Raw genomic sequence first — 72089 nt, forward strand, 5'->3', positions numbered from 1 at the left:
GTGGTCGCCAAATACAGACACTAAACTTATTACAGTGAACACAGACGTCATTGAACGAACGGACAGATCGTAACTTTGTGAAAATAAAGAAAGTAAAATTTTCACTGGAGGGAGGACTCGAACCAAGGACCTTTCGCAGTTGCTCACTCTAACCACGAGACCACGGCGCTCATCAGCTAACATTGTCCTTTATGTTCCCTATGTGGCCCATGGACTACTCAGTTTGTATATTTTGCTTATTTTTTCATAGTTCCACACAACTTCTTCCTGTTTTCTCGATTGATCTGTGTTCAGTTTTTCAAGGCCTATCCACTGTGCCAAATTGTAACTAAATCTGAGGGGGGTGCGATGGTGAGGTTCGCTTGTGAGTGTTTCAAGATGTCCTACGTTCCGAAGTGAGATTCGTCGATTCCGGAATGGTCCGTTATAAAGCAATGCAAATTTCTGACACCTCTTCTTTGCTTTACAAGACAATGGGCATGTTTGAAATAAAAGTTTTTGTCAAATTCGAATTTTCTAATGTGACTTACCTTCTGTTGTAGGGTTTTCCTCTTCTCAGCTGCCTCTTTTGTATTAACTTTGCAGTGTCTGTCAGTTTACGATGACATAGACGCTGTGACTTGGGGAAAGAAACAAGTTCTTTTACTTTGTCTGGCTGATTTTTATCCTTCAAAATTAAATGTGGCGAGAGCAAAGTTGCATCAGTAGGGACAGAATTAGTGGTGATCTGAAAAATCTGTCCAATGGAGTGGGTTGTTTGGTTCGTCTGTTTCTGCTTCACGACTGTCTTCCTTGGCTTTGATTGTCTGCGAAACGTCGAAATTTAATCCATCTGCATTGTCGGTGGCAAAAGACGTGTCAGTAAACAATGACGTATACCATTGGTTATTTTTTGTGTATGAAAAAAGGTATAATCCGTTAATTTCCTATTCGTGTATTGAAATGCTCTGCTAAAAGTGTAATGCACCTTCATAGTCCGAAATCGCATCACGTTCTATTAACAAATCCATACGCAGCTTAACTTCAGTTGTTAAAAGTGGGACGATCCAAAAATCTGCATAAATTGTGTGGCTGTGAACAAGAAACTTTAAGTGTGTGTGTGTGGTTTTTACATCTACTCTTTTTCGTGAAACTGCTACTCCAACTTTAGTCTTTTGTAATGGGATTGTACAGCAAGAATTATTCGCATTGTGTTTATTGCCCACTGCATCACTAATCGATGTAACTGGAGATCCATAGTCAGTCAGTGCGGTGAAATTATGTAAGTCAGTTGGTATGCTTCTAATCGCATGATTCACATTCTTTTGTGGCTGTCCTTTTCCCTGCAATAACATGTCTCTTGTGTCTTCCGACGTGATGATATGTTGTCTTACTGTACTGATACCGTAAAAACTGTAAACGGATTAAATCCTGAACTTTACTATTAATCTCATTAATAAAAGCAAAGTGGTCCCCGTGTGTTAATGGTCTGCAAGTAATGCTGTTCGTGAAATGTTCCCTGTCCGTTGATAATTTTCGTAGCAAACAGATCCTGAAATGAAAATATCTCACCTCGTAATGTAAATTCGTGAAAACACAGTGCTTGGCTGCTGTCTGCGCTCCAGTTGCAAATTTCTGACTCCAGTTGCTGAGAGCCTAATGGAATGCTCCAGACAGCGAGCAAACTGTTTTATACACACCACTGAGAGAGACACTACTTTGAATAAAAATGGCTTGGACCGAGGATGTGGTGAAATATGCCTTTAGCAAAATGTTTTTACATTATCGGATATATTAATACCTGTATGCACTTCATATTACAACATTAACACTGTCAAAGGAAGACACCGATACCAAAATCTTACTCTCACAAACGTCAGTGAAATAATTGACAGACATGAAAAAACCCTCACAGTGAAAATTAAACAATCTTTAATGAAAAATCTCAATTTCCTTGATGTTACTGTCTAATTCAACAATGAAACTAATGTAACTAGCGCGACTGCAGTGCCACTAAATAAAAAAATGTTACCTTAATTACTCTTTTCTGAAGTCCTTACACCTCATTTCATACTGAACCGTTAATCGTATCTCTCTCCTCTGTTTCACAGCATTCAAACACAAACCACTTTACTTAAACGCAGGTGCTCTTAACTTTACGCCTGAACTGCCCAGAGTCCCCTGCTCGGCGTCTCAACTCACAACTACCCCCCTGACGCTGGAACTCCAGCGCCCCTCTCTCCCCCCGGCAGCGACGACAAACACGTGGACACCCTCCAGCGACGCAGCTGCTCCTCCCTTCTTCCGCTTGGTAGGTAAACAGACCTGGTTTGACACTGTTCATATGGGACCCTGCTGCCTCAAATGCTGTCTCCTGTTCCTTACCAGCAGGTTAATGAGCGCCACGTCGCTGCCGCCATTTATTCTGATATCGACTGCATTTTTTTATTTATTTTTTGCCAAGGAAAGATCCCCTGCCCTGCTCGGAAGGAGGCTTTTAAATGAAGAGAAATAAGTACTTCCTTCCAGCACTGGGTAAGTAATTACATGTGGTTAACATTTTTTAATATTACTCTCTGCAACGTCAAAGGCTATTGTCTACAGCTTCCTATTTTGAAGTAACGGGGGGTATTCTGCTGTTCTTTATCAGCATTTAACGGACGTCTTTTAGTCTACTCTGGCGATGACTGCATTTTATCTGCAAATGGAAGATGCCCTACTCGAACAATCTTTTTGAGAAGTAGGGATCATGAGTACTCGTTACTTTCATTTTATAACAAATTACATCTGATTAACGTTTTAAACATTACATTCTGCTGCCTCAAATGTTTTCTACAGAGCCCCACATGAATTGTAGTAATGGCACTGTCCTTTTCCAGCACGTTATGAATGTCTTTTGGCTGCCACCATTTCCTCTGCCAACAACTGTGTTTTATTTGCTAAGTGAAGACGCCCTGCCCAAAAGCACACTTTGAAACGTACAGACACCAGTACCTTCTCCTTACATTTGGTAAGTGATTACATCTGGTTTAGACTTTCAATATAACGTGCCACATATTGAAAATGTTACAATTGTCGTAATGATAATGGAAAAGAAAAACGTTGTAATTTTGTGTCGCGTCACCAAGACCTTAGTGAGTGTCCCTGCAGTTTCTTTGCCTCAGTCTGTCATCAACTGGAGGCCGCGGCAGGCGCCTCTTGCTCTCACACTGTGGTGACGTCACAACACCACCGCCCACACACGCTGGCCCCGTAATCGAGTGAGCCTGGCCTTGTTGCCTCTCACCGGAACAACAAGTCAACACTTTGAAGTCTGGGACTCAGTATGACACACTAGCACGCCAGACTGGGGTCTTCTGTCGTTTTTAAAAAAAAAATCACAATTTACGAACGGTTACAGATAAATCGTTGCACTTTGTCCGTTTCACCCCTGTACATTAAACTTTAAAATGAAGTAACACGTTATAGTAACAAACTCCGCTTAAATTTACACTGTTATCGGAAGTTTATAGCTGAAACAAAGAAAATAAAGTTTTTACAGTAGGGTTTATTATAGGTAGAATGAATATTGGACTTGTTTATGTTTTATAAAAACAAACTGAAACGCATTTATTAAAAAATATCGCAATACACAACTAATTACAATTTTTTATAAATAATTTGTATACGTAAATGGCTTTCGTGTTGTAATGGTTCTTTATTTAACTGACCATTACGGCACTCCAACTCCAGTTGTCGATACCAGTAATATCTTACTACTTTTCTGCCAAGTAACAGACATATTTTTGTGACAATATTCACACTTTGTTTTATTAATCTATAGCTACTCTAATGTATCGATATATTACAGTGATATGGTTCTTGTGTGTATTCTTTTCTGTGAGACTGTCATAATCTTTGACTTAATTAAATGGTTCAAATGGCTCTGAGCACTATGGGACTTAACATCTATGGTCATTAGTCCCCTAGAACTTAGAACTACTTAAACCTAACTAACCTAAGGACAGCACACAACACCCAGCCATCACGAGGCAGAGAAAATCCCTGACCCCGCCGGGAATCGAACCCGGGAACCCGGGCGTGGGAAGCGAGAACGCTACCGCACGACCACGAGATGCGGGCTTTGACTTAATTGTAACCATTTTGGCGCGAATGCGCACAGAGCAGTCTTTGTTTCGCTTTGGCAGAAGTTGTTATTTCGCTTTATAAAAGAACAGTCAAGTCTTGTATTTCGTTAAAGTGGAAATCAAGTATACGAAGATTGATACAAAACTGTTTTCTTGATTTGACAATTAAGAAGAAGTATATGTGAATTTACAAGAAGTTTAATAAGAATGTGGATCGTGAACACCAAGTCAAAAATTACTTCTACCATACCATTATTCTGATCTGGGATTGTTTGATCATTAAGAATTTCCGCAAAAACGCATTTGTTACGTCTTCAAATATTGCTAAAACACAGATCTGGACCTTCTAGCAGTCAAAGTGGAATCACCCTAGAATCAACAAGATGAGCCATAACGACTTGGACGAAATCTACGTGGGAATCCATTCAACGTAAGTGCCAAATTAATGACTCTTTTTGCAGTGACCTCATTATTTCCATTCTGACGATACCATCCAAAGTGAATAACTTTGATGTTGCCCGATAAAGATAACATATGCTGCGTGAGCAACATTATTAATCTGATTTCTAACTTACTTTGCAAGTGCTGGTGTATTGTTAGAGTGTGAAATGGTTCAAAGCATTCTGCCTTGCACAGCGCAACATCACACACTGAACATCAGTGTGTTGTTTCTTTCCGTTTCGACTCTCCAGTTTCTTTTTTAACTTTGTCACCACACGCTTTACACCATCTCCACGGCCTCGCTTTGCTGACAGTTGGAGGAATTTTTCTTCCAAAATGTCGCCCAGTTAGTCTGTCGCCTGCAGTCGAAGGCTTCGCCCCTACTTGTTCCTTTCCAGCCACCGTGGCCAGTGTTTCTCCAGTTAACACACATGAGTTTATCTGGAGGACATGGCTGCCTGTGTAGCATTTTAAACATAAATGAAAATTCTGTAGATAAGTGAGTCGTGCGAAAGACTTGCCAACACGTCTTGTATTATTTACAGTCTGATATGTCACGTGAACGAATTATTTTTTTGAGTGATGTAGTGAGAATTACTAATTATTCTTACACGTTTCAAATAATTCAAAATGAAATTCACGCTTTACTTCAATCCTGTAGGCGAAATTTGTAACTAATTTCCGAACACCGGATTTTGCAAGATTCAGCCGCCACTCGCGTTACGGAAGAAGCGTTTGTACCGAGCAATGAAATGTATGTTCACCGATGTTATGTGGAGGAGGTTAAAATTTAATTTCCATTATCCTCTGCCAATTATTTTGGGACGAGGTAGACCTTTTGCTTTCACAATTACAGTGTCACGGTCGGAGAAGCTGACAGGGGCTGCGTCGTAATCCTGCACAGTTGCTCACAGCCCGCTGTGGTGTGGAGTCTGTCAGGCCGCGAAGCCGACACTGGCGAGGCGTGCGTGCAGTGAGTGCGTGTGGCGGCGCGCCGCTCAGCTACGGCTTCCGTGTCCAGACCTGCAGTCAGATTTTGCAGGGCGCCACAGAAGGGTGTCGCGCCTTCTGAGTCGATGGCTGAAAAATCTTTCCCTTGGAGCTCTCTTGTTTGATGCGGAGGGAGTGCAGAGGTTTAGAGAGGTGACCACATTCGCAGCTCCTGTCACAATGCGTCCTCCCGGCTCTTTTTCTGCATCCTTTAGTTACTGCGTTCGTGAAGAGTTACTCAGTGAAAAAGGCACAAAATCTGCATTACGAAACTCTGCACTTGGCCGGTGGCCACCCGAGCGAGAAGCAGAAGGCGTACTTCTGCGCATGCGCGGGCGTATCGAATCCCTCTGCTGAATCTGTGATGCTGGCACCCTTTCTGCCTCCAGACGGCTGTCGCGCTGCACCTGTACCGTACGTTTTTGACAGTTCCGTCACTCTCTTAATAGTAACTGGTTCCAGAACAGAGGAGCGTTCCGTTCGGACAGCTAGGCCAACAAATTTAATTACCATCAACGTTCATGTCCACCGCAAGGTACAGCGACTGTCACAATCTATGTGTGAAAATAGATCATTTTAGATGTTTCAAACAGGTAAATGAAGTCTAAACACAAAGCTTAACAATATTCAGGGCCAACATTTTAATCAGAGTAATTTGTTTTGCAGACAAATGACATATACAAATTAGATTGAAATCGGCCTGCTCTCTCGCAGGTGAATTGTTTGACGTACTGACTAGCCTCTAATTCGCATCGTGTAGCGTGTGCTTCCCATATACATATTTACCAAAAGATGTGGGAAATCCCGATTAAACAAAATAATCCGATCGTGCATATGTAACTTCAGTCCCGGATGGCGCGTAAATATTTAAGCGCAATGTCTCAGCGACAGAACATGCAATTGCACGTCTGCTGGGATAAAGTTGGACGTTTTCAGGTGTAAACCCATCCCTTAAAAGAACTGCCGTTGCGCTGTTGATTTCTGGATCGATAGTAATGACAGCTTGAAAGTCAGCTGATGTCCCTACAGCTGCCGTTGAGACTTGCTGCAAAAATAATACATCAAACGTGACATCTTGTATTAAATCATCTAGCGCACTAATTGTAACAGAGGTTGTTATCGAAGTAATGTTTAGTGTTAGTACATCGTGGGGTGCCATTAGAGAGATGTACCGTGCTCTGACATAACTGCGAAATTGCTGCGAGAGAGGGAGAAAATATCTTTGTAATACCGGACATTAAATGGCAGCCGGACGCTGGCGTCTGCGATCATCACCGACTTTGGAACTGTTGAGTACAACTGGAGCAGTAATCGCTAAACAGTATTACACATTTTATGTGGGAAGTGATCGTCCTGACTCGGTTTCGGCCCCGCTATCGTGTGGCCGGTCTTTCCTCCGCCGCCGTGGTCGGACCGCCCCTACCGCCTGCTCCCGCCCCGCCGCTGCTTCTGCGCATGCGCGGCCCTCTGCCGGATTCGCTGCCCGCATTCTGCGTCGCGCCCCCACCTGCGAGTTTCCCCTCGGCGACTGCGCCGGCCGTTTGCGCGGGCTGTCTGACGCCACCTGTTGCTGTTTGCACGTGAATAACAGTGTCGTAAGCGTTTCTGCCTTACAGACAAGACCGAATGTTTACACAGGCTTTCGTTACGTAGAGAGTAATGCAACATGTTACAGATGCGTTGCTTTTTTCAGAAACAACCGTTTCTTTGGCGTCATTTTCATCGATGAAATTCGGATCTCGGATATTTCTTTGTTGTCTCGTGATCTGGCGTGCGCAGACGCGTACTTAAATGAAAACAAGTGCCATGAACTCGTCGCTGTGAAACCGGGCTTGAAACGCATTTGGTCGGTACACACCTGTCTGAAGCGTATTTCACAATGCTCTTCAACTTCTTCCACTGATACCCGCGCTGTTGGTGCTGCAGAGGAAAGGAAAGGTAACCTGAAGCCTGTTTCTCGTCGCTCTTGCTAAGCACAATAATATTCCCAACTTATTTTCTATTTATGGTTACGGTCGTATTCGGTAACACTGTAACGGTCTTGGCATAGCTGATTCCCCGTTCTACCCTAACAGATTCGAAAAGTTCGGGTCTATTTGTCACTTGCAAGTCTAAGATGCTGTCTTCACGACTCATTTCTCAGATTAATGGCCCGAGGTAGTTTTTGAGTAAAGCACTTGTATCAGTTTCTCACGATTCCCTGGCCCTGCCGTCAGTCTCTGCCACCTACGTCGCCCACTGCAGAGGTGGCAGGTTAAAGGTTCCACCTAAAACTGTAACATGGCGAGGAAGAGCACGCCAGATGTTCTCCGGGTTTCTTACTTTCCATTCAGAGCTCTTTATAGACGAGTAGTCCAAAGATATTTCTAGCATCGCGACTGCAACAGGAAAAGCTGGTACTCAAACTATCCTCCGCCACACGCCAGAATGTATCTGAGAAATTATCATTTCAGACTTTCCGAAACCCTAAATTATTTCAGAAAGGCGTTATCTTGTGAATTTTGGAGCAGTTTTGACACAATGCGGGATGCGTTACATTTTATCTTCATTTGCACAATAGACACGACAGCAGATCTGGTGCAGTTATTGTTTACAAGTCTGAAGATAAAGATTTACAATATTCAGGACCAATATTTTAAATTGAGTTACCTGTTTTGCAGATAAATGGTATGTATAAATTACATTGAAAACGATCTCCTCTCTCGCAGGCGAATTCTTTGATGTACCGGCTAGCCTGGATTTCGCATCGTGTAGCGTGTGCTTCGCATACTTCCGTACAAAATTTGATTTTTACACTTTTCTGTCGCACTGGACTGAGATTTACGTATTTCGTTATCAAAATAAATTTTAGCGATTTCTCAGATACCAACCACACACTTAGAAGCACTAGTTTAAATAAATGCGAACACGTTTCAAAATATATGACGTCCGTTTCGACAGCGGATGTCTGCCGTGAGTGCTATTGTGTTTGACGATGCGAAGAACACAGGTGGAGTTCTGGGCTTTTTTCCGTCTGCTGAAGCGTGCCTTACCGTTCCAAAGTGCCGTAATAGCAGAGTGCAACAGGTGAATGGCGTTAGGCGCGATCCGAATTTTGGGGAGTCGCCGTTTTTTTAGGACGCTCTAGCGCGGTCACCACTCGCCGTCAGAAAATCACTGCTGATTGCTGCATGTTGTAGAAGAGTTTGTCCAATTTAATTTTGTGTTGGGTTTTCAACTTTGAGAAACACGTAGTCTGTGAAATAAATGAAAATCTGAGAAAAGTCGGAAAATTTTGAGGCTTTCGTTGTGAAGCCTACATACTACAGGGCAGGAAGCACGAAATTTGGATTTAGGAGCCCAAAACATGTGATTATGGAATCGCTGAGAAAAGATGTACTGCAGTTTGTTACCAATTGGTATTTTTGGTCATTGCACGTAGCGTCGCTCTGGATAGTTACTGCTAGATATTTTACGGTAGGTAACTAACTGTTTCCAGCAATTTGTGATCAGCAGTGTAATTGTACAGTAGTGGATTTCTTTTCCTGTGTATGCACAGTATATTACATTTATTTATGTTGAGGATCAACTGGCAGAGCCTGAAGTATTCATCAATGCCGTGGAGGTCACTCACCAAGCCAGTACTGTCTCCTGGCGCCGCTGCTTCCTCACAGAGAATGTTGAGGAGCTTCCGTGTGTAACGCCGCCACATGAGGGCCACAGAAGCTCTTGTTCAGAATGCAGTCTGCCACTTTGGTCACACATGCACGCACGGGGATGCCAAGTCTAATTGTATCACAGCAGACAGGGGAATGAATGTTCCAAATGTGGTCTGCTTCCAAAGCGTGTACAGAGACGCAAAAGTGTACTTTGGGAAACTGCCGAATAATTCCAGTGATGGCTGCATGTCTCACGCGATTGAGTATAATTCCTTGAGAGATGGTAGTTTGTTGTGTAAGAGCAGCAAGGGAGGTGTTTAGGAGTCTAATGATTTTAGGTGGTTCTTCAATTCTCTTTATTTGAAGGTGAGCTGGCAAGAAGGCTGCAGATGGTGTGAGCATGATGTGGTGTGATCACTGCTACCAATGTGACATTGCAATTAAACATGAAAAGTACTTGTGCAGTGCACGCACAGAAGTGAATTCAGTGTGAAATCTGAAGATACATTCTAAGTGAACAGCTTATATGGCAGTAATATGAGTAGGGTGCAGTTTGCAGTGATGTAATGTAGGAACATAGACACTGCTAGCAAATAGTTTGCAGTAATTATGTAATGTAGGAGACTGGTGCAAAAAACTAACATTAACGCACAACAACCGGTATTCTCGCATTTGTCTCTTGGAAGAGACTGGGTGTTTACGTTTCGAAATACAGGCGGTTGTGGAAGACGTCTGCTGTATTCTTGTAAGCTGTTTGAATATTGTATGTGGGACGAGAAACACAAGAGAGGGAGAGAGAAGTGGAGTTTATGAATGATGGAGTATTTGTCAATTGTTGCTGAGCTTTTGCAGAAATTGCTTGTCAAATGTTTTACAGAGTGAATTCTCAAAAGGAAGGTTTGTCACGTTGGTTTACAGATATCTCCTGTTGTTGCAGTAGTTGTGGTGTTACTGGAGTAATTGTGTAGACTGCAAAAGATAGAAATGAATAGAGAAAGCGATCTTTTTTTTCAATTTTTTATTTTAATATCATGTAGAATGGAGTACAGGATGTCATTTCCTCTAGTGGCGTGTATTAACTCTGTGTTAGCATCCTGACGATCTCCTGATGGTTGCACATCCTGGGTAAGTCCAGGGGGGTCCTCCCGTCATCAGTCCTCACCCCCCTGTCGGCTCCGGCCTGCAGCAACGCAGCCGCCGCTTCTGCGTGGCCCCACCATGCCGCCCAGTGCAGCGGCGTCTCCCCCCACTGATTCCTGGCGTTGGGGTCGGACGCCGCAGAGAGCAGCAGCCGCACCACAGCCGCGTCGCCTCTCTGTGCAGCCCAGTGCAGGGCGGTCCGCCCGTCCCCGCCCCTCGCCCCCACGTCCGCCCCAGCCGCGAGCAACGCCCGCACCTCCTCCACCGCCCCCTCCTCAGCCGCCTCTATCAGCCTCCTGCCTCGCTCCTCCTCAGAAAGGCTCCTGCACAAAACATCGACACACTTACTCTCTACTATCGAGACACACACACACCAAATGAAAGAAACTAACAGCCGCAAAACTGCCAACAATTCGGAATACACTTCTTCCGAGCGACAAGTCACAAATCTAGAAATCTTGCTTCTGCAATACGGGTTAACCAGCGTATTACAGACAGATCCACAGCACTAGCCCATAATCAAAAACTTCACCCATCTCCCATTAAAAATAGGTGCACTCCATCTCCTAACAAATTCATTTGGCACATTCCCTCATAGTTCACTCCACAGATCCGCCTCCTTTCACCTCGGCATGCAGCTGCTACCCAATCCTTCATCTACATTCAAACACACCCCAAAACTACGTTCTCTGGGTACCAATTCCTTCAGTCACTTAGGAAGAAAACAATAGAAACTAAACGCATCTGTAAGCACTGAAATACTACTTCCTCACCAGACAGCTAAGTGATTCAGACCAGTAACATGGAAATTTCCTGACATACCGACAAAAGATATAAGAGTCACTGCTTCGTACACAATAAGTCGGTCGACATATTTCAAATACAACAAGGGCACCGGGTCGGCTCTCCCTGACACACACACACACACACACACACACACACACACACACTACCCACTGCATAATAATCGTCACATGTGCTCGTATAATCATGCATGCAACAAGAGATGCATCCACTGGAACATTCATTTCCATCTGCTTACAAACTTTGCAACCCACCATATGGTCTGTGGCAGGCGGCATCCTGCACAACTACTATACTCAGTCATGGTAACTTTGTGCAACTTTTTGCATTTTCTGAAAATTCTGGGCACAAAATAAGTTACACACCACTACAGAAGGCGTAAAACTTTACATTTATACTTAAAAAGGTCTAAGTAAACTTAAAGTGTACACCAGCTACGCTGCTTCCGAGTAAAATTTCTCTTTCAGTAGTAGTACAAACACTTAAACCGTAACTTTAGACCAGTCTCAAAAAAGTACTGTATTTCCTGTATCTAATGCAATGCATAAATTAGATCATGCCAGAAAGAAATCAGGTGCCTGTAAGAAATACAAACAGTGTTGATTCATTATCGCATGTTCACTTACAAATATCAAATTACTTGTATAGATCTGGCATTGCTGAACTTTAACCAATGTCGCGGGAACCTCTCCCCACAGCTGATGCAAGTTAAAGGCTAATCCCAAGCGAGAGAGCCAGTAAGAAGCTCCAAAGACAAGTGAAATACCAACTAGAAACTACAGACGTAATAAAACTGCTGCATTCAGTATAAAATAATCAATGTAGGTGGAGCAGCAGCCATATGAAACAAAAGTAGTAACTGGTACACATAAAAAGTTATCCTAACTGACTGCAGTCATTTCCTCTTTCCGTTCTGCTCGCAAATACAGCGAGGGAGAAACGACTGCCTGTATGCCTCTGTACGAGCGACAATGCCTCTCACCCTATCTTCACACGCCTAGTGTCAAGTGTACATTGCCAGAACTAGAATTGTTCTGCAGTCAGCCTCGAAAGACGATTCTCTAAATTTTCTCAACAGAGTTCCTCGAAAAGAACTTCGCCTCCCCTCCAGTGATTCCGATTCGAGTTCCTGAAGCTTCTGCACAATACCTCTGCGTCACTCGAAACTACCGGTAGCAAATCTATCAGCTCAGCTCTCAGTCCTATAGCTGTCTTCCTTTAATTATACCTGTTGCGAACACCAAACACTCTAGCAGTACTCGAGAATAGGTCGCACCAGCGGCCTACATGCAGCCTCATCTACAGGCCAACCACACTTTCCTAAAATTCTCCCAACAAACTAAAGTCGACCTCCCGCCTTCCCTACCGCAGTCCTCTCAACCTCGTTCCATTTCGTATCACTTTGCGAACTCTCGCTCAGACATTTAAGCGCAACACCTCTACTGCTGTACCTCAACATTACATGTCTGTTTTTCCTACTCACCTGCATCAACTTACGTTTCTCTACATTTACAGATGGCTGCCATTCGTCACACCAACTAGAAATTTTGTCCAACTCGCCTTGTGTCCTCCTACACTCACTCACGACGACATCTTACTGTACACTAGGGGACAGTCAGCAAACAGCTGCAGGTACCTGTCCACCAGACCATTTATGTATACAGACAGCAACAGCGGTCCCACCACCCTTTTCTGGAGCACTCCTGCCTCTGGCGAACACTCGCCACTGAGGACAACATACTGGGTTCTGTCACTTAAGAGCTGAGGTCCACTCACATACATGGGAACCTATTCAATACATTTCTATCTTCTTCAACGGTCAACAGTAATCCACCGTGTCAAATACTCTGTGGACATGTACGAATATGTTATTCAGAGATGATCGACAAGCGCACCACATCACAGGAAAATCTGCACAATGCAAATAATTGCGATCTTTGGGGTAAAAATGGCTCAGTCACCTCTATTGCAATCACGGATTGTATTAAAGAGTCGGCACAGAAAGAACTGGGGGCTAATGTTGCCCGTCTCAAAAAGAAAGGATTGTAGTTTACACACAAGTCAGCCTTGCCGCTATTGGACGCATCAGAAAGGCGACCGAAAATAAACCACGCGGTTTGCCAGAGCCGCCAAGAAAGTGCACTACGAAATTTGGAGAATAAATCCATCATTGCAAGCAGCTTCTCAAAATAGGTAATTTGATCAACCATAGGGACTTTTGTATGGCTAAAAACTAGTGCTGACATTACACAAATTAGTTGTTGCCGTAAAAACAAAAAAATTATTTTCCTTGGAAGAAAGCTGTTTAGCGTAAGACACTGCATGAAATGCGATTTACTTGCAACAGACCTCTAAGTAAAGGAAAGGTCCCACTAGAGAGAAGTGATTACTGACTGGCGATGCAAATACTTGATACAAGTCAGGAAATTAACAGAACTCTTTTCTATCGACGAAACTTGGGTGGTGAATCAACGACATTCCTCTTAGAAGACGGTGACAGGGTCGTGACATTGGCACCAAAATGGACAATACGATAGTGGAAGCAACAGCGGTGAATGTTGTATCCAACACTGGGTTTATTTATTGGTCTACATCAATGTCGTATTCACCAAAATATTTCCCATTACATATAATACATTAATTCCAGTGCTTCTTCCAATGCTCAAAACTATTCTGGAACAATCCTTAAGGTAGCGTTTAGTTCTCTCAGATGTGCAGTTTGAATCTCATCTCGTATGTAAAAGACAGCTCTTTAAGGTTTGTCTTTATTTTTGAGAACAAAATGTCACACATGGAGCGAACATGGGGCCAAGGACATCACTACAGTATTGTTTCTAGCCAAACATGCACAAGCACGCAACGAACTGTGAGCAGGTGCGTTATCGCAGTGCAGAAACGGTGAACTGTTCCGCCACAAAGCCGGACACCTTTCCGCGTTGCTTCAAGCCATCGGGGTTGAGCTGGTGAGAAGATCTGCCTACTGGCCGTTTCATCTTGGGACAAGGAGTCGCGGTGCTCTGTACTGTCAAAACCGAAGATTACTGTCAGAAACATAACATTCACATTTCAGTGGTCTCGGCCATCTGTCACCGAGACGATTGAGTGTTGGTTTACGCATCGTTTGGTTTAACTCTCAGTTCGTCTTCTATTATGAACTTCTCGTCATCCTCATCTTCTTCTAAAGGTTTATACCAGTCGTAAACACCTATTTCACCAAAAGCAGTATATAATATTTATAAAACCACGATGCATTTTAATCCTTTCTCATAGCAAATTTCAGTACAAATGCGGTAATCCGTTTTTACAGTAATACTCTTAAAATACCAGTAACCTTTCTGACACCTCACAACACACTAAATGACCGATACACACAATGACAAAAAGAAAGTAGGAATCTGAGTAATAAAACGCGTGAAATGGCGAGTTTCCCGTTACTTCTGAGCACTACTCGTATCACAAGAATGGTTGCGCTTCAATCCACCCAATCAAGGGGAACTTTTACCTCTTAGAGCAAACACAATGGAAGAGCAAGTCTTCAGTTGTCCGGTATAATTACACCACATTTCGTTTATAATCGCTTCGGAATATAGCCATACATTTAGGAGGGAATTGTAGACGAAAATGCATACAGGAGAACAGGCATTCTGTTCTGACGTATATTTGTAATAGATGTAGCAACCTTGGCTTTTGATTTCTGTTCCTGTGTTAATGTAATTTACTCCACAATGTCGTGTTTCGGGAGGTGGCTATTGTCTGCTGTCTCGCAGTGGTGCCAACTCATTTACCCAAAAATGAACACTGCCCGGATGGGCCTGCACAGTGCGTCGCCACCGATTTAAGGCGCGCGCCGCGGAATCGCCGGCACGGCATTTCGGAACCGAGGCATATAGGAAAAGCAGGCCGACCATTCCGGCCCCAAGCGAGTAAAAAAACTCGCAGACGCCCTCGCGCGCCTTGACGTCACGGAGAGGAGAGGAGAGGAGGCTGCAGCGGCGAGCATTCAGTTTTGAGACAGCCACGAGCAAGGCTCGCTGTAAGTGTGCCGCGGCACATTGCTTTAACAGTGCTCGGACGACGACGGACGCTACGTATCACGTTTTTCCCAAGGATGAGCACTTGCGACGTGAATGGATGGTTCGATGCAAATGCAAGGACAAAGTGAATGCGGAAACTGCACGTGTGTGGTCAGGTCACTATCGGCCAGAAGATTGTGAACGGGATTTGAGAAATGAGCTTCTGGGGTTACCTTCAAGAAAGAAGTTATTACCAGCAGCAATCCCCTGCATAAACATTCCGAACTGGCGTGGACAAGAAATTGCGGAAAGCGGCGATGCAAACGAAAGGGTAAGACGTCTGCACATACATAACACTTTCAATAATTGAAACTGAAAAATTACCGTAATAAAAACGAATTCACATAAATGCGATGCCTTTTGACGCATTACTATATTGCTTTACGGGAGTGAATGACACGCTATATTGTACAGGCAATAAATAATGTTGCTCAAGTGTATTTGCTTTCCCTCCTGGATATAATAGCTACATTTGTCTTAGAAATAGCCGTTTTTTTTAAGTATTCTCGATATGTTGACTATTTTAAAGCTAGTATATAGTTAAAATGACAAAATCATCATATTTCGCGTAATTTGTTTACATTTACTTCTGTAACAATAGCTGATGCTGACCAGTTGACTTCGCAGCGTAGTGGTATGGTTTCTGACTCCCATCTTGGAGGTTATGGGTTCGTATACCTGTATTTCCTCTTACATTGTATTTTTACATTTTATCAAACTGGGCTATTGCAGCCGCTTATGCCACTCACATTTAATCGCTTTTGTCAATTGATCTGATTTTTAGTGAGAAATTAATGCAGTTGCATAGTAATTTTTAGGAGTAGTAGGCCTACTCGGTAAATAATTTTACGAATAATAAAATTAAAATTAAATTTATGCTTTAGAGATCCGGAAGACGTGCACAATGCTGTGGAGTAAGAAGTCTGCAAAAGCTATCTCTGACAGCTTTAGAAACTGTGCCACCGAAAGAAAGAAAGTCGACCGAACCGCATGTACAGACTGCGTTCATGAACCCACTGAAGTAGTGAATAAGGATTTGGAAATTAAGGAACTGAGGGCCGAGACTGAACTTTTAAAAAACTGAATGCACAGAAAGAAGCGGCAATAAAAAATGTGATGCAGCCTTACGAAGTAAAACGAACTGTCTCCGACGTGTTCTTTCGTCGAAGCGGGCAGAAGAGTCATCTGACGTGAAAGCAAAAGTCGTATTGCACAAAAGTGTAAATAGTGTATTGTCAAAGTGTTTTACACCGGCGCAAATAAGATGTCTATTAAATGAAAATAAAAGGGCAAAGTGGAATTCGGAGGACATTGCCCATCCATTAACTTTAAGAGCTCTGTCACCTAAAGCATACACTTATTTGTGAAAGCGAGAAATTCCTTTGCCTTGCAGGGCAACCCTTCAGAAACGGACGAAGGAATTTAAATGCAGAGCGGGTATTCTTTAAGATATCCTGTGTTCATTGAATGAGGGGTCAGCAGACGAGTGTCTCTCGCACCCCGCATTTACATTAATGCCACCCTTACCATCTGACACTCCACTGGGAACTCCTGAGGACGTGATTTTGAACGTGGCTCAAAATTTTGTCTTTCTGCGCTGCAGTGCATGGCAAATGATTCTGAAAATGTGCGCTCGCTTCATCAGGTAGGATATTAACGGTATTGAATTACCAATGTATGATTTCGCACCATACGAAATTATACTGTCGGACCTTACTTCTTCCACGGGGTGATTAAATGGAAATACGTATGCATATATTCTTACTAACATCGAGCCTATTCTTCTGGAGGTAGTTCCGTGGACAACCGACAGTGTATGTGGATCGAACACGACCACTGCCCAGACTCTTCGCCTGCTCCAAAGCGACCAATGAATGGAAAGTTTCCTGGCCGTTGTATGGGACGGAATGCTGCAGTACAAAGGCCAGCCAGGTGCCCTGATATGACTCAAATGGATTTCTTTCTACGGGGAGCACTGAAAGATAGAGTCTGTCATGAACCCCAGGTATGTCAGATGATACGCGCCAGACCACACGACAACGTATCATCCAATGTAGCTTGTCCAGTACATCTCTCTCGCTCAAACAGCGATTCCAAATGTGTTTAGCAGTCAATGGTGTGCTATTTCATCATATTGTTCATTAAAATGTGAAACCACACTTCACTAAGGAAAGTATTTAGTTTGTGGATGACAAGGCATCAGTTGTTTTGAATAAATGTTTAGCTTATTTAAAATCTATTCCGTCTACGTACAATTTCGAGTAGTTTCTGATTTCTAATTGACAGCAGGTCTTTTGCGCTGTAGAACCACCCGGGTGCTTCCAGGCAGAGACAGGCTGAGCTGACAGAAGGTCATGGGATAGCGATATCTACACATACAGATGGCAGCAGTATCGCGTACGCAAGGTATAAAAGGGCAGCGCGTTGGCGCCGCTGTCACCTCTACTGAGGTGGCTCCTGGGAAAGGCTTTCCGACGTCTTGATGGCCGCACGACAGGTTTTAACAGACGTCGATTGCGGAATGATAGAGCTTGCCTATGACTTGATATTTTTAAAATGTACAGTATCCGATGTATCGATATTTAGTAAAATACCGTTATCTGCTCCCCATGTATCGAGGAAAGTATGGATATATCAGCGCCAAATCATCAACGTGCCTGCCTATAAAAATATGGGCTGCACGTTGTAAGTACACTCCCGGTTTTAGAGCTGTCCGTTGGAGTATTGATTTATTATTGGATACTCTGTACATCAACAAGCTATCCCCCTCAGAGCAAGAACTGAAAGGAAAACGACGGATGTTCACGCCTCCCGACAACCACCGTGCAAGCTGCGGTAACTGCATGTAAGTGGCACACTGAAAGGTGTCTCGTGGGTCCATCGTTCGGTTTCGTCACGTATTGGATTTGTCCGCAACACTTCAAGTCGACTTCCCTGCTTTTTCATTTCTGCAAACGCCAGCGACCCTGCAGCTGTAGCGCCAAAACTGTGAGGTTAATCTGAAAGTTTGCCATTTCTGTTGGTAGCGCTGGGCGCCGATTACGCCAGCAGTTCCCCGAGTCCACTGCAGCGACCAGTTTTGTCGTTTAGATTTTTGTTCATTTTCAACGTCTGTTTTTGAAGAATGTCGATGTGAAGAAAGACCACACTAGTTCCGATAAAAATTGTGTAACGCAACTGGTGTCCTGTTTCTTCACATTTGAAATCGTCTTATTCCATTCAAACCGCCCCTCCCCCCGGTGCAATGGGTGTCACATATACTTGCCTCACATAGTCAAAATTACACACTGGACCTGATGAAAGTTCAAAAAGCGACAACACTCCTTTACACAGTGAAAGTAAAATTGTGCCTCAGTACAAATTCAAAAAAGCAACTTCAATATTTTCCGAAAACTGTGAAAAAAATCTAAATTAGAGAGACTGTCTTTAGTTCCCGTGGCGAGAAGACTTATTTCTAGTGATGCAGAATGTTGTCTGAATAATACACCACTGGCCATTAAAATTGCTAAACCACGAAGATGAAGTGCTACAGACGCGACATTTAACCGACAGGAAGAAGATGCTGTGACATGCAAATGATTAGCTTTTCAGAGCATTGACACAAGGTTGACGCCGGTGGCGACACCTACAACGTGCCGACATGAGGAAAGTTTCCAACCTATTTCTCGTACACAAACAGCAGTAGACTGGCGTTGCCTGGTGAAACGTTGTTGTGATGCCTCGTCTAAGGAGGAGAAATGCGTACCATCACGTTTTCAACTTTGATAAAGGTCGGATTGCAGCCTATCGCGATTGCGGTTTATCGTATCGCGACATTGCTGCTCGCGTTGGTCGAGATCCATTGACTGTTAGCAGAATATGGAGTCGGTGGATTCAGGAGGGTAATACGGAAGGCCGTGCTGGGTCCCAACGGCCTCGTATCACTAGCAGTCGAGATGACAGGCATCTTGTCCGCACGGCTGTAACGAACGGATCGTGCAGCCACGTCTCCATCCTTGAGTCAACAGATGGGGACGTTTGCAACACAACAACCATCTGCACGAACAGTTCGACGACGTTTGCAGCAGCATGGACTACCAGCTCGGGGACCGTGGGTGCGGTTACCGTTGACGCTGAATCACAGAGAGGAGCGCCTGCGATGGTGTACTCTACGACGAAACTGGGTGCACGAATGGCAAAACGTTATGTTTTCGGATGAATCCAGGTTCTGTTTACAGCATCATGATGGTCGCATCCGTGTTTGGCGACATCGTGGTGAACGCACATTGGAAGCGTGTATTCGTCATCGCCATACTAGCCTATCACCTGGCGTGATGGTATGGGGTCCCATCGGTTACACGCCTCGGTCACCTCTTTCTCGCACTGACGGCACTTTGAACAGTGGACGTTACATTTCAGATGTGTTGCGACCCGTGGCTCAACCCTTTATTCGATCCCTGCTGATCCCTACATTTCAGCAGGATAATGCACGACCGCATGTTGCAGGTCTTGTACGGGCCTTTCTGGATACAGAAAATGTTCGACTGCTGCCCTGGCCAGCACATTCTCCAGATCTCTCACCAATTGAAAACGTCTGGTCAATGGTGGCCGAGCAACTGGCTCTTCACAATACACCAGTCACTACTCTTGATGAACTGTGGCATCGTGTTGAAGCTGCACGAGCAGCTGTACCTGTACACGCCATCCAAGCTCTGACTCAATGCCCAAGCGTATCACGGCCGTTATTACGGCCAGAGGTGGTTGTTCTGGGTACTGATTTCTCAGGAACTATGCACCCAAATTGAGTGAAAATGTAATCACATGTCAGTTCTAGTATAATATATTTGTCCAATCAATACCCATTTATTATCTGCTTTTCTTCTTGGTGTAGCAATTTTAATGGTCAGTAGTGTATCTTCCAATGGAAATCGTAGGGTCAGTATTGCCTCATATTCCTAGACATCAACAAAACCCAAACTGATATTCCCCGACATCAGCTTCTACGAGTTTTTCCATTATTCTGCAAGGAGCTGATGTTCATACTTTGCAACCCAATGACTTAACTGGTATCTCATTAGTGCTCACACCTGTCACCAACTGCTTTCTTTGGAACTGAAATCTCATATTATTTTTGAAATGTGAGGGTATTTCGCCTCCCTCATACATCTTGCACACTAGATGGGAGATTTGTGTCATACCATATGGGAGAGTTTTGCCATGCCTTACTCTCCCAAAACTGTCAGTAGCTCTGAGAACACACACACACACACACACACACACACACACACACACACACACACACACACACACACACAATTTCTACACAGTCCTCCTTAGCCATTTTCCACTTCTCGTCAATAATTTGTTAAACATTCATATTTACTTTTGCCTACTTTATTTGCTGAATTTTTATAGTTTCTTCTTTTTACAGTTGAACTCAGTATCTCCTGCATTAACCAAGGATTTCTATTTGGCCCTGTTATTTACCTATTTGATCTTTTTCTACCTTCTCTGAAAGCTACCAATTCATCCCCAACAACTTTATTCTTTGTTTTTCATTGTCCTAGTTTGTTATTGTGTGTGCTGTAAGTCCATTGCTTCCTTCTCTAACATTAAGTTTCTCACTTTTTTCGTTGTAACATAACCTGTTGTGTTTGCATCCTAAACATTTCCCCACTTCTTACCTTTCCAAGTCTTGCATCTCATCCTGGTGTTCAATTTTTTTCTGCTTTGTTTCACATTCTCTACGGAGCATACTGATTTTGATATCAGCATGTGCCGCATAATTATTACTATCATCCTGGACACTAAGTATACAATTCGACACTATCAATGATGTTTTCAGTGTGCATGTAATACATGTAGGTGTGTGTCATCTTATATTTAGCGTTTTTAAATTTTTTTTACTTGTAGCTATGTACTTCCTGTGCCAAATTACGCATTATTACCCACATGATTTGTATGCACGAAAATTGAAAAATTTATGTTTGTTGCCTGGCAATTGAAATTTCGTAAACAGATCTCGTCGCAAAGAAAACCGCCTTTGTTTCAGTGACTGCCACACCAACTCGCGAATCATGTCAGTGACACTCACCCATATTGCGCCATAACACGAAATGAACTGCCCTTCTTTGCACTTTTTCGCTGTCCTCCGCCAATCGTACCTGGTAAGGATCCCACACCGCCCAGCAATATTCCAGCAGAGGACGTACAAGTGTAATGTAGGCTCTCTTTGGTAGGTTTGTCGCATCTTCCAAGTTTCTGCCAACAAAGCGCAGTCTTTGTTTCGTCTTTCCCACAATATTATCGATGTGGTCATTCCAATTTAAGTTGCTCATAATTGTAATTCCTAGGTATTTAGTCGAATTGACAGCCCTTAAATTTCTGCAATTTATCGTATATCCAAAATTAAGCAGATTCCTCTTAGTACCCACGTCGATGACCTCGCACTTTTCTTTGTTTGGTGCCAACTGACACTTCTCGCATCATAAAGAAATTCTCTCTAGATCATTTTGTAATTGGAATTGATCGTCTGATGATTTTACTAGACTGTAAATTACAGCATCTTCTGCAAACAGTCTAAGGGGCAGCTCAAATTATCACCTAGACCCTTTATGTAAATCAGGAACGGCAGAGGGCCTATGACACTACCTTGCGGAACGCCGTATATGACTTCTATTCTACTCGATGATTTGCCGTCTATCAGTATGAACTGTGACATCTCTGCGAGGAAATCAAGAATCCAGTCACACAACAGAGACGATACTTCATACGTATCAAATTTGATTAATACTGGATGTATACGTGGACAAGGAAAAATTCCCAGATTTCCCGCTTAAAAATACACTCTCCCACATGAAAACACTTTTTCCGTCTTAAGTGACGGTATATTATCCCTCGGAAGTGCAAAACTTATCAATTCTTTGAATGGTTATGGACATGGGCGTAGAATTTCCTGGCACTTTAGAAAACGAAACTCAGGGAAAAAGACACGTTTTGGAAATATCTTTGACGTGCAGCAACATGTACGTTGCGTATTTTCGTATTACGACAGCACACATTGAAATTCCACCAAACACCACATGTTACTTTCCGAATCACTGAAATCGAGATTGCGATGCGCTTTTGTAAGCCAGTCACAGCTCATGTCACGTGATCTCGCCAGCTCATGACAGCGAGTACTCAGGGCATAGGATGCGTGATGTAGTCAGCCAATAGCAACATCCCTGTTAAGCAGCGGTAACACACAAGTTAATGGCTTACATTAATATACATAGTGTTGCTACAAGAAAAGCAAAGCTTCCACATATAATATTGGTCACTAAGGTTAATAAGCTGCAAGAGAAGCTTATCTTTCGAAATGATGTCGATTTTTTGCGCGTGTTACACTTTCAGATACATCACACAAATGTGGCACTAAAATTTTTAATAATGACAAATGTCTGATCTCCAGGGTTGGAAATTCTTGTAAATGGCTTGTCATCAAAGAGTTGATTTTTAAATGGAGTGAAACACACTGTGATTTAAGAATTTCATGGTACATCCTCGCGCATAGTCCAACTTACGTTAAAGGATATTTACTTTGAAAGTAACGCTTGTCAAACCAGCATTTGCAATATTTTTCCACGACCTGCTGGAAACAGGTTGGTTCCAGCAGCTGCCGGAGAGCGCCAGGTAAGAGGCGCCCCGCGCTTGCGCAGCTAACATGACGTAGGAAGCCCGTATGTACGTACGTGTAAAACATTGAAAGATCTTACATTACGTTGTAAAAGCAGTAAGACGTCACAGGGTACTCCAAGAGATCAGAACTTCGTGAACCATACTAAAATGTGCACATTTAAACTGCTACTTAAAGCGCACATTCGTATGTCCAGATTCACATGTAAATTTTCTTGGAGTACCAGTGCTGCATTATCTAATGTTTGGTTCTTTATTATGGCATAATGCCATACGTGCTAGAAGATGAAAACTTGCACTTGAAATACAGCGACTAGTTGAAACTAGCCAGTACTGTGGAATTAAAAATTTCGTTTCAAATACATTGGATGCCTCTGCGGAAAAGGTTAATAAAAGCCGAATTACTTCAGCAAAGCGACAAAAATTACTTCATTGTTCTGCAAGATAATTAATGCTTGACTGTCAGAGAGGTGGAAATTGTATTAAAATCTGGAACTAATGACATATTTTAATCTTCCATAATTGTGTGAACGTATTTTAATTCACTTGATATATCCCAGCCACAGAAACCACTCTCTTTCATTTGACATGACAGCAGTGAACAAAGAGGAAACAGCAAAGTCACTAAATGTGAACACAGATCACCCCCCCCCCCCCGTTCCTCGAGCGCTTGAGATAGGGCGTCAAAAAAAACTTTTCAAAAAATGTTCATTTTGTAGAGCACTTCTTCCTGAAGAGTCCTATGCATAAAACATATAACTTCGAACGAAGAAATTTAAGACGCGTTATTTGGTCTTAAGTGTGCTGAAGTGCAGTGCCACGCCTCTTCACACAGCGTTCTCTTACTGCACTGCACATCACTGCACTTCGCACTGTGGGACTCAAATGTGTATTTTGTAACGGATGCCATCGAAGTACATTCAGGACAGCGAAAATTAAAATGTCCTTTGATTTTAAACAAAATAACCTCGCAATTAATACTGGATGGAATTATTTGTAACCGGAAGAAGAAGAACTCTTCAGAAAATCTGGATTCTTTACTGCCTAATAGCTGATAACTTTCTGTTCTGTGTGACATAGAATCAAGTATAGGATAGACAAAACCAGATAAGACAAGAGACAAGCAAGACAGTACATATTTCTTCAATCCTTGCGTTCTTTTCTCACTAATCTTGCTCCAGCTTTACTTGCCGTGCTTTCCTTTCTGCGAAAGAATCTGTTACCTAATCAAAATTCGTCAAATGTTTTGCTACGTGAAAAATCGAGATGTCGTTGTCTAATACTCAAAAAGCTTTTAATACAAATAGTACCAATGACTGGTGTTTCTCGATCTCATTACGTCTATTTTCACTGTTTGCAGGACGAAAGAAAATAGGCCTTTCTAATATTGCAGCAGCTGTAACACACACGAAACAAGCGAGATTGTTTTGCTAATAATGGTCATTTTTATAATACGGCAGAATATAACTCTGCCAAGTAATAATATGAAATGCCTGTATGGCCTACTGCAAGCAAAAGGCTTTATGTTAGGAAATAGTTTCATGTTTCATTCATAAGCTCCAGTATCTTAAGCATGAGATCGAAAAGTAGAAAAGTAGTAGTACGAAATTTTTGTATAAATTTGGAACCGCCCCGTTTCTTCCCCTTCCTCGTTCTAACAAAATCTTCTTATCCCTAAATCTGTAACTATTCCTATCATTGTCAAAGCTCAATTCTCCAGTTAACTCTACTAACTCTGCCAGAATCACCGGTTTAGTAATTATTCAGCGATTATTCTCCGGTTAGGCGTTATTACGTGTTCGTACAATGCGTTTTCTGCGCTACTCCCAGAATGGAATTTAAGCGGCTGCTAACCAGGAAATGTACAACTTGCCCTCTCTAGTGTAGCGACCTGGTCAAAAATTTTCTGTCAAACTTTCATTTTCTTTGATACAGCGACAAGATAATACGTTAATATGTCGTATCTGTTATTGCTGTTGGTCGTTCATTACCACTCTGGTAGTCTGAATCTATGGACGTAGCTATTCGCTCATCATCTGCATACCAGTCAGTCACACACACACACTACATTCACCCGTGCGGCTTTATTCCGCTCAGCTCGTGTAGCCCCGTCCCCTTTTGTCTGCAGGAAAGTTTATTTCCAGATGCGACGAGGATTCCCCTGGCAGGTACGTCACGTACACTATGCACGCATTCAAAAATCAACTTATGATTCATTCAGAATTCAACTTAGAATGTGATCAAAAATGTTCAAAAAGCAACAGGGATGAGCTTCAAACTCTTTTGAATAATCGATAGACCAATGTGCTCTAGATGCTAGGCGCTTTGTGAAACAAGGTTATTTTTCCTCAACAATACGAATTTGCCCCCCTCGCCACCGAAATTGCCGCCCGGTTCAGATACTCCGGTTTGCTGCGTACAGAACCAACAGCGACATTCCTGTTTCCAGAAGCGGGAGAAGGTACTACTCTGACGCGACTCAACTGCGCATGCGCGTGGTTCCGCTTGTAACTGCTTAAATGAATCTGATGTGAACAGTTGAGACTTAACGCTCATCGGAGGTAATTTGTTGTTACTAAGCACTGCATTGTCTTCTTACAGCCTTTCACACATTTTGCTGTTGGCAGACGCTTGTATGAGCGCTGTGTGTTTTTTGTTTATATATGAAGCATTTCCTTTGGAATTTATATTTCATTCCCTCGTTCATATTTTGTTGCTGCAGTATTATTCTGCAGTAGCGGAATACAGTAATGTCCTTTGTTAGAGTATCGGTTATTACCAGTCAAAATGACAAAAAATTAAATGAAAACTAAATCAATGGAAAACTCCCAGGACTCTAGAAAATTCCCCTGTTTTTCCTGGTTTTCCTGCAGATGAAAAAATTCCTGGGGCTTTCCTGGATCTTCCGGGCCGTATACACCACGTAATAGTCTCTTGTTACGAATGGTATCAAAACCCTTCTGGAAATCATTTTCTTCGAGGTGAGTCATAATGTTCGAGTACAGTGTATTCTCCAAAATCCTACAGCAAATTGAGGTCAGTAATATGTGTCTGTAATTCAATAGGTTACTCCTATTTCCTTTCTTGAGTATTGGTGTGACCTGTGCTACTTTCCAGGCTTTAGGAACAGACCTTTCGCCAAGTGAACGGTTGTATATGATTGCTAAGAAAGGCACTATTGTGTCTGCATACTCTGAAAGGAACCTGATTCGTATTCCATCTGGACCAGAAGACTTGCCTTTCTTAAGTGATTCGAGTTGTATCGCAACACCTAAAGTATATACTTTTATGTCACTCACGCCAACAGCTGTTCTGGTTTCGAATTCTTGAATAGTTACTTTGTCTTTTTTCGTGAAGGAATTAAGGAAAACTGTATTTAGTAACTCAGCTGTAGTGGCACCATCATCATTGTGGAAACTCTGCTGTTGGTTATATATAAAAATAAAAGTTAACTATACCATGGAATTATACAAAACTTCTCCTCTGTGAATCAAATCCACTACTCATCACACCTGGTGACCTCCATCATCCATCGAATACAGGAGTTTGTTTACGAGTGACGAGCCATACAGTGCTGTACGCATCTCCACTCAGCCACACCCACTGCATTTCTTACTTCTCGAGAGCAGATACCTCAACCATTAGACCAGCTGAGTGCGTTTGCTGGCGTAACTGGAAATGCCATTGTGGATGATGTTTTTTACCCATGGTTTGCAAACACCACCACCAGAGGTTCTCATGTACATCCTCTGAAGTAGGATAACATTCACCGATTAGATTTCCCTTTTGATACTCTTCCCAGAAGTCCTCCGGGATAAACTCTAGTGCAAGTTTCGATGAGAAGCTGAGTCGGAAGAGGAGGTGTACTCAGGCAGCCTACTGCTCAAGGAGACTGCCTGCAATAAGCAGCAAATCTGGGTTCCTGTTCCAGTGCGGCACAGATTTTCAGTAGTCACTACAGATGTAACTGACCAGGGAACCATTTAAGGAATATTCGAATTACATTTTAAGACATACCCAAAACAAGCTGTATCCTCATTACTGTACTAAATATTAACTTTTTGTCATTATTACTTGTATTTCTGTTTACGTTTCTTTCTCCATTTCTTCCTGAGTGTCTTCAATAACTTATATCTACAACCATTCACATAAGTTTTGTTGAGTGGAATTGTGTGAAAAATCCCGTTTCCACGCCCATTTAATTCAGAATCAATTTGTAAGACACACAATCATCACTCAAAACAAAATCTAGATTCAACGCATCAATATATAAAGAATCTTTGGGAGTGGGTATGATTTGTATGGGACACTTCCTACGTAACTACAGTTGAGTGACTCTGAACTGAACGTAATTCTCACGGCAAATACAGAGAACGAGAAATCTTCTGCATATGTGCTCAATCTTCAAAATATCATAGCCAAAAAAGTGAGAAAGGAGTAATGTTTAATGGCAACTGTAACCTCTATCCAAAAACTGAAGGAATCTGTATTTTATTTTATTTAGTATATCGGCTGATTAATGCCAAAATAAGCAGTACTCTGAGGGTAAGACTTGGGCACGTGTGGCAACACAACTCACCGGAAGCGAGAGAGGGCTGCGTCATCAGGTGGAGGGGTGTGTCGGGCAGACGTGGGAGGCGCAGCTGCAGCAGGAGACCGGCTGTGGCCGCTGTGGGGTTGACTGTCAGAGTTGGGGGTGGACCCGCCCCCTGTGGCGGTCGGCGAGCTGCACAGAGAAACACTGTGTGGGCGGGCGTGTTCACACAGGGGCTCATTGCAGGCGGTACAGCTGAGGGACTGTCCACCGGGGCAACAGAACACTCAGTGCCAACAACACCAGCCTGTCACTTAACGTGACTGTGCCACCAATTAACTGGTCTTTTTCTGCACTACTTCTGCTATATTCCCCACTGGCGTAGCTTAAGATGCAAAACAACAAATTGTTCAAAATGAAGCACAAACCAAATTCCAAACATAAGGGCCAACAATTTTGCTGCCCTGACAGAACAACTTTCAGACAGAATTTAGAAGCAGTTAAAGTCAACTGGCTGCTACTTTTGGTTGTGAAGTAATTTGAAAACTGATATATGGATGCTGAATTATATCACTGGAGGAAGAGAGAGAGAGAGAGAGAGAGAGAGATCCAGCGATAGAGAAACAAACTGATAAGTTGGGGTATAAACTTACTGTTGAAACTATATGGTCATGGATATGCAGGCGCTGTTTGATGTGAAGCCCAAGGGAATGAAGAAGATGGACAAGAATTACAAGAGCTATGCTATAAAAGTTATCAAGAGTATATTCAAAATCTGCATTTGAGTAAAGCAAATAGAACTGTATATATGCATGTAATGTCTCCACATTTCGATTCATTGAAAAGACAGCAGTGGTGATGTGTTTCTTAAACAACAATTTTCGAATTGAGCAGTTTGCAGTAGAGGCCAACATTAAAAGAAAAAAATGGGTTACGCAGTGTATGCAATTTTATCTGATGGACAACGTTTACAACTTGTGAAGTAACCTGTAGTCTATTGAATATGGATTTTTTTTTAAATTGAAAAGGAAACAAAATAGACTTGTATGGAGCATATGTATCCGAGAGACAGAGGCAACAAATGATAGCTGGATGAAAACGTCACATCAATACTGACGTTGTGGGAGATATGTCGTACACCTGTAGGTGGACAGCGAATATAATCTGCTGTATCCCAGTAGCGGAAAACCTCATAGGATTCCGTGGACGATCTCTGGTAACGCCATGGGGAACTTCAAACAAGACAGGGGGGGGGGGGGCAGAGATTGCCTGTCTGTTTAGTGAAAGGGAATGCACGGAAAATATTCAGGGCGATAGTTGAACAGAGACGAGAAGGAAATGTGATTGTAAGGCACAGCCTTGAGTGTGACAATATTACTGTGCTGGCTGCATTATTCTCTTCTTGTTTGACCCCAGTGTGCACGACTAGCCCCAGTGCTCATGGCTCCTGCTTTACTGGATATCTCAGGGAGTCATACCCTACTCTTTGGGGCCAGTCACCTAGGGGTAGCGTCTTTTTTAGTAATCAGGAAAGTCCAGAGTCCCAGGTTTGAACATCACCATCACTTGAATTTTGAATAAGAATAATCAGCATTGGTGTCTGAAGACTTCCAGCATCAGGTGTCACCCTCTTTCAGCCAACAGCTTTTCCAAAGAGGGCGGAGGGGCCGACAGAGGTTCAGGGCACTCTCTTTCCCTTGAGGTCTGAAACTGCTCCTAAATGAGGAAAAATTGGCAATGATCAACACCGTGAGGATACAGAAGGCAATGTAAACAACTGCTTAAAGATACATAACATGCATCAACATGACATGTGGCATGTGATTCAATAAGAGCCATAACGGTCTCTCCATTAGCAAAAGACTAGTCCCCCATTCAAACCTCCAGGCGAGGTGGCCCAAGAGGGAGGTGACCACGAGAAAAAGGTTGAGTAACCAACGAAAGGATAACATTCTATGATTCGGGAGCTGGAAAGTGAGGAGTTCGAATGTGGTTGGAAGCCAGAAAATAAGAAACGTATTTCTGGTCACATGAGAATAGGATAGTAGCAACAGCAGTAGGATTCAGTGTCAATAGAAAGGCAGGGAGGAAAGTGAGTATAGTTATGTTATCGTGAGAATCAAAAGCAAACCAACAACATGCATAGTTCAGGTATACATGATGGCGTCGCAAGTTGAAGGTGAAGAGAGAGAAAAAGTGAGGATATTGAACAGGTAATTCAGTACTATGTAATAGTCATGGAGGGACTGAAACGCCATCGTAGGGGAAGGAGTAGAAGAAAGGGTTACACGAGAATATGTACTTGATAATAGGAATAGGAGAGAAGAAAGGCTAGTTAAGTTCTACAGTAAATTTATCCTCGTAATAGCTGGTATAGTCTGTTCAAAAATCACTAGACGAGGGGGTATACTTGGAAAAGAATCAAAATATGGGAGGTTTAAACTCACACCATATTATTGTCAGGCAAACATTTTGAAATCAGATACTGGGCTGTAAAGCATACCCAGGAGTAGATATAGAGACATAAGAATTTAGCAGTGATTAAGAGTAGGCTGAATTTTACGAGACTCGTCAGGAGCAATCGATGTACAAAGAGGTGGAATACAGTAGTACTAAGGAAAGAAGAGATGAGATTTATGTTCTCTGAGGCTACAGATACTGCAATAATAAGCAGCTCAATAGGTAGTTCAGTAGAATAGGAATGGATATCTCTAACAACGACAGTAACAGAAGTTGGAAAGAAAAACGTAGGTACAAGGAAGCTAACTGCGAAGAAACCATGGAAAATACACTCCTGGAAATGGAAAAAAGAACACATTGACACCGGTGTGTCAGACCCACCACACTTGCTCCGGACACTGCGAGAGGGCTGTACAAGCAATGATCACACGCACGGCACAGCGGACACACCAGGAACCGCGGTGTTGGCCGTCGAATGGCGCTAGCTGCGCAGCATTTGTGCACCGCCGCCGTCAGTGTCAGCCAGTTTGCCGTGGCATACGGAGCTCCATCGCAGTCTTTAACACTGGTAGCATGCCGCGACAGCGTGGACGTGAACCGTATGTGCAGTTGACGGACTTTGAGCGAGGGCGTATAGTGGGCATGCGGGAGGCCGGGTGGACGTACCGCCGAATTGCTCAACACGTGGGGCGTGAGGTCTCCACATTACATCGATGTTGTCGCCAGTGGTCGGCGGAAGGTGCACGTGCCCGTCGACCTGGGACCGGACCGCAGCGACGCACGGATGCACGCCAAGACCGTAGGATCCTACGCAGTGCCGTAGGGGACCGCACCGCCACTTCCCAGCAAATTAGGGACACTGTTGCTCCTGGGGTATCGGCGAGGACCATTCGCAACCGTCTCCATGAAGCTGGGCTACGGTCCCGCACACCGTTAGGCCGTCTTCCGCTCACGCCCCAACATCGTGCAGCCCGCCTTCAGTGGTGTCGCGACAGGCGTGAATGGAGGGACGAATGGAGACGTGTCGTCTTCAGCGATGAGAGTCGCTTCTGCCTTGGTGCCAATGATGGTCGTATGCGTGTTTGGCGCCGTGCAAGTGAGCGCCACAATCAGGACTGCATACGACCGAGGCACACAGGGCCAACACCCGGCATCATGGTGTGGGGAGCGATCTCCTACACTGGCCGTACACCACTGGCGATCGTCGAGGGGACACTGAATAGTGCACGGTACGTCCAAACCGTCATCGAACCCATCGTTCTACCATTCCTAGACCGGCAAGGGAACTTGCTGTTCCAACAGGACAATGCACGTCCGCATGTATCCCGTGCCACCCAACGTGCTCTAGAAGGTGTAAGTCAACTACCCTGGCCAGCAAGATCTCCGGATCTGTCCCCCATTGAGCATGTTTGGGACTGGATGAAGCGTCGTCTCACGCGGTCTGCACGTCCAGCACGAACGCTGGTCCAACTGAGGCGCCAGGTGGAAATGGCATGGCAAGCCGTTCCACAGGACTACATCCAGCATCTCTACGATCGTCTCCATGGGAGAATAGCAGCCTGAATTGCTGCGAAAGGTGGATATACACTGTACTAGTGCCGACATTGTGCATGCTCTGTTGCCTGTGTCTATGTGCCTGTGGTTCTGTCAGTGTGATCATGTGATGTATCTGACCCCAGGAATGTGTCAATAAAGTTTCCCCTTCCTGGGACTATGGATTCACGGTGTTCTTATTTCAATTTCCAGGAGTGTATAAGAGATCCTTCAGTTGATCAATCAAAGAAAAAAGTTCAAAAATATTCAGGAAAATTCAGTAATAGAGAAATATGTTACTTAGGAATTAAATGAATAGGAAGTGCAGAGAAGCTAAGGCGAAATGGCTGCACGAAAAATGTGAAGAAATCAAAGAAGAAGTGAGTCTTGGGACGACTGACGCAGCATATAGAAAAGTCAAAGCAATCTTCCACGGAATTAAAAGCAAGCGTGGTAACATTAAGAGCACAATGGGAATTCCAGTGTTAAATACAGAGGCGAGATCGGAAAGTTGGAAGGAGTACACTGAAGGCCTCTCTGATTGGAACAACTTGTCGGATGGCGTGACAGAAGAACAAGCAGGAGTCGGTATGGAAAATATTGGTGATTAGAATCAGAATTTAAAAGCGCTTTGGAAAATTTAAGATCAAAGAAGGCATAAGGTATAGACAACATTCAATCAGAAGTTCTAAAATCATTGGGAGAGGTGGCAAAAGGTCTATTCTCACTGGTGTGTAGAATGTATGAGTCTGGCAACATACAATCTGACTTTGAGAGAAATATAATCATCACGATTTGGGAGACTGCAAGAGCAGAGAAGCGTGAGAATTATCGCACAATCAGCTTAACAGCTGAAGCATCCACGTTTCTGACAAGGATAATACACAGGAGAATGAAAAGAAAATTGAAGTTCCGTGACGTTCATAGGATTTGTGGTCCTGGAGAAAGCGTTCTGCAATATCAAGTGGTTCAAGATGTTAGAAATTCTGACAAAAATACATGTAAGCTATAGGAGAAGACGAGTAATTTGCAATATGTACAAGAGGCAAGAAGGTAAAATAAGAGTGGAAGACCAAGAATGAAGTATTCGGATTAAAAAGGGTGTCAGACAGGGATGTAATTCTTTGCCCCTACTGTTCAATCTATACATCGAAGAAGCGATGATGGAAATAATGGAAAGATTGTAGAGTGGAATTAATAAAATTCAGGGTGAAATGATATAAGATTTGCTGATGACTGATTCCCTCAGTGACAGTGAAGAAGAATTACAGGGTTTGCTGAATGGAATGAACAGTCTAATGAGTACAGAATATGGAATCAGAGTAAATCAAAGAAAGGCGAAATTGATAAGAAGCAGAAGAAGTGAAAACAGCGAGAGACTTAGCATCGTGACCGACGATCAGTAAGTAGATGACATTAAGGTCTTATGCTATGTAGGCAGCAAAGAAACCCACGGCGAACAAAGCAGGGACGAACATAGCAGGGACGAACAAAGCAGGGACGAACAAAGCAGGGACGAACAAAGCAGGGACGAACAAAGCAGGGACGAACAAAGCAAGGACGAACAAAGCAAGGACGAACAAAGCAAGGACGACGTCAAATTCACACTAGCACTGCCAAAAAGGGAATCGTGCTTACCTGGCTTCTGCCGGTGGCTCACCGAGCATACTGCAGACTTCAATGACTTCTTGTGGGTACTCGAGCACAGCGTCCGCCCAGCCCCGCGTGGCCATCACCTGCGGGTGGTCCTTTATGAAGGCGACGGCAGCCCTGGTGGCGTCCGGGCACGAGTGCCTCACTGCCCTGACGGCCGTCGCCGCTGCGGTCTCGACGGCCAACTGCGAGATCAGCTGCCGCTCGCAGGCAGCCTTCAGGGCCGACAAGCCGTACTTGTCGGCCGCCGCCAGCAGCTGGGCGGCCGTGTCGGGCAGCTGGGGGGCCTGCAGGGTATACGTGTAGGCCACCAGGAGCCTCAGCACCGGGCCCTCCACGTCGTCGATGCTCACCTGGCCGCAGCTGGCCTCCAGCATGTCGTGCGCGAACATCGCTGCGAACACGGGGCTCGCGGCCGCCAACACGGCCCTGTGAGCCGCCACCCTCGTCTCGCCCGCCACCAGCGTCACCAGGGCGCCGTCACCCCCGTCTAGCAGGGCGGCCAGGGCCTCGGTTGTGGTGTTCTGAACCTCCGGAACTGCCGACATGGTGGGTGGTCCTGAAACACAGTGCCACTGAGCAGCCCTCACACTGCACCCTCAACACTTGTACGAGGCGCATGCATACCTGTATGAAACAGCAGCTGTGAAAGTGTTGTCCACCCTAAATCAATTGCAACGTCACCAGTTTCCTTAAAATGACAAGGGCCCGTACTGCTTTGCGATCACCTAAGGTTTGTAACTACCACTGCGGTGCTGTGATAGACTGCTTTCACCTTCTAAAAATGTTATCGTTCTCAGTCAAAAGATGGTTTATTTATGTCTCAGCAAAAAAATTAGCAAAGCAACAAACTTGTTTCAGCCATAAAGTTACACGACTTATATTTAAATCCAAGTTGGTGGCACCTCTAACTAGGAAAAATTTTCTTCCTCCTTATCCCAAGTTCCTCAGATCCGTGACACCTGATCAGAAGCAATGTACATCTAATGCAGAAATCAGTTTCCTCGGTGAAAGTCTCAGGCTAGGCACGATTAAACTTGACCGGCCACCTTGACCGAGTGGTTCTAGGCGCTTCAATCCGGAACCGCGCACGTGCTACGGTCGCAGGTTCGAATCCTGCCCCCGGCATGGGTGTGTGTGATGTCCTTAGGTTAGTTAGGTTTAAGTGGTTCTAGGTTCTATTGGACTGATGACCTCCGATGTCAAGTCCCATAGTGCTCAGAGCCATTTGAACCATTTTTGATTAAACGTGAAACCCAGATGCCTCTCCTATTCCACGGAACTTTAATGTTTTATTGACTGCTGTACAGATTTCCATGTAAATTCGTCTCAAAAACATTTCACACAATAGAATGCCCCGTTAGTAGCTGCTGCTGTAATCAGGTACTATTCCCTTAAAAGGGGCAAACTAGGAACGCTGACGAGACGGACAGGTTTATCTTTCACGGTTTATGTTTCCATCTAGGATCATACACTGAAGCGCCAAAGAACCTGGTATAGACTTGCGTATTGAAATACAGAGATACGCAGTCAGAAAACGGCGCTTCGGTCGGCAACTTGTATGTAACACAAGTGTGTGGCGCAGTTGTTGGATCGGTTACTGATGCTACAACGGCAGGTTACGAACATTTAAGTGTGTTTGAGCGTGGTGTTATAGTCGGCGCACGAGCAATGGAATGCAGCATCTCCGAGGTGGCGGTGAAGTAGGGATATTGCCGTACGTCCATTTCACGAGTGTACGTCGAATATTAGGAATCCAGTAAAACATCAGATCTCCGACATCGTTGCACCGGAAAAAGATCCTGCAGGAACGGGACGAACGACGACCGAAGAGAATCGTTGAAGGTGACAGAAGTGCAAGCCTTCGGCAAATTGCAGCAGATATCATTGCTGGGGCATTGACAAGTATCAGCATGTGAAACGTTCAGCGAAACATCATCCATACGGGCTTTCGGAAAACTTTTGTGACTGCACGACACAGAGCCTCAGGCCTCGCTTGAGCCCGTCAGCACCGACAGTGGACTGTTGATGACTGGAAACACGTTGTCTGGTCGGACGAGCGTCGTTTGAATTTGTATCGCGCAGTTGGTCGGGTATGTGTATGAAGACAACCTCGTCAATCGGTATACTGTTCAAGCTGGCGGAAGGTCTGTAATGTTGCGGGGTGAGTGCAGCTGGAGTGATATGGGACCCCTTATACGTCTAGATGCGACTCTCGAGGCATGACACGTACGTAACCATCCTCTCTGATCTCCTGCATCCATTCGTGTCCATTCCGCATTCCGACTGACTTTGGCAATTCCAATAAGGCAGTGCGACTCCCACACGTCCAGAATTTCTACAGAGTGGGTCCAGGAACGCTATTCTGAGTTTAGACACTTCCACTGGTCTCCAAACTCCCCAGACATTAACATTATAGAGCTTATCCGGGATGCCTTGCAACGTGCTGTTCGGAAGAGATCTCCACTTCCTCGTACTCTTACAGATTTAAGGACAGCCCTGCACGATTCTTGGTGCCAGTTCTCTCCAGCACTACTTCAGACATTAGTCGAGTCCATGCCTCACCGTGTTGCAGCACTCCTGCGTGCTTGTGGAGGCGGCACACAATATTAGGCGGCTGTACCAGTTTCTCTGGGTCTTCAGTGTAACAACACCAACATATATTACTCCTACTTTTGAAGCGCTGGTAGGTTAGCATAGGCAAAGCTGAGAAACTGAATTACCGAATATCTGTTAGCTTTTTTCACAGTTGTGTCACGTGAGCTGTCCTGCGATGCAGTTTGAGCAATCTACACGGAGCGCAGTAAATAACACGAGAGCAATTATTTGATCTCTGAGTAACAGTGACAGCAACGTCCTCTGAGCTTATCCTGCTCGAGGCAGACACTGCAAATGGGTCTGCTACTTAAGTGAAGGACATCTTTCGATTGAAAGGTGTACAATTTATGCTTTATTTCAAGCATCTGTCCATGTTGATAACTCTATGCTTGCAACAATTTGTGACTGTGACGTCTTCCAGCGGCAGCAAAACCGTTTTTTGCAATTTTTAAAGGAGAAAGACATTGTCGAAGAGAAAAGTCGTGTAACACAGCCTCTACTCACCTCGGACTCGGGGAGAAGTGACGTCACGGAGTGGGCTCAGCAGGCAGAACGCTGGTGCAGCAGTGTGGGGCGGACAGCCTGCCCGCCGCTTATATGGCCGGCGGCGGGTGACGTCACTGCCTGCCTGCTGCTGCACGCGTCACCGACGGCTGGTGATGGCCCGTATCAGGCGATCCCTAATCTAAAGTGCGCCGAGCCGTCGGGCTTATATTGTACAGCCAGCCTCCTGTTGCCAAGTGACGCCCCTGACCCTGGGAAATCGAAAATTTGGACACGGGTTCTTTGTCCGATTGAAACTTGGGACTTCCTAAGAGATAACTTTCCACACAGTCTGTATGTGAACAGACTCAAACAGTTTATTTTCGCATTGTCTGCAGGACGGCTGCGGTTGTACTTCTGATGGTTGCAAGTCAGTTCTCTTTGACTCGAATGAATAGTCGGAAGTGAAATCCACACAGCAGGCATATTCTCCACCAATAATACACGTAATGTTTTCGGATCTTCACACTGGTGCAGGGCTCAATTTCAGCCGGAACGCGTTCCGACACCTCCGAGAGACCTTTTTTTTTTCCTTTTACAGTTCAGCACCGGAGATTTGAAATAGTACGCGTGTATTAAATCACAACGTAACGATAAGTTACAAGTTACAAGTGAACGTGTCAATGGGACACCAACGTGATGTGACGGGCAGGAGGTGCGTGTGTGTGTGTGTGTGTGTGTGTGTGTGTGTGTGTGTGTGTGTGTGTGTGTGTGTGCGTGTGTGCGTGTACGCACGTACAGTACACCCAAGATACGTTGAGTATCTTGTTGTTACGACTGCCTACAACCTCAGCGGTGTAGTAGCAAGGCGACGTCTCATGTTATGTGTGTCAATGACAAATAAATAATGTAAGCCGTTTTTGAATGTCAACGTCTGTACAATGTGCTTTCACGACATCAATTTATTCCGTGACGTAATTTATGTCATAACTACTAATAAAATGTGCGTATGGAGCACGCATGACTAAAAGTTGGCAGCCTTTCGAGACGATACGTCCCTTTGTCCACAGAACTCTTGACCTTTAAGCTCCCACAGGGGGCAAATTTCAACTCCCAATGTAGAACGGAGGTGTATATGTTTGACCCGTAAGTCTATCTGTCTGTCTGTCTGCCCCTACATAGTTCTCAAATTAAAGTTCCAATTTTAAAGCACTTTTTTAATTTGAAAGCTGGTTTAATCTGGACGGTTCTTACCTATAGTTCTGAAAGTCTGTTCAGCCGTTTAAATTTCATCAGCTACATGAAGTAAAAATGTTTTCCGCCAGCGTGCTCTCTTGAAATACCTTACGTAGTCCATAAGAACTACACCACGTTATGTAGTACCAGATTGTAGAGCTCAAAAAGATGTATCTAAATAGAAAGATTACGGTTGAACGATAATGATGATTTTTGTCTTCTGAAGTCGCCTGGTTCTGCACCTACAAAGCAGAAAAAGTGTGATTGTGACTCAACTGTGAAAGACAAACATATGCTCTCGTCGAATTTTGTGGTTCTTTTTGAGGTCTACAATTCATTACTAAATCAAATGATTTTCCTCTAATAGTTCAAGCAGCGTACTGCAAGAGAGCGCTACGGCAGCCCACTTTCTTGCGACTTCACTTGCAATTATACCCACAGCTTATTTCTTGTGCTAGCTAAAGTAGCCAAATATATACTAATACATAGTAAAATAATATATCTGTCAGTTAAATAAAGAAACATGTGAATCGCATAAGTGGTTCTCGAGTTATAATTGCCTATCTGTGTGTCTGTTTGTGAATTCAGTCTTTGTAGTCCAGGATTCAGACGGGTCGTGACCACGGCTTTTTCTGTTCGAATCAGTTTGCCTTGTAAGCCATCGCTGCCTCACAGAGAAGCCAACAAACAGTCCAACAGCTGCCTTCGGAATTCACATTCAACAATATTACTCACTCACTCTATGTACGTCAGTCGCTTGCAGCTCAGTTGCTGATCTGCTCAGAAGCGACAGCATTGTTTCGGTCTGTTCGTAGTGTTTATTCACACATTGTGAATGAATGTGAGTGGACACGAGAGTTCAATAGTTACGTGTACCTCTACAAAAAATAAGTGGCTTCTTCAAACCTAAAAGACAAAAAGTTAGTGAGAGCAACGAAAACGGCAGCCACGTCTTCAACTGCGGCTGGAGAAGAAGATGCAAACAGCAAAGCAGACGGTTCTTCTCCTACGTCGTCGTCGCTAAATGATAATTTCTCTAAGTTGGTGGATATGGATATGGGCAAAACATCTACAGACAGTAATGAAAATTGTAATGATGATGAAAAGCCAGATTGTTGGTCTATCGAACAATTTACAGATTATAAAGCTAAAAACCCGTGGTTAATTATTAAAAAAGCTAGTTTGTAGAAGTGTATATGCACCAGGTGCTGACAAAACGAAAGGGTTAAAACTGGGTGAGCAATGGATTTTAGGAACTGTAAGCTCATATGGAACAAACAAAAAAGATCGACTAACGTCTCTTAGGAAAAAACTATTTGATAACCCCACATCTCAGGCTCGCGGTTTAGGGAACAAAATGCAGACTAACGCAGAAAAACGTGACATTCAGAACCCAGTTGCTTCAATGGTACAGGAGCAACAAGTAGTTACTAAGCGTGTATTTCGCACAGCTTATAAGCAAGCAGAGTTAAACAGACCGTTTTATGAGTTTGAGACAGAAATTGATCTGCAAATTAAAAATGGTTTGGATATGGGACGAATACCACATTAAAATGTTGCTTGCTCTAATATAGTGCTTCATATTTCTGATCAGATGACATCAGATCTAATAAATAAATTAATAAAGAGTGACTCCGAATTTTCACTTCTTTTGGATGAAGTCAAGAACACTTTGTATACCTTAAAACCTTGTTAAAAGGAATGGGAAACCCCATGACAATTTTTTGACGATTTTTGAGCTACATGACAAAACAGCATCTGGTATCTTGAAAGAACTTTTAAAGTAGTTGGAATCCCTAGGTCTAGGCTATGACTTTTTGAAAGACCATATAATCGATTTGACTTGCAGTGGAGCTTGTATCATGTTAGGAAAAAAGTCTGGCTTCGCAAAGCAGGTGTTGGAAATGTTTCCAAACTTATTCACCTGGCATTGTTTGAATCGTCGTATAGAACTCGCCGTGGACGACACGCTAGAAGAAGTGGCGGGAATTAATCACTTTAAAATATTCATCGATAAAGTTAGAAATATGTTCAGCTGCTCTCCGAAAAGCAGCAGGGAGCTGGCAGTTGTTGGTAAAGGTTTTCAGCAAGAAATTTTGAAAATCGATCGTGTGCTTGAGACTCGTTGGGTGGCCTCCCGTTTATTGCCATGGCTCTGTACAATCATTTTTTAGAAGCATCAGAGGACACGCGACGGGACTCAAAACAACGGCCTACTTACAAAGGGCTTTGTAACACATTGTCATCGACATCTTTAGTCTCCAACCCAGCTGTAATGTATAATGTCTTTGAAGAGTTCGCCGATCTATCCCTACAGCTGCAAAGATCAAGTGCAAACCTTGTTCAAGCTCACTACGACATTACACTTTTTATAAAAGTGTTTGAAAGTCGGGTTGATGCAATGGGATAACATGCAAATGTAGCTAACATTGTAATGGAAAATATGAACTTTCAATGTGTCGAACTTCGTGAAAGAACAAATATTTCTAAGATTTCTGATAAACAGTTTTGTCGCAGCTTGGCAAATAATTTGTCATACAGGCTGTTATCAACAGTGAATGCATCTGAAAGCTACGATGTTGTTATGAATGACATGAAGGCCATTCATTCCAAATTATGGCCTCATAACATATCGATCACTTACGGAGAAAATGAGATTTAGCGAATGTGTGAAATATTTAAGATCAATAGCCCTCGTGAAATAATAAAGGACTTCAGGGAGTACAAACAGCGCATGAAACTAGTACTAAGCGGAGAAACGCCAACTACTCTTGTACAGCCACCAATGTTCAAAACGTTCTTATCAGTAATGAACAGCATTGCAGTGTCGAGTGCGGAGTGTTAGCGTGGCTTTTCTGCAGTGAACTTAATTATGACACCACTGAGATCTTCACTCTACATCAGCACTGTTTGTAGTTCATCACGCATCAGACTTCTGCGACCACCTGCAGCCAGATACGAACGTGGGCGTCACGTAAAGTCTTGGCTGGCGAAGGGATATCACTCTGCACTTGCTACACAGTCAAAGGCACGAAGTGATGAAGTGTATAATGAAAGGAATATTGTACTATGGAAATGTTTTTCTTAATCCATCTCAAACTGTTTATGATTGATTGCGTTTGAAATAATTTCGCAATGCTTACTTTTTCTTCCTTTGTTTGAGCCACTGAGTATGAACTTAGTTAAAATTATGAGCTCAGTTAAAATTCAATACTTTCTAAAAAGGTACTTTTTAACAATAAATATACAACGTATATTCTGCGTAAATTGACTGGTCATATGCCACTGACTTTTGTCAGAGTAACAGATGGTTGTCTTAAAGGGAAGTATTTAAAAAACGTTGGATACCCTTAGGTCAAAGATATATACCGCATGTTGACAGGACTTGTTATTTTATGAGTGAAGGGAAACTAAAATCGTATTTCTGACTACAAAATCGTAATCTCAAAATTGTTCTACTCCACTACGGTTCAGCACTGAAATCCCAACTCCCGTACTTCCAACTGTCAACGGCTCTGCAACTCTTTCTGGTCAGCTGAAAAAGTTGCTGTAGTTATTTTAAGCAGGGGGGAGTACAGCAATACGTCACGACATTCAAGTGTGTGTGTCCTTGATGCTGTTATGTCGATAATTTGTTCCTTCGTGTTGTCAGTCTTGACTTAGAACTCGAGCGGGTCATCATTCAAATGTCTCTCGCGCTAAGAAGTGTTGTTTTGCATGCGAATGCTGAATAGCATTAATTTAGGAATGAGCAGTTTATATTATAAGTTCGTTTCCATGGGTTTCTAAGGGAACCTTTTAAGATTATAGAACACTGTTTCAAACAGCCTATAGAATCCTCAAGGCAGAGACTGGTGTTTGGCGGAGCAAGGTGTGAGCACTCTACCAATCTTATCCACTTCCTGTCTTATTCCTGTGGCGCGGCTATCGAGGGACAGATGTCTGTCTGCACGCCTCGGCCTGACCTCTATAAAGGTATTTCAGTACTGGCGCCGTAAGGAGATGAGAATCTCTCCCTTGAACAGACTGACATTTGCGTCTTATTTCTAAAAAAAAAGATGCAGCGTCCAACTCCGTGGTAAATAATGCTGTATAATACAATCATGAATAATGTCGCCGTCTTATCCGAAAGTTGAAGGTTGTGGTGTACCCAGGTATCATTTCCAGGCTGAGCAGTTTAGAAATCAATGACAGTGCGTCCCTTTGCAGAAGATGTATTGTGGAACTTCTGCACATACATCAGCCAAGAATCACAGATGGAAACAGAGAAAGTGTTGAAAAAGAGTGAAAAATTGATATCGGGTTTAGGGGAAATATTAGAATACGGATGCGCGGTCATATTTCTTTTCGTACATATCTCCTTTCGGCGTGGGCGTGTTTATATTGTATCTTTGCCCCATAGAACGTTCCGATACTTATTAGATGACATGTACGTCATGGCTGAACCAAAGCAAGATCTGCCATACCTCCGACATCACTCTTGACTCTCCTGGTCGTATGAGGGGCAAACGACGGAGTCAGTGAAGTAGTTCCACACCCTACAGTGTAAACTGGTTTCCTAGATTCAGACAAGTGGGTTTCACGAGCACGGCCTCCACTTTTTTCGAAACCTGCCGACTTAGCATCTCCATTCCGCCAGCGTAAGACGTCTGCCGGACCGTTACGGTGCCAGCAGAGTGCCTAAGAATTCGTCCGAAGGCTTCTGCCGCGCCCGCTCGACGTGGATGGAGACGCCGAGGCAGTGCTGAACAGAGCGTAGCGCCGGAGGTCAGCGCAGGGTCGCAGGCCAACACGTACACTGCAGGCTTCTGGAAGCCACCCGACCAACCCAAGTCTTCCTTCCCCACCTCTCGTTAGTTAATTGTACACTTGTTTCCATTTTATATCGCTTTGTGGTTTTTTCGCCTCCCCACTCCAAGTATTCACTCAATGCTGTTGGCTTTAAACTTTGGAGACTGGCGTTCTAATCGCACAACAAACGACTTTTTGCTGTTGTTTACAGGTATTGTTACCGTATTTGCCTACATCTAAGTGGTACTGCATGTCAGTAAACGAAGTGAAAAAAGCTCCATTGCTGTTCACACTTCGATATAGTCTTCTAGCAACGACACATTCTTCGTCTAAGGAACAGATGATTGCATCTTACAAATCTTTTATGTACTGCCTTTTATAGATCAGGCTCGGAATGTGCCTGTTGTTTACATTGAGCTTTCGCGGTGTAACGTACTAGATCACTCAAACGTTTCTCGAGCTAGTGGCAAATCTCCCAAGACACTGAGCGCGATCGTCGACAGCGAGCTATGGTCTCGAATACCTTTAGCGCATTTGGGAGAGACAATCTTCCTACGCACCTGCGCCGTATAACCGGGTGAGAAACGTGTGTGACGTGCAGGTATTGGACCGCATATGAAGGGCGCAGCGGGGAGACACTCTGGACTCACATTCGGGAGGACAGTGGTTCGACTTCCTGTCGGGTTCCCATGTTCAGGCTTTCCTCGGTTTCTCGCAGATCGCGTCAAGTTGACGACTCCTGCTCGTATACTGCCACGGATTCTGACACGCCCATCCGGAAATATGGCACCAATTATCGTGAATGCCACTACAGCTCCTTTTAAAAGAGTACGTGTTATTTCCTTCCCCACACTCCTCTGACCGTAGCCCGTGTTCCATCTCTGACGACCCTACCGTAGACGGCAGTTCCCCACGCCGTGCGAAGCGACCTTCACGCGCCTCAGAACGTGCACGACGACACGTCGCCGGACTGGCGTTCACAGGTGTCGGGAATTCCGATAAGGTGGCCTCGCATTTTAGCTTATCGCTTGTTGTCAGCTCACTCACATTTCTAGATAAACGCGTTTTAACGCGACAGTACAGACTGATATCAATGAGAGAAAATGGGTCACCCCTTTCCCTAAATAATTTAGAATTTTTTCACAGCAAATGCCTTGGTGTACGAGACTGGAGCAGTGACAAGTATCGCAGCTGAGAACCCGGCTGACATTCGCTCGAGTCTAGGGGACCACGCCTTCTGAGGGGACGCGCGACAACACCTGTCCTGACAGGGGTGCGGCGCGCACGCCTGCCTGCGCTCCTGAGGAGGGGGGGAGGGGCGGCCGCTGCCACACGCAGTGAACGCCGAGGTGACGACACGTCTCTGGACCACGTCGCACTGGGATGTGTTGGACGTGCTGCACACCGAAATAAACCGTGCTGCAACGTGGCGAACAATAATAGTAACAAGTCACAGCAGTCACGAAATTAACAGCGGGATAGCACATCAGCTGAAAGAAGCCCAAATGAGTCTGTGACGCTTGAAAATATGTACATGCATAATATGGCTGGTTCAAATGGCTCTCAGGACTATGAGACTCAACTTCTCAGGTCATCAGTCCCATAGAACTAACATAAAGACATCACACACATCCACGACCGAGGCAGGATTCGAACCTGCAACCGTAGCGGTCGCGCGGTTCCAGACTGTTGCGCCTAGAACCGCTCGGCCACCACGGCCGGCACTTTCGTGTAGCTGTACGTTTTTTTGGCCGTGAGACTTGCAGCTGGTTCGATGTGCGTCTCCACGAAATGCTCTCCTGTGGGAACTTCTTTATCTCGCAGTAGCACTTGCGATCAACATCCTCAGTTATTCGTTGGATATATTCCAATCTCGGTCTTCCTCTACAGTTTTTACCCTCTACAGCTCTTTCAAGTGTCACGGCCTTTATTCGTCGATGTCTTAAGAAATGTCCCCTCATCCTGTCCAAACATTTTGCCAATATTTGCGACCTGTTGCATTTCTCAGCATTCCTACTTTAAACCTTCATTTATCTTACAAGTCCACTCGATCTTCAGAACTTGTTTACGGCACCCCACCAGAAACGCGTACATTCTCTTTTTTCCGATTTATTCCACACTGCATGATTCACTTCCTCAGAAATCTCCTCTTCAAATGAAGGTCAGTGTTGGATAGCAGTAGACTTCTTTTTTCGTGTGAGTCTGCTTCCGTTGTCTGTCAGTGCGCTTCTAATGTAGCGAAACTGATTTACTTTGTCTACTTTGCTGCCTGTCCCATCTCACTCCTCCCAGTTTTCATATTAACTTTATCGCCAATCTCACAACTGATACACCTTATTTCTTTCGTATTTTTTCTGTTTTCCTTTCAACCCACACTGTGTGGTTAGCAGAGCGTTCATTCCATTTAACATGTCTTGCAACTGAAACTTCCTGGCAGATTAAAACTGTGTGCCCGACCGAGACTCGAACTCGGGACCTTTGCCTTTCGCGAGCAAGTACTCTACCATCTGAGCTACCGAAGCACGACCCACGCCCGGTCCTCACAGCTTTACTTCTGCCAGTATCTCGTCTCCTACCTTCCAAACTTTACAGAAGCTCTCCTGCGAACCTTGCAGAACTAGCACTCCTGAAACAAAGGATACTGCGGAGACATGGCTTAGCCACAACCTGGGGGATGTTTCCAGAATGAGATGTCTTGCGATTCTTTCTATCGCTGAGGATAGCAATGTCATTTGCGAATCTTATTATAGGCATCATTTCATCCTGAATTTTAATCACAGTCCTGAATCTCTCTTTCATTGCTGTCATTATGTGTACCCTGAACAATAAGACTACACAATATATCCCTGTCCTATCACCTTTGCCGGCCGCGGTGGCCGTGCGGTTCTGGCGCTGCAGTCCGGAACCGCGGGGCTGCTACGATCGCAGGTTCGAATCCTGCCTCGGGCATGGGTGTGTGTGATGTCCTTAGGGTAGTTAGGTTTAAGCAGTTGTATGTTCTAGGGGACTTATGACCTAAGATGTTGAGTCCCATAGTGCTCAGAGCCATTTTTCTTATCACCTTTATAATTGGAGCACTTGGTGTATGGTCTCATTCTCTCCCTCTTGGTCCTCACACATACTGTACACTACCCACCTCTTGTCATAGTTTAGACGCAGTATTCAGTAGTCCGGGCAGACTCCCTGTAGACGTCCGTCGCCCGCCTCCTGTTGCTGCTGTTTGCCTCTGCGCTTATTCCCTCTCACTGTGCTGCCATCGTCTCAGACACAACACTTACAAGTGTCTCGTCCACGAGTCGTTCCCCACGTACCGTTTTGAGGTGGTGCTGGCCTCAGGACAGGACTGCTGATTCTGTGCTGTGTGATCGGTGTAAACAGTGAAATTAGATTCTGTTATCCCACCCGGCAAATGCCAGACGTGACGCTGTGCTGCGGCATTAGCCGACAGGCAGTCGTCACGTATGCAGAGCGACATCTTTTAACACCGCACTGCATCAGCTTTGAGCAGGTTGTTCTGGCGACTTTGGGACATTAGATCACTCGCAGCAAGGACAACAGATCGTGGTAGACCTCGCACAGGTCACGTGTCACATATAGTGGGGGAGGGGGGTCGTGGGGGTGGTGAAGGTTGCGACGACCAGAAGATGGTCCTGCAAAAAGTGTGTGAATAACTGGAGCTGTTGAGGGAGCTATGCACGCACTTGGATGGTCAGTTCTGTGTAGAGAGCTACTTGATCCGTATCACTTACAGCATGTGCGAGCTCTCGGCTGATGAGACCAGTGTGCTAGATTGGAATTCTCCCACTCGATGCTAAGACCGTGCACTGAAGATCGAAAGTTCACAACTTGCATTTTATTTCCGCATGAGGAGAGGTTTACGTACAGGTGAGACAATAAATAACCACAATAGCCGAGTTTGGGCAGGTGTAAATCCTCGAGTGCCAATGGGAGCAGAGCAGCAAGTGCACTCTATTACAAAGACGCCCCGGGCCAGACACGTCGCTGCACAAGTTAACAGGTGCTGCTTGTAAGCAGTTTCTGCGCCCCCGTTTTTCAAGCCTCGTACGGCAGAAGACAATACGGGCAGGGAGAGGGGGGAGGGGCCCAGCAGCGTCGCCTCCCTCTCCAGCAGAGCTCTGGCCGCGTGGGCGTTCCAGCTGTGGCTCTGCTGCACGCCGAACTGGAAGCTGAGTCCCCAGCACGTGAACAGACCTGACAGCAGCCTGGCTGTAGCCCGCCCACTTAGGCTTACTTAAGTTTTGCTGTGATTATGTACACATAATAATTCGGTATGGCAGCAGTTGCAAGTTATTTGGAACAAAACGATATCAGAAAGTACGCAACTAATGGCCAAAATGGTAATTTATTGTACTGTCTTTGTCGAGACTTAGGTAAAATAACTGTAACTACTGAGTTCAGCTTTGATTGGTTACCTGTGATAATGGTTCATAACTATTCATTAGCTGAAAGGAAGGTTCACTATTATTCTTATTCCAATGGAAAATCAAACAATAAATCAAAACAGTCGCCAAACCTAGTGCACATAATCTGTTTCCGAATTAATCAACTATAATTACAATTATGTACACAAAACAGTCTGCCCTACTCATTCTGAAGGTGTCAGTCCCTACACATATAGAGAAAATCTTTGTCCTTGTGAAATAGTAAAATTCAGTTAGGTGAAAACTTTGAAGCATTTACTTCAAAAATGGCTCTGAGCACTATGGGACTCAACTTCTGAGGCCATCAGTCCCCTAGAACTACTTAAACCTAACTAACCTAAGGACAACACACACATCCATGCCCGAGGCAGGATTCGAACCTGCGACCGCAGCGATCTCGTGGTTCCAGACTGTAGCGCCTAGAAAAATGGTTCAAATGGCTCTGAGCACTATGGGACTTAACATCTATGGTCATCAGTCCCCTAGAACTTAGAACTACTTAAACCTAACTAACCTAAAGACAGCACACAACACCCAGCCATCACGAGGCAGAGAAAATCCCTGACCCCGCCGGGAATCGAACCCGGGAACCCGGGCGTGGGAAGCGAGAACGCTACCGCACGACCACGAGATGCGGGCTGTAGCGCCTAGAACCGCGCGGCAACTCCGGCCGGCTGCATTTACTTCGTCTCGTTTTATGTAGAGATTGGTAGATCGATAATCGAATGAGTAACTGACGTATACAACATGATAATGAACTGTGTAACCTCGTTTCCACTGTAACTGCCAAATACTCTAATACAGTTTTCAGATACCTGAATATCATTAAGAACATTGTTTTAATGTAATAATATGGCGTATAAATAGACAATGAAACACTTTTTCGATGCTGCAGTGCAGTAGCCAAGAGGTATACATAAACAAGGCCAAAAATTCATTAATATTCTTAAATAAAAGAATAAATTAATGAATTTTGCCAGATTACGTTCTTTTAAACGGTTCTTGTTAACATTAAACTTAAATTTCAATTATTAGTCCTTTTCATCATCTTTGAAGAGAAAACTCTGATTACTTAGAAACAATCTCAACTTTAAATCATAGAAAGCTCTCAGACCTAGAACTACACTACTGGCCATTAAAATTGCTACACCAAGAAGAAATGCAGATGATAAACGGGTATTCATTGGACAAATATAATAGAACCCACATGTGATTGCCTTTTCACGCAACTTGGGTGCATAGATCCTGAGAAATCAGTACGCAGAACAACCACCTCTGGCCGTAATAACGGCCTTGATACGCCTGGGCATTGAGTCAAACAGAGCTTGGATGGCGTGTACAGGTACAGCTGCCCATGCAGCTTCAACACGATACCACAGTTCATTGAAAGTAGTGACTGGCGTATTGTGATGAGTCAGTTGCTCGGCCACCATTGACCAGACGTTTTCAATTGGTGAGAGATCTGGAGAATGTGCTGGCCAGGTTAGCAGTCGAACATTTTCTGTATCCAGAAAAGCCCGTACAGAACCTGCAACATTCGGTCGTGCATTATCCTGCTGAAATGTAGGGTGTCGCAGGGATCGAAAGAAGATTAGAGCCACGGGTCGTAACACATCTGAAATGTAACGTCCACTGTTCAAAGTGCCGTCAATGCCAACTAGAGGTGACCGAGACGTGTAACCAATGGCACTCCATACCATCACGCCGGGTGATACGTCAGTATGGCGATGACGAATACACGCTTCCAATGTGCGTTCACCGCGATGTCGCCAAACACGGATGCGACCATCGTGATGCTGAAAAGAGAACCTCAATTCATCTGAAAAAATAACGTTTTGACATTCGAGTACCCACGTTCGTCGTTTACACCATCGCAGACGCTCCTGTCTGTGATGCAGCGTCAAGGGTAACTGCAGCCGTGGTCTCCGAGCTGATAGTCCATGCTGCTGGAAACGTCGTCGAACTGTTCGTGTTTTTGCAAACGTCCCCATCTGTTGACTCAGGGATCGAGATGTGGCTGCACGATCCGTTACAGCCATGTGTGTAAGATGCTTGTCATCTCGACTGCTAGTGATACGAGGCCGTTGGGATCCAGCACGGCGTTCCGTATTACCCTCCTGAACCCACCGATTCCATATTCTGCTAACAGTCAATGGATCTCGACCAACGTGAGCAGCAATGTCGCGATATGATAAACCGCAATCGCGATAGGCTACAATCCAATCTTCATCAGAGTCGGAAACGTGATGGTACGCATTTCTCCTCCTTACACGAAGCATCGCAACAACGTTTCACCAGGCAACGCCGGTCAGCTGCTGTTTGTGTATGAGAAATCGGTTGGAAACTTTCCTCATGTCAGCACCTTGTAGGTGTCGCCGCCGGTGCCAACCTTGTGTGAATGCTCTGAAAAGCCAACCATTTGCATATCACAGCATCTTCTTCCTGTAGGTTAAATTTCGCGTCTGTAGCACGTGATCTTCGTGGTGTAGCAATTTTAATGGTCAGTAGTGTATAAGGATGATATTAATAGCTCATCAACCACAAAAATCATCATTAGACTCGGAATGCAGAACGATATACCTTGGATCGAGATGCAGGTAGTAATCAATTGGAAAAAAGCTCAGTCTGTGAATTCACATTTCGTACAGAATTCATACAGTTCAGACCATCGCTGTGTGGATGTGGTCAGTTGCTACTTGCCAGCTGCAGCCAGCCGCCATCTCCTGATGACGTCGAGCAGCTGTCCGGAGGAAACATTCTGCAGCACACAGAACGTGGTGTGGTGGCAGACCTGACGTCCATACGTCAGTCAGTAGCGCGTCATCTTCCAGCTGGACCACGCTTCCCTCGTTACTCCTATCAGCCCTCACGCCTGTTCCTCACCTCCTTTGCTGTGACACACTGGAGCAGCTCCGGTTACCGAATAGTAATCTGGCACAAAGTCTTCTGTTCTGTAAGGGAACAATGAAGTGTGCAGGGTAAGTGTACTTTACTTCCATTCTGACACCATCAGTGACCACACAAGGATCCAACTGCACGATACCCCATTCCTAAGTTACCACATAGCTATTCTCGATCATCATCGAGTTCCTCACCTCCATTACTCCTGTGTACAGTAATCTAAAACAGCGTTTCGAAATATCTGAGTGAACAGTGAACAATATAGATGTAGCGAAATCCTCTTGATTTACTACAGCATCAGCAGCATATAATAAAGCAGGATTACAACCCATTCTTTAGTTATAAATTACCGTTCTTCAACCCTCACGTGTGTTTCTCAGCTCCCTTGCTGTGACATGCAAGGCAAACTGTAGGTATGAGGCAGGAGGGGACAGTAACCTAAAGTAATCTCTGGTGGTTACTAACGGCACTTTGGAGTGTGTTGCATTATAAGGCTAACCTTCCCTTTGTTTTTACAACATTATTGGGACATGGTATTCCAGGAGGACAATGCATAATTTCTCGCTTACGTTGTCATTCAACTCTGCCACTCAGCGTGGACGTGTTGAAAGTGGCTGTCTCAGTGCAGGTGTGTGACTGGCAGTCAAGCAGGAAGAGTTTATATGCCATAGTGAGACGTTTATGTTCATTAGAAAAACTGGAAATTATTTTAGAACATACAGAAGAATGCTGAAGATTAAATGGCTAGATCAAATAGCGAATGAGGAGGTACTAAACAGAACTGGAGACAAGAGGAATTTGTGGCACAACTTGACTAGAAGAAGGGAACGGTTGGTAGGACATGTTCTGAGGCATGAAGGGATCACCAATTTAGTATTGGAGGACAGTGTGGAGGGTAAAAATCGTAGAGGGAGACCAAGAGATGAATACACTAAGCAGATTCAGAAGGATGTAGGTTGCAGTAGGAAGATTGCACAGGACAGAGTAGCATGGAGAACTGTATCAAACCAGTCTGAGCACTGAAGACCACAACAACAACAACATTTTAAAACAAAATTCCTTGTAACACATTAACTATCATGCGGGCTGTATGCCATTGCCAACGAAACTTTGGATAATATATAAGGGGAGGAGTGTGTGAGGGCTGTTTGGGAGCAGCGCTGTGTTGTCTTGCTGGAAGACTACGTCCGACTCATGTCGTGGTGTAGGCAGCATCACGGGCTGGTTTTGTGCCACGCACTGCAGCATTCCTCAAAGACTAGTGACGGTGCACCCAACTGGTTTCAACAACTGTCTTGCTAATCAATTCTTTATCGATTGACTCAGTTTTTCAGTTGAATGGAACAACCGGATGGAACTAGCCTTTGTGGCGATGTCAGTAATACCTCCTGGTAATGCGTTTTAGGGATGTGGGCTAAAAAGAGCGCTGGATGTGTTGTGGGAATACTGAAGAACGTGGCATCACTAATTACCATTCGGCTTCTGTTTCCAAAACATTAATGTAAACTAACCTGCCAGCTGTGTGAGGAGCAGTAGTCTAAAATAAGTTTTGACCTTGTTGAAGAATCATTGAAGTGAGAATGATTAATAAGGCCTCTTCAGATTCCATTTGTAGAGAATCATCAGGTCTCTCTCTCTTACAACTGAAGAAATCCCCATTTCTTACTTATGCTAATATTGAGCTCAGCCATCCTTCTCTTGCAACTGAAGAAATCCACATTTCTTACTTGTGCTGTTATTCACCTCAGCCATTTCTTAACTCTCTTAGCTTCCCTACGGTTTCATACATGACCGTGCCCTGACATTATGTTGCAAGGAATGTCGCCTAAAAAGAGCTCTGTTTGCACTGAGGAGAAACTGATTGTGAGTGCACGAATAACGCCAATTCAGCTAACATTCTGAGAACGTTAGTGGGAACTGGTCTTCCAGTTGGCCATTTTTCCTCAGTTCGGGGCAAGATGCGGGAATTTTTAAGTGAGTGCCCAAATAACGCCCATTCAGGGTCTGTTCCTGCACCGTCACCGCGATACGACATTCCAGCGGGACAACGCTACGCTACTTGCTGCCGTCCAAATGAGTCCCACCCTCCCTCTTTCTCCTGTGATTTCTTCTCAACATCGAACAAACACAAATGAACGAAATTAGCGACTAGCACAAAGGACGTCAATTATGAATGGATAAGAAATAGGAAAATCGTATAAACAATTTATTTGAAATTTTCGATGTATGTGTATTCTTTCAGACAGTTATTAAGTGAACTGGCGAGTCAGATAGTCAGTCTCATGCGACTCTGAGCGAGCTGTGTTGGCGGCAAAGCCGACGTGTCGCCCGCCGGCAGTAACGACACTGACGCAGGCGGCACCCCTCCCCCCCTCCCCCCGTTCGCCGACTGACCGCTGTTCAGCACGCTGTCGCAAGTTTCATCTGTAGCCTGGAGTAACCGTCTAGGTAAACCTGAGATGGAGGGACGATATAAAACAACCTGCGAGGAAAACAGCTATCACGGTGAGTCGAAAAAATGGAAGCAAACTTAATTAACCCGTGAAAGAAATGGCTTATAAAAGACTCGTTAGGAAAAAAATTTCCGCGAACAGATCCAAAACGAGTTCGAAACTATGAAGAAAATCGTATAGACTCCTACAGTCTACACACGCCAGCTGCGAAGGTGGGTACAACGAGAAAACTGTCGGCCGTGTTTTTGGGAGACTGTGAGTGGGATGTACAACTAGGTGAGTTCGCAAGGTGGAATGTAGTCGGCTATTATCTGCAGGCCGGCCGGAGTGGTCGAGCGGTTCTAGCGCTACAGTCTGGAACCGCGTGACCGCTACGGTCGCAGGTTCGAATCCTGCCTCGGGCATGGATGTGTGTGAAGTCCTTAGGTTAGTTAGGTTTAAGTAGTTCTAAGTTCTAGGGGACTTATGACCTCAGCAGTTGAGTCCCATAGTGCTCAGAGCCATATTATCTGCAACAAGAAATGGATTTCACAAGTCCCACTAAAGGAAGAATTGCATTGAGTTTTAACAGCGTAAAGCTAACTCCATACTTGTATGGCTTCATATTTTAATAGCGTAGTATGAATGACTCTGCTGGAAAGCCGTGTCTACGTCCAACCATCGGCAGAACTAATGGAAGAAAATTCACATAATCCGATATCTTGGAAGAAACGAAACCAGTCCAGTCTAGTGTCTTTTGTTTCATTTCAGAGAGACGGCATCGATTTTAATTTGTCTGCACGGATATTTACCACTGCAGTTCATTGCAAGCGAAAAGCTTTGAAAATCTTTCCACATTTCTATAGTATTTATGTTGTTGTTGTTGTGGTCTTCAGTCCTGAGACTGGTTTGATGCAGCTCTCCATGCTACTCTATCCTGTGCAAGCTCCTTCATCTCCCAGTACCTACTGCAACCTACATCCTTCTGAATCTGCTTAGTGTATTCATCTCTTGGTCTCCCCCTACGATTTTTACCCTCCACACTGCCCTCCAGTACTAAATTGGTGATCCCTTGATGCCTCAGAATATGTCCTACCAGCTGATCCCTTCTTCTGGTCAAGTTGTGCCACAAACTTCTCTTCTCCCCAATCCTATTCAATACCTCCTCTAGTGATGTAATCTACCCATCTAATCTTCAGCATTCTTCTGTAGCACCACATTTCGAAAGCTTCTATTCTCTTCTTGTCCAAACTATTTACCGTCCATGTTTCACTTCCATACATGGCTACACTCCATACAAATACTTTCAGAAACGACTTCCTGACACTTAAATCTATACTCGCTGTTAACAAATTTCTCTCCTTCAGAAACGCTTTCCTTGCCATTGCCAGTCTACATTTTATATCCTCTCTACTTCGACCATCATCAGTTATTTTGCTCCCCAAATAGCAAAACTCCTTTACTAATTTAAGTGTCTGATTTCCTAATCCAACTCCCTCAGCATCACCCGACTTAATTCGACTACATTCCATTATCCTCGTTTTGCTTTTGTTGATGTTCATCTTGTATCCTCCATTCAAGACACTGTCCATTCCGTTAACCTGCTCTTCCAGGTCCTTCGCTGACTCTAATAGAATTACAATGTCATCGGGAAACCTCAAAGTTTTTATTTCTTCTCCATGGATTTTAATACCTACTCAGAATTTTTCTTTTGTTTCCTATACTGCTTGCTCAATATACAGATTGAATAACATCTGGGAGAGACTACAACCCTGTCTCACTCCCTTCCCAACCACTACTTCCCTTTCATGTCCCTCGACTCTTATAACTACCATCTGGTTTCTGTACAAATTGTAAATAGCCTTTCGCTCCCTGTATTTTACCCCTACCACCTTCCGAATTTGAAAGAGAGTATTCCAGTCAACGTTGTCAAAAGCTTTTGCTAAGTCTACAAATGCTATAAACATAGGTTTGCCTTTCCTTAATCTATTTTCTAAGATAAGTCATAGGGTCAGTATTGCCTCACGTGTTCCAATATTTCTACGGAATCCAAACTGATCTTCCCCGAGGTCGGCTTCTACCAGCTTTTCCATTCGTCTGTAAAGAATTCGTGTTAGTATTTTGCAGCTGTGGCATACTAAACTGATAATTCGGTAATTTTCACATCTCTCAACACCTGCTTTCTTTGCGATTAGAATTATTATTTTCTTCTTGAAGTCTGAGGGTATTTTGCCTGTCACATACATCTTGCTCACCAGATGGTAGAGTTTTGTCAGGACTGGCTCTCCCAAGGCTGTCAGTAGTTCTAATGGAATGTTGTCTTCTCCCGGGGCCTTGTTTCGAGTTAGGTCTTTCAGTGCTCTGTCAAACTCTTCACGCAGTATCATATTTCCTATTTCATCTCCATCTACATTCTCTTCCGTTTCTATAATATTGTCCTCAAGAACATCGCCCTTGTATACACCCTCTATATACTCCTTGCACCTATCTGCTTTCCCTTCTTTGTTTAGAACTGGGTTTCCATCTCAGCTCTTGACATTCATGCAAGTGGTTCTCTTTTCTCCAAATGTCTTTATTTTTCCTGTAGGCAGTATCTGTCTTACCCCTAGTGATATGTGCCTCTACATCGTTACATTTGTGCTCTAGCCATCCCTGCTTAGACATTTTGCACTTCCTGTCGATCTCATTTTTGAGACGTTTGTATTCCTCTTTGTCTGCTTCATTTACTGCATTTTTATATTTTCTACTTTCATCAGTTAAATTCAATATCTCTTCTGTTAACCAAGGATTTCTGTTAGCCCTCGTCTTTTTACCTACTTTATCCTCTGCTACCTTGACTATTTCGTCTCTCAAAGCTACCCATTCTTCTTCTACTGAATTTCCTTCCCCCATTCTTATCAATCGTTCCCTAATGCTCTCCCTGAAGCTCTCTACAGCCTCTGGTTCTTTCAGTTTATCCAGGTCCCATCTCCTCATATTCACACCTTTTTGCAATTTGCTCAGTTTTAATCTAAAGTTCATAACCAATAGATTGTGGTCAGATTCCACATCTGCCCCTGGAAATGTCTTACAATGTAAAACCTGTTTCCTGAGTCACTGTCTTACCATTATATAATCTATCTGATACCTTCTAGTATCTCCAGGCTTCTTCCATGTATACATCCTTCTTTCACGATTCTTGAACCAAGTGTTAGCTATGGTTAAGTTATGCTCTTACTTACACAATAACATACTTACATAGTAATATACTCACATAATAATATACTTATATAATAATGCTTATATGCAAAGAATGTGTGGCTTATCGTGGAGAAAGTGAGGCCCCGTACTCGATGACAGATATCGCCGACGGCCGAAACCAGAATCACTGAAAATTTTTAAATTTTAAGTTCGTGGCGTCTGTTCCTTCTGATATCTCCTACAGGACAACACCGTTTTGATCCATCAACCACTATGAATTAAGTCACAAATGAATTACAGACACTGGCTGCGAGTCGGCATTGATTTCAGTCAATGGAGAAAGTTGAAAATATGTGCCAGACTGGGGGTCGAACCCAGGTCTCCCGCTTACCAGCCTGGCGCTCCGACCAGTACGCCATCCGGACACAGCGGACCGCCCTGGCCACGCCCCCCGCCACGCCCAAACACTCGACCCGTCCGCGCGCTGCCGGCGGACTGCACGCTGCCCGTTACGCTCATTACTCGCGCCATTCCGTCCTGTCACACATGTTAGTAAGACTTTTAATTTGTTTGTCGGAATTTTACTTTGTTTCTTGGTATTTCGGCCGTTCTTTTCGTCGTCTTAAACATTGACAAGATACTACTTGGCCCCGAGGAACACACTTCGTTATTATATGTAGTTTTAATAGTTTTTAATACGCACTGCGTGGCATAGGTACTAATGCACTGTTCATGCACACGCTATACAGGATGGACCATTGATCGTGACCGGGCCAAATATCTCACGAAATAAGCACCAAACAAAAAAACTACAAAGAACGAAAGTCGTCTACCTTGAAGGGGGAAACCAGATGGCGCTATGGTTGGCCCCCTAGATGGCGCTGCCATAGGTCAAACGGATATCAACTGGGTTTTTTTAAAATAGGAACCCCCATTTTTATTACATATTCGTGTACTACGTAAAGAAATATGAATGTTTTAGTTGGACCACTTTTTTCGCTTTGTGATAGATGGCGCTATAATAGTCACAAACATATGGCTCACAATTTTAGACGAACAGCTGGTAACAGGTAGGTTTTTTAAATTAAAATACAGAATGTAGGTACGTTTGAACATTTTATTTCCGTTGTTCCAATTTGATACATGTACCTTTGTGAACATATCATATCTGAGAACGCATGCTGCTACAGCGTGATTACCTGTAAATACCACATTAATGCAATAAATGCTCAAAATGATGTCCGTGAGCCTCAATGCATTTGCCAATACGTGGTGGTGGTGGTTAGTGTTTAACGTCCCGTCGACAACGAGGTCATTAGAGACGGAGCGTAAGCTCGGGTTAGGGAAGGATTGGGAAGGAAATCGGCCGTGCCCTTTCAAAGGAACCATCTCGGCATTTGCCTGAAACGATTTAGGGAAATCACGGAAAACCTAAATCAGGATGGCCGGAGACGGGATTGAACCGTCGTCCTCCCGAATGCGAGTCCAGTGTGCTAACCACTGCGCCACCTCGCTCGGTTTGCCAATACGTGTAACGACATTCCTCTCAACAGCGATTAGTACACCTTCCGTAATGTTCGCACATGCATTGACAATGCGCTGATGCATGTTGTCAGGCGTTGACGGTGAATCACTATAGCAAATACCCTTCAACTTTCCCCACAGAAAGAAATCCGGGGACGTCAGATCCGATGAAGGTGCTTCGATGACCAATCCACCTGTCATGAAATATGCTATTCAATACCGCTTCGACCGCACGCGAGCTACGTGCCGGACATCCATCATGTTGGAAGCACATCGCCATTCTGTCATGCAGTGAAACATCCTGTAGTAACATCGGTAGAACATTACGGAGCAAATCAGCATACATTACACCATTTAGATTGCCACAATGCCGCACCATACATTAACCAGCCAAGGTCGCTGATGTTCCACTTGTCGCAGCCATCGTGGATTTTCCGTTGCCCAATAGTGCATATTATGCCGGTTTACGTTACCGCTTCGTCGCTAAATAGAACGCGTGCAAAAAATTTGTCATCGTCCCGTAATTTCTCTTGTGCCCAGTGGCAGAAATGTACACGACGTTCAAAGTCGTTACCATGCCATTCCTCTAGATTAGGAATATGGTACGGGTGCAATCGATGTTGATGCAGCATTCTCAACACTGACGATTTTGAGATTCCAGATTCTCGCGCAGTTTGTCTGCTACTGATGTGCGGATTAGCCGCGACAGCAGCTAAAACACCTACTTGGGCATCGTGATTTGTTGCAGGTCGTGGTTGACGTTTCACATGTGGCTGAACACTTCCTGTTTCCTTAAATAACGTAACTACCCGGCGAACGGTCCGGACACTTGGATGATGTCGTCCAGGATACCGAGCAGCATACATAGCACACGCCCGTTGGGCATTTTAATGACAACAGCCATACATCAACACGATATCGACCTTTTCCGCAATTGGTAAACGACCCATTTTATCACGGGTAATGTATCACGAAGCAAATACCGTCCGCATTGGCGGAATGTTAGTGATACCACGTACTCATACGTTTGTGACTATTACAGCGCCATCTATCACAAAGCGAAAAAAGTGGTCCAATTAAAACATTCATTTTTCTTTACGTACTACACTAATATGTAATAAAAATGGGGGTTCCTATTTAAAACACGCAGCTGGTATCCGTTTGACCTATGGCAGCGCCATCTAGCGGGCCAACCATAGCGCCATCTGGTTTCCCTCTTCATGCTAAACGAGTTTCGTTCTTTGTAGTTTTTTCGTTTGGTGCTTATTTCGTGAGATATTTGGCCCGGTGACTATCAATGGACCACCGTGTATAACGGACTGCGTCGATTATTCAGGATGGCCTGCGTCAAGAGTCAGTTAAATACTTTTATGATTTTAAACTCTATAGTCTTTTCTGACGTGCAAGGCCCTGAAACATGATTTAATTATAAGAAAAAGTTCCGGTTAGCTCACGTAACATTTGGGCTGAGATTTTGTTATCTGCATCGTATTGAACTTTAAAGTTAACATCCGACTGTCACCATTAATATCTTTGAGGTTCGTAGCAAACTGTTCACACTAAAAATTTTTGAATACAATCACTTTTTAAACTCCTACAGCCTATTTAGTTGAAAGTTACTTGTTAATGAATTTTCCTTTAATAAACAGTTAATTAATATTTCTCCTCCATAGTTTGAACTTTGAGAAGTAATTATTTCCTAGGATGTAATTAACGCCGACTTGGCGCGGGATGGTCTTTTGTTAAAGGAAGTACAGTGTTTAAAATAAACCCTTTTGTATTTGCAATACTTTCTTTATACAGCACAGATAAATAAAACTTTTACTGCATTCTCAATGAAAACGCCAGAAATCAAACCAGTAACCGTAAATTAGCAACAAGAGCGAGCAATAAGAGCAGCAAGCGAGAAACACAAGAGAGCTGACAACACCTTGTAGTGGCTTGCGTAGACCAAACAGTCTGCGACACCTCTTTGTATTGAAATAATACTGAACTTAAACATTTCATTTTGTTTATAAAGAAAATAGTAAAGGATGAGTAAAATACGTCGCCTATAACTGACAAAAATGGGAGAGTGCCTACACAGGCCCCCTGGACAAAGGTCGCGCACGTAAACGCTTAATCCACGACCAGAGTCCAAAGAGACAAACCACGCTTTCACTTAAGCAGTCAACAATTTCTCTCACCTATTTGAATCAAACTCTAAAGTGCCTCTAACGAGGTTGCTTTCTTAAGTATCTCGTGTCAGCGAGAGATGGATCCAGTTGCAGCTGTCGTAACTTCAACAATCGTAATTTCATCGAATAACCTTACGCACTTCAATACCTTTACGCGTTGTTGATGACTTGCTGCTGTATGCCAAACCATTCCTGTGTCTGAGATGTCACACAACTCTAAGATTATTGCTGATGATGGCAGTCAGGAGTTTTAGCTATCGCCTTGGCACACGCACGTGTATCTGTTAGTTTCGCGTTGACTTCTTCAGTTTTCTCTTTGACACGTAGCTCGTGTTTCTGTACTCTAGAATTCAACTCCACGCCACGTCTAGCTACTGACTCAACGGTAATTTCCATTTCCATTAACTTAGCGCTGACTGCTTCCATTTTTCTGTCAGCATATAGACGTATGTGCTTTTCACCCTCCAAACCAGTGTACAACACGCCCAGATTTGTCCATAGTCCACAATATACTGATACAGTCACGTTTCGATACGCTGTCTTTTGTGCGCACTCTCATGAATTTTCGTCTGTATCAGCTCTCACTGAATTTCCTGTTATTATCTACAACCCCAGCTGCCTACACATGTGGTGACGAATTCACTGAATGACAATTCGGCTCCTACGGCTGCTTGGTAAATACGGTTTATATTCATATTGTGTTGTTTGAAAGCGACAATAAGGTCTGCATTATTCCAGTCCACTTGCACCTGTATCCTTGAGTATTGTTTGGCTGAAATAAAATATGGCTGCCAAAGCAGAAATGTCCTTGGATATCATCCTGATTTTCCTCTGCCATGTCGTCAAACGCGGATTCACTAATTGGCTTTGCTTATTCAGACGGGGTAATATTACTGCTTTTCCTGAACGTCTGGTATATTATTCCTTCGGTGCAATACCAAAATTTCCTGCAAAAATATATGCATGCTCGAAGGAGACACCCTCAGGATGTGTTAACAGTATTAGAAGATTAGCCTTCCCGCAACTGAAGACCTGATAAATAAGGCACTATGTTACTGGGAAGCAATGGGCCGTTTGCGTTCTCCTTACGGCTTCCAGCATCACCACTGAAGGACCAGTCGCCTACTACAAGACCCTTTCGTTGAGTTTATGACGTCCTCTCGGTCATGGTGGTAACTGTTCGCCTACATTAGGGTGCAGGGGATTTTATAGAGGAATAAGATAACAAATGTGTGGCTCCAAACTTTTTATACTCTCACATATAGCTGGAGGTACAAACATACATAAATAAGACCGTAGTTCCTACGCCCACATCTGGTATAGTTGAATTATACATCTCCACCTCCGTCGATGCACAGCAAGCGTCGTTGAGTTGAGCTATGGTTCCTTCCAAGAGGGGGAGAGTTTGTCGAAATACTCTAGCAGATTGCTCCGCAATGTCTCACAGAACAGGTAAACCTACGACTGCCTCCTTAGTCGACATTCTAACTCATGCTGTGTTCCGTAACTCGTATACATTAGACTCCCCAAAGTCTGCTCATGTAGATATGTGCTCTCTCTGTTGTTCCGTGGCTTGACTGTTCCAGGCAACTCCCCTACACAGAACGTACGACCACTCAGCACCACCGACAGTGAGTGGACGTAACTGTGGAACGAGGCCGAAATCTGCACTGACGTACCGCCGAGTCGGCGCCGTTCGTCCTCGTGTGACGTTGCTCTGATGTTACAATCGCGACGGACTTCAAATGCTACCACTGGGTAGAGCTCCCAGTGCGGTAGCATACCGGCACTGACAAGCCTACACCTGTTAGTGTGAGGACAGGAGGTTTAGTTTAACAACTTTATGTCCACGTCAGGTGTTTGCTGCTGGAATCTACGAGGCAAGTTAGCTTTAAGCTAGCTTTTTGTTTCGTCTATGCTCCAAGCGCTAAGACTTACACCGCCTTGCACCAGGGAGTGTTGATATGCGTGTTGATGTCCTCACACTTTGACGTTTCTGCCACAAGTAAGTTAACTGTTTACTGATCGCTGTAAATATTTACGACGTTCGCAATCTTTACTCTCATTAATATTATCTTTGGTACTGAATTTACAGTTACCTGTGTCGGTGGTCGAGTGGTTAACACATTTAGGATGGGATTCTAGCCGGCCTGCTGAAGTCTCGTCTGTAACGATGACGTAATCAATGTCGCATTGCGTGGCTGATGCGTGCCTCAGAGGCAGATTCTTTGAGCCGTGCGCGGCGCTCTACATTTAAAGTTTAACAACTGCAAGGGAGTAAGACGCATTTATTAACAATATTCGTCATGATTCTGCTGCGAAGACCGACACTAACGCTGCAATGGGACAAAAAACCCCAAGTATAACGTCATAGAAACGTAGTTATATCGTGAAAGACTGATCGGTATGTGTGAAATGTTCCAGTTAAAACTCATGTCCACACATTTCCGCAAACTACAAAGAAAAGCATAAACTTGGAGACATCCAAATCAAACCTAGGAGAATTTCGACTGGATCAGATAGCGATATCTAAAAGGTTTATCACGGAAATTATGAATGTTAAAATAGTCAGAAATGGGGAATTCTACTCGGATCATTATCTCTCTAAGATTAAAATAAAATTTCTCCCATCTAATGCAAAAAAGCAACTAAAAAAGTGATCGGAAACAACACCACTACAGGCAATATTACAAAGGAAAATGTTGAAAAATTTAGAGAAGTAATTGATACAAGTGAAGAAGGTGATTAGAGTGAACTCCAGATGCAAATAACTCAAGCAGCAGAGGAAACTGTCAGATTGGCCAAGAATAAACAGAAGGCATGGTGGAATGAGGAGTGTGAAGAAGCAGTGATACAAAGAACTCAAAAATGGAGAAGTACGAAAAAAGAGGAGGTCCTTGAACAATTCAGACAACAAAGAAAAGAAAGAACAAAAATAATCCGGAAACTCAAAAGAAACTTTGAAAATTCTCAGTTTATTGAAATAGAAGAAACTTTCACCAAAAATAATACTACAAATTTCTTCCAAACATTTAAACACATACTTCAAGGATATCAGGCACCAGCTATTTGTTTCAAAGATAAAAATGGCAAAATGGGATTAAATAATAAAGAAAATTGTGAAATTTAACAAAATTTTTTGGAAAGCTGTTAAACTATCCAGTTTCAACAGATAAATTTGAATTTCCAGTGACACCTCAAAATCTAGAGGATGATTTCCCACCAACAGAGTTAGAAATTCATGAAACCATCAAAACACTCAGTAACAATAAAGCAAGTGGTGAAGACTTCACTACAGCAGAATTAGGGTGAAGTGGTCAGAACCAAAACTCATAAAGGATCTGCAACTGCTTCTTGAGAACATATGGAAAACAGAAAAAATTCCAGTTGAATGGAAAACAGCATTAATCCAACCGTTACATAAACATGAAGACAAACAAACTATCAATAACTACAGAGCAGTGTAACTTCTGCCAGTGGCATACAAAATATTATCAAAAATACTCTTACACAGAGTGGTACATACTTTAGGCAAACAAATGGCGGAATATCAGGGTGGTTTTCGAAAGGCAAGATCCTGTGCATAAGAAATGTTTAGGTTATAGTCAATAATTCGCCATAGAATGTTAACCAGGAAACCAATAACAGTGTCATTTATTGACTTCAAGAAAGCATTTGATTGTATACACAGAGAAACAATAGATAAGGTTATATGAGAGTTTGGTGTTAAATCAAAATTAGCAAATATAATTCGTGAAACACTAACAGGTACAATCTCTAAAGTCTGCCATTTGAAAGAAAAACTGGTGTTAGGCAAGGTGATGGTTTATCACTTTTACTGTTTTATTGTGTTCTAGAAAAAATTTTAAGTATCTGGAATTCGGAGCTAAAAAATCACAAAATTGAACCAATAAGTCTGGGAAGGAAAACAAATGGAACTAAGGTAAACTGCTTGGCTTTTGCGGGTGATTTAGCAATAATTTCAGAAAACCTGACAGAAGCAGTTATTCAGATCAACCTTCTGAAAAAAATAGCAGACAGAACTGGTCTAAAAGTTTCAGCTGACAAAACAAAATACAAGACAAATATAAAAAATGCGCCAAATTCATAGAAACACAAATAGATAAAATAGTGTAAGTAAATAAATTTAAATATTTTGGAGAGACTATACGACAGAATGGACTAGAAAAATCAGCAATAGGTGTAAGAATTAACAAAACGGAATGAGCATATGGTTTGACCAAAACTATTTACAACAATAAATATATAGCTAGAAAAAACAGAACTAAGACACTACACCACTGTGGTGGGACCAGAATGTTTATATGGATCTGAATGCTTAACGATGAACTGTAAGATGGAAAAAATGATGGGTGCAATAAAAATTCAGTAATGAGCAGATCTATAAAAATGCAGAGAAAATCTCTGCTGTAATGGCCTAACGCAGATTAATCTTTTTTGGACATCTCCACCTAATAGTTGGAAATAGACCAACAAAACAAATACTCCTATATTTCTGGAAGAAGAAGTCGACAATAGCATGGATTACAGAGGTAAGGAAAGACCTAAACAGAAAGAACATCGAGGAATCAGAATTAGCAGAAAGAAACCATTATAAAAATAAACTACTAAATTTGGAAGGCTTTCAAAGGAGAAGAAATAAAAAATCGGGAACATCATGGACAGAAGAAAGGAAGATACTTCATTGGGAGATAATGAGGGAATACTGGAGAAACAGGAAACAACAACAAAGGAAGGAGAGGAACTGAAGTTGTTAACATGATCGTAGTTAGTCAATAAGATTGAAAAAAATGGAGGAATGATGTGACTATTTACCGTGATGGCCTACGTATCTTGTGTGGTGCAAGATGGTAAACAATTCCAACACACACAGCATATTGTTGAGGTGGACTCAATCGCGTGATGCACCTTCCAGCCATTCTGGCGCATAGCTAGGTCGTATGCTCCTCCGCTATCGTGCCCATCCAGTCTTCACGCAGAAAGCCGTGAGTACGTTTCTCTGACAGATGTTTACGTCAAAGAGTCTTGTCAAATTCTTCTTTGCTCAACGAAGGTGTCTCGTCAATTGAACACGTGGGACCCAGACGTACATGCAGTGATGGAATGACGACATTATGCGTTTTACATGAGCATTTGTGGACTTTGACGTGGCACATGTGTGTGACGTAGTGTGATCGTTTAAACATTAATGCTTTCCTACTTATAATGTCCCGCAACAAGTCTCTTATATACAAAACTGTGCGTGACGTCGCCAGATCACAGCTTCTCTACTGCTTTGCATGCAGTTGGCTGCTGAGCAGGGGTGCGCTACGGAAATCGAATCCTGTCGCCACTTTGCCCCCCCCCCCCACCCCCCCACACCCCACCCGCGCTGCCCGTCGGGGCCTGTCGCTTCTCAGAAAAGTACAGCTTTTACTTCTCCCAGTAGAGCATTTTCATTAATACTGCACAACGTTACATTGTTTTTACTAACATTAACAACAATTTCTAACAAAAATTTTGCCGTGTTACGTAACTGCCGGACTGCCGGCACCGGTGGCCGAGCGGTTCTAGGCGTTTCAAACCGGAACCGAGTGACTGCTACGGTCGCAGGTTCGAATCCTGCCTCGGGCATGGATGTGTGTGATCTCCTTAGGTTAGTTAGGTTTAAGTAGTTCTAAGTTCTAGGGGACTGGTGACCTCAGATGTTAAGTCCCGTAGTGCTCAGAGCCATATTATCTGCAACAAGAAATGGATTTCACAAGTCCCACTAAAGAGTCCCACACTGTAGCATCACACACGGACCACATTTCGCTGAATCGCCCTAAAAGGATGAACTCATAATATATTTCAAAAAAATCATAGGTTTTCCATCAGGATACTACACATTGGAAAACAAAGTTTACCTTACACCAACACATAATGGAAATACCTATTCTACAACACATTTTCCGTTTTAATTCAAAATTTGGTACCCATATAGTACACATTTATCACAATATAAATTGTGTATCATTTGCTTTCAGAAACGACCCTTGCCAAGTGCACCACTGACTCAACACTTATTTATAGGTTACTATTTTGTACTTACTACTGAGCACTAATACGTCTACCAGCTACACCATACACGTGTAAAAGTTATTGAAACAGAACAGTAAAGATGGCAGTGCACCATAGACAGCAGTGTGTCGTGGAGCGTCTCTTGCGGACTACATTTTCATTTCTTTCATTATGTTTATGGACAACTAAGTAAGTGAGTTCTTCTTCATTCCCCATGACTTCCACTTTATCAATTCATTGTGAGTCCTTTCTCACAACTTACAGCTTTCACTTAGATGTCCAATTGCGCAACCGTGGCGGCCGACGCAACACAACTTACACATAGTGGAGATCAGCGACACAGAGCAGCCACACCCATCCACCAGTAATAATCCAACAAACTAGATTCAGCCGAGATACGCTCTACGTCTTCGGCTGAGGTTTGGAGTGAGAGCAGCCCGACACAGAACAAAACATTAGAAATCTGTATCCTCAGATATAATGACGGGGTACAGATGGGACATGAATTAATAACTGAACCACCCACGTACATAAAGGAGCACAAAGACAAAGTACAAGCGATAATAGAGATTAAAATTAACAATATTGATGTGCAAGCAATCGTAGATACAGGTGCTACGGTCAGTGTCATGAGTATGGACTTATTCAGAGTACTGGGGAAAGAAAAGCGTATGCTGACTTTTCCTGTGAACAGTTGCAAAGTCACTGGAGCCATCAGTGCACAGCGACAAATAATTAAACTCCAAGTGCGAGTAGAGATGTATATAGGGGGAGAAGCCATAGCGTGCTCATTCCTGGTAGTAAAGGGTTTAAAGGTAGCCTGCATTTTGGGGGGTAGATTTTTTGAGAGAAAGGGACGCAGTAATCGACCTTTCTCGGGGAAAATTAAGTTTGATGAACACGGGTAGGATGATAGAATTGTCCATACTCAGATCTGAAGAGTTACCTGTGCCTAATTGTAATGCTATTAACATAAAATGTAGGAATCAGTGGATGCTACATTTAGACCATCATTCTCTAGGACAAAACCTCTATTATCCAGACGTACAAGGTGATCAATTAAAAGCAAATGTGGACGCACTTGTGAACAAAGTATCACAGTCCGAAAATTTGAACTCAGTGCAACAGCAGGATTTGGTACAGTTATTATCTGACTACTATTTTCAGAACGACCAGGAATTGTTAAGGGATATCAATACAACATCGAGGTGAAGCCTCACAAAACCTACTGTCAAGCCTCATACTCCATTCCTTGGTCCAAGAAGGAAATAGTAGCTATCTCTTAGCAGATCCCCAGTCAGGGAGAGTACGGGGACTGTAACCGCCTAAGGATGTTAAAATATTCCTACAGTAAATGACTAATAGTCCTATGTGTTATGTGTAAAAAGGTACACCATTCTTTTGGAAATGAATGAACATTAATGATGTGTTATCTGTAGAGATAATGTACTAGTGTAGAAGTATTTAGTTATAAGAATATGATTGACTTTCTCTTTTGTTTATGACTATTTGTGTTATGTCTTCTTTTTTATTAGTGTTAGCTTAAACATGCTCTAAATGTCCGCACAGATAACCTGATTAGTGCAATTACTTGTAGTGTTAGATTGTGACAGAGATCAGTCAGGAGGAACATTTTAGTAGTGATTAGTTTGTGTACTGCGTAATATTCGATATGTGTGTCAAACTTGAAATGTTACTTGGTACAGTCTTTTCTACTATATATATATATATATATATATATATATATATATATATATATATATATATATACTCCTGGAAATGGAAAAAAGAACACATTGACACCGGTGTGTCAGACCCACCATACTTGCTCCGGACACTGCGAGAGGGCTGTACAAGCAATGATCACACGCACGGCACAGCGGACACACCAGGAACCGCGGTGTTGGCCGTCGAATGGCGCTAGCGAAAGGTGGATATACACTGTACTGGTGCCGACATTGTGCATGCTCTGTTGCCTGTGTCTATGTGCCTGTGGTTCTGTCAGTGTGATCATGTGATGTATCTGACCCCAGGAATGTGTCAATAAAGTTTCCCCTTCCTGGGACAATGAATTCACGGAGTTCTTATTTCAATTTCCAGGAGTATATATATATATATATATATATATATATATATATATGTGTGTGTGTGTGTGTGTGTGTGTGTGTGTGTGTGTGTGTGTGTGTGTAGCTGTCAGATTGACAGGTTCGAACCTGGAATAATATTAATAATATGAGACCCTGAGAACTTTATTTTCAAACCACTATTATCAAAGAGAATAATGCACCCAGTAGTGACCCGAGGGCACCATGGGAGGCAAACTTATTGCAAATTTAAGTAACGCAAAGTTAAGCACAAATTGAAGGATGTGGAGATCGAACCAGTAAAAAGAGCTAGCCTGATACAGTCCAAGTCAATTTTAGCCTACAGAGACTACACTGTAGTTAAGTAGGACCTTGCAAGTAAAGTGAGACATAATTTCGAAGGAGTTATTGAGCAATATGCCTGAATCCGGCTGGAATGTACAAATAAAATCTACTCGAACATAAATACAGATGATTTTTGGGCAAACTAATACGAAATTTCAATATTTGTTACCATGTACACAATTATCACACACCTTGGTAAAGAGCGAACAAAGAAGCTACGAATGTGCTGTTACAAAAAATTGCACAACGGACATAGTAACTGAAAAAACTTAAACAAAAGTGCAGTATTGTGTGGCAGAGAGAGACAGTGACTGTTAAACCTGCAGCAATACGTCACGAGGTTGTTTCGAACAAGCAATAAGAAACTGTATCATCGCCGTGTGTGCAAGTGGACAAGGAACTAACACGACAAACAGTGAGCTGATAATAGACGGTAGACCAAGCTAGTGTCAAACTATAACTTGTACTATGCGTGTGTACCAAAAAAAAAATATTCTTTGTGTGTCAAGGGACGCCAGGAAAGCGCATTGACTACAGAGATACATTTTGTTCTAAGGTGAAAACTTGCGTGTGACTAATGACAAGTCATGACATGGTGAAAAAATATTGTGTGCCCATAAAACGCGTTACTGTGACAACGAAACATTGTGCAAACCAGACTAGTGAAGGCCTACTGAATAATAACTGCCTATAACTGTGTGCGTTCTTTCCCACAGCAGGAAAAATGCCCATAATGGTAGTACACTGTTTGTGAACTTGTTGCATGTTTGCTGGAGCACTGCAAAAAGATGTCACACGGGCATCCGGCTACTTCAGCCATGCAGCGGCCGCAGCAACCCGTAGCAGACCAGACAGCCACACACCTCTCCGCGCCGTAGCTGTCAACACCGGGGTGGTGACCTACACGGAGCAGACGCGCCGCGCCGAGCGCCGCTCAACAATCACTCCGCACCGCTCACCAACTACAGCATTATTGACATTTTCCAAAATATTTACATAAACTGCATAACATGTCAATGAACTCGACTTTTGACAAACACTGAACACTTATTATGTATACCCGTAAATTGACGAGAGAAATGAACACTAACAAGTGTAGGAGATGGATTTGTAACACGTAGGTAGTGAGAACATTATGAAAGTGACGTTGTGCTATATGATTTCAAAAAACTAAGTGATATATCCTAGGACAAGTGACCTTGCAGTATATCGCAAAAATGATAATTACGAGTTGTTAAACACTCACAACAAACTTTCGTTGAACTGTATGTGACTGTGATGTTATGTAACCGTTGATGACAAACTGCTAAATCATTTCAAAACAATGACTGTTAAAGAGACAAGATTAATCATGAACCAACTGGGATGGCTGGGCTTCGGCACAGTTTTGCCCAGGTTTCCAATCTGTCTTCGCCCAAATGGGGGAGCCATGAACACATATAACCCTGGGACTAATTAAAAGAGCCATTCCATAAAAAACACAGATTTGTAAAGAACGTTACTGGCACCACTGTGTCAGAGTATAGAAACTCTTTGCCAAATGCTGCCAGGGGGCAATGTAGCGTTCCCTGGCGGCACACACACTATTAATAAAGTGAAATGACACACAGAACTGCCGAACTCGAGCGTGCACATTTGCAAATGCTTAACAACAACTGTGGCACGCCTGTTAGGAACCTGTACGGTAATGAGAACACTACGTACAGTTCATACCAACAAAAAAGCAATTCGTATGTACTGTAATTGCTTAACAAAAAATATTATTTAATTTTGTGTAAAGGACGTTGGTTATTATTGTAATATTTTCTGTAATAATATTCTCGATGTATTTATGATTGTAATATTTCTATACTCATAATGTAATTACGAAATATGTTGATATCTGCGATGAAAAAATGTAAAATATAGCCACAGAGGAAAATAATGTTGTAAGATTACAAAGAGATATTCATTAACAGCAATACTATAAAAAGCACTTCATAATGTGCAGTCTTTATCTTCTTCCTCGAGAGCTGAGAGAGAGAGGAAACTGTGACGTAGCATTATATGAATGAGTAGAGTTCTTTTGTCTGTATCTATCTTTAGTCGCCATTAGAGGAGAAATTATAAAGGTGTGTAATTTTAATTATTGTTATGTTGTAAATACATTGTAATTTATCAAAATTGTGTATTACTAATGTAAATTAGCTTGCCCATGTCATCTATAATACTTCTTTAAGGAATTTTCAGCATTTTTAGCGATTATCGTTGGTGTTGCTGGGCTGTGCCGCGACCGAACGATTTGCAGCGGCGGCACATTTAAAAAATTGTTCCGCTATAAAACTAACCAAACCCGTAAATCGGGGGCAGGTAAAATTAGCAGTGAATTACGAAATATTTTTCTTTTACAGTGATCCTGAGGCTGACTGAATTTATTACTGGTTTTGCATTTGTGCATTCATAGGCGGATAATTAACGTTGAAGTTGTTAATCTGTTGGTTCTTTCAATTTCTAAAGCAAATAACTTAAACGTATAGTGAAGTGTGTTTTGTCAGTGATAATTAAACCTTCAGGTCGGCTTGGCAATATTTAACCATTTTATGCTAACAGAGACAGTCTTGTGTTCCATAGCTAACGCCGGGAAGAATTCAGTAAATATTTAAAAAACCCACTGCGTCTAGAAAATAGGTGTCAAGGCCGAAATACGTGAAAAAAATTTAATTTAAATAGTTTTCAAAGTCATAAATGTTATTAGTCAGTTGGTTTGAATTTATCAGCATTAGAGGGTTGCTAAAGTTCACGTAATTTTAAATGTGCTCATTCTGTCTAAATGAATTTTTATTACCACACGTTAAAAAAATGGGTTCTACAACAAAGTTCATACTGAAAGATTAAATAACAAAAATATTTAAAGCCATTTCTTCCCCATTTTCATCCATTCTTTTTACATAATATAATTTTTTTCTCATTAAAACGAACACATACATATTCTACAACACATTTTCAGTTTTAATTCAAAATTTGGTACCCATATAGTAAACATTTATCACAATATAAATTGTGTATCATTTGCTTTCAGAAACGACCCTTGCCAAGTTCACCACTGACTCAACACTTATTTATAGGTTACTATTTTGTACTTACTACTGAGCACTAATACGTCTACCAGCTACACCATACATGTGTAAAAGTTATTGAAACAGAACAATAAAGAGGTCAGTGCACCATAGACAGCAGTGTGTCGTGGAGCGTCTCTTGCAGACTATATTTTAATTTCTTTCGTTATGTTTATGGACAACTAAGTGAGTTCTTCTTCATTTCCCATGACTTCCACTTTATCAATTTATTGTGAGTCCTTTCTCACAACTTACGGCTTAGTGTTTTACTTTGTTTCCAAGGCTCCATCATAGAAGCTTAAAACATTTCTACAATATCTTTATATAACATTTGGTCTCCCTGAATTTGTTCCAATGTGATACATTCATCTTGGACCACTTTTTTCGCTTTGTGATAGATGACGTTGTAATAGTCACAATCATATGGTTCACAATTATAGACGCTCTGTTAGTAACAGGTAAGTTTTATAAAATTAAAATACAGAACGTAGCTACGTTTCTACATTTTCTTTCGGTTGTTCCATTGTGATACATTCATCTTTGTGAACTTACCATTTGTGAGAACGCATGCTGTTACAGCGTGTTTACCTGTAAATACCACATTAATGCAATAAATGCTCAAAATGATGTCTGTCAACCTCAATGCATTTGGCAATACGTGTAACGACATTTCTCTCAACAGCGAGTAGTTCGCCTTCCGTAATGTTCGCACATGCATTGACAATGCGCTGACGCATGTTGTCAGGCGTTTTCGGTGGACCACGATAGCAAATATCCTCCAACTTTCCCCACAGAAAGAAATCCGGAGACGTCAGATCCGGTGAACCTGCGGACCATTGTATGGTGCTTCGGCGACCGATTCACCTGTCGCGAAATACGCTATTCAATACCGCTTCAATCGCACGCGAGCTATGTGCCGGACATCCATATTCTGGGAAGTACATCGCCGTTCTGTCATCCAGTGAAACACCTTGTAGTAACATCGGTAGAACATTATGTAGGAAATCAGCATACATTGCACCATTTTGATTCCTATCGATAAAATGTGGGCCAATTATCCTTCCTCCCACAATGCCGCACCATACATTAACCCGTCAAGGTCGCTGATGTTCCACTTGTCGCAGCCATCGTGGATTTTCCGTTGCCCAATAGTGCATATTATGTCGGTTTACGTTACCCCTGTTGGTGAATGATGCTTCGTCGCTGAATAGAACGCGTGCAAAACATGTGTCATCGTGCCCAGTGGCAGAACTATACACGATGTTCAGAGGAAACATCCCGGCGTTTGTCAATAGGGAAATCACGGGAATCCTAAATTAGTATGGCCAGACACAGGTTCGAACTGTCATCCTCCAAAATGTGAGTCCAGTGTGCTAACCATTGTGCAAAGTTAAAAGCACTTCTGTAAAGCACATTTTTCACATATAGCGTAACACACGAACGAAAGTATTTGAAGACGCATTAAATTATTTAATAGTGTATTGTTTTCCAGTTAAGTCTTCTCACCTGTAATCGTTCAGGCAAGACGTACAGCGGTGTGGAATCCTAACTATCTCGTCGCTTTTCAAGGACTCTCCAGACAGCAGGTAATCTTATCGCTGGAGGCTCCAGGTAGCGACAGTACATCGGCGTCAGGTATCTGTTGACAGAACGCTTCTTTATCGAGCCGCCGGCAGTTTGCAGCCCAGCCTGTAGGACCGCCGGGCCGTTGTC

The 72089-nt window shown here is 43.3% G+C and overlaps 1 protein-coding gene across 1 annotated transcript; it reads right to left on the reverse strand.

The window, feature by feature from the left end:
* Positions 1–10250: 10250 nt before the first annotated feature.
* On the reverse strand, positions 10251–34091 carry LOC124719702 (BTB/POZ domain and ankyrin repeat-containing protein COCH-like). The gene is made up of 3 exons (XM_047244908.1): positions 33014–34091; positions 27428–27574; positions 10251–10638 (listed from the first exon to the last, which is right to left on the reverse strand). The coding sequence occupies exons 1-3, from the start codon at positions 33574–33576 to the stop codon at positions 10251–10253; spliced, it is 1098 nt and encodes a 365-aa protein (XP_047100864.1). The 5' UTR covers positions 33577–34091.
* Between the last annotated feature and the right edge of the window lie 37998 nt (positions 34092–72089).

Source organism: Schistocerca piceifrons, chromosome 11 (assembly GCF_021461385.2).
Source record: "Schistocerca piceifrons isolate TAMUIC-IGC-003096 chromosome 11, iqSchPice1.1, whole genome shotgun sequence".
Lineage (NCBI taxonomy): Eukaryota > Metazoa > Arthropoda > Insecta > Orthoptera > Acrididae > Schistocerca > Schistocerca piceifrons.

Excerpts from the sequence above, each read along its gene's own strand:
- LOC124719702 (XM_047244908.1), bottom strand. The coding sequence starts at position 33,576 with ATGTCGGCAGTTCCGGAGGTTCAGAACACCACAACCGAGGCCCTGGCC. Across the intron at positions 27,575-33,013 it reads GAGCCACCGGCAGAAGCCAG|CTCGCCGACCGCCACAGGGG; the intron begins GTAAGCACGATT and ends TTCTCTGTGCAG. Across the intron at positions 10,639-27,427 it reads GCAGCCCTCTCTCGCTTCCG|GAGCCTTTCTGAGGAGGAGC; the intron begins GTGAGTTGTGTT and ends TGTTTTGTGCAG.